Source organism: Narcine bancroftii, chromosome 7, assembly GCF_036971445.1.
Source record: "Narcine bancroftii isolate sNarBan1 chromosome 7, sNarBan1.hap1, whole genome shotgun sequence".
Classification (NCBI taxonomy): domain Eukaryota; kingdom Metazoa; phylum Chordata; class Chondrichthyes; order Torpediniformes; family Narcinidae; genus Narcine; species Narcine bancroftii.
In genome coordinates, this window is record NC_091475.1 from 7,536,444 (window position 1) to 7,608,532 (window position 72,089).

The 72,089-nt window shown below is 40.1% G+C and overlaps 2 protein-coding genes across 3 annotated transcripts; one reads left to right on the plus strand and one right to left on the minus strand.

The window, feature by feature from the left end:
• The first annotated feature begins 31,144 nt into the window (after positions 1 to 31,144).
• Positions 31,145 to 44,588, plus strand: LOC138738471 (charged multivesicular body protein 2b). 2 transcript variants are annotated; one of them, XM_069888736.1, is made up of 7 exons: positions 31,145 to 31,374; positions 33,760 to 33,851; positions 36,505 to 36,699; positions 37,368 to 37,470; positions 40,737 to 40,843; positions 42,734 to 42,798; positions 42,992 to 43,068. In XM_069888736.1, exons 1-6 carry the CDS (start codon positions 31,341 to 31,343, stop codon positions 42,764 to 42,766), a joined length of 564 nt encoding a protein of 187 aa, XP_069744837.1. In that variant the 5' UTR covers positions 31,145 to 31,340; the 3' UTR covers positions 42,767 to 42,798; positions 42,992 to 43,068. The 2 variants fall into 2 exon arrangements, with proteins under 2 accessions (XP_069744837.1, XP_069744836.1); XM_069888735.1 differs by lacking the exon at positions 42,734 to 42,798 and having other exon boundaries at positions 31,148 to 31,374; positions 42,992 to 44,588.
• Positions 44,589 to 46,746: 2,158 nt separating this feature from the next.
• On the minus strand, positions 46,747 to 55,830 carry pou1f1 (POU class 1 homeobox 1). Its single transcript, XM_069892332.1, has 7 exons — positions 55,662 to 55,830; positions 55,423 to 55,515; positions 52,690 to 52,809; positions 51,391 to 51,627; positions 49,462 to 49,626; positions 48,393 to 48,453; positions 46,747 to 48,222 (listed from the first exon to the last, which is right to left on the minus strand). The coding sequence occupies exons 1-7, from the start codon at positions 55,828 to 55,830 to the stop codon at positions 47,991 to 47,993; spliced, it is 1,077 nt and encodes a 358-aa protein (XP_069748433.1). The 3' UTR covers positions 46,747 to 47,990.
• Positions 55,831 to 72,089: the final 16,259 nt, after the last annotated feature.

A 72,089-nucleotide genomic window follows, 5' to 3' on the forward strand; every position in this document is an offset into this window, starting at 1 on the left:
TGTGGCTAAATTTCAAACCAGATTATAAATCCATACTAATCTCAATGGCGATAATGGTTATAAACCTATTACACTGGGCAAAAAATGTAGCAGACAAGCCCCCGTTGTTTCTCATCTGCGAGCCTGTCAAAGTTGTTGAAGAGGAAAATGGGGGGGGGGGGGGCACAAGCTTTTAAGCTGGACAATGGCATAGAAACTTTCCAGAGTGGTTCAGATCAGCTATATATCAGGCAGCCCAACAGCAAATATAACATTGATGAATGTAAACAGTTGCACACTGGTTGCAATGGTTTGCATCATAACGACAGAATGAATGGGAATGACTTTGCAGAAGCATGATCAAAAAGGGACTTGTAGTGGTAGACTCATTAGTTACAATGTCTAGACAAACTCTAGACAATGTGTTGAAATAATTTATGGAGTGAATGACACACTGGGACATGTACACATGAAATAAATTCTCCAAAATGTTATGATTCAATGACCAATCTTCATTTGGAATGTTCAAACTGGTTAAAGCAACATAAAAACTAACCTGTATTTGTATAATTCCTTCCACACCCTTTCAGAATATCCTAAAATGTAGCTAATGAAGTCCTTATGTCATGTAGTCATTGTTGCTCTCTGGTAGGAACCACATTAGTAACAGCAAGTGTGATCGGAAGTTGAATAGGGAATTGGAAAAGGCTCTAGAATTAAATTTCTGCGTTTCTTCAAGAGACCAGCAGTGTCTTTTTCATCCACACGGAGGGGCTATGCTTTCCCATCTGAAAGACAATACTTCCAACGGTGCAGTAGTCCTGAAGTCGTAAAGCATCAGTCTGGGTTTACAAGCTCAGTTTTCTGAATCCAAACATTTTGAGGTAAGAGGGCCACAAATTAAGTCACTGTTGACATGTAGATTGAAAGGAAGGATAGAAGAGGTGTAAGAAACAGCCCAAAGGAAGGATGAACTCCAGAGAAATATCAGAGAAATGAGATTGATATTTTCTTATACTCTGCCATTTTGATAGGACTGCAGAACTATTCAAATCTTTCCCGTTCGTAGGCTACGGTCAGCTTTACTTTCCTGTTGCTGGGATCCTCATTGGTAAATTAATTTAAAATGTATTTGGAAATGTATCAGGAGAAATGTGATCGAATCATGACTTATCGGGTAGACAAAACCAATGTATTAACGTATTATAATGATATGACAACAAATGTGTGTAAAGCCTGAATTGATATAGAATTAACTCATCGTGTAATTTGGATTAAAGATCAGATTTCTATGTTTATGTGGTGATAGACTTTCTGAGATCTTGAATGATGACAATATTCTTAATTTATAAGAAATTGTTCCAAAACATGACAATATTCTTAATTTATAAGAAATTGTTCCAAAACTCTTCACAAGTAGACATAGAGAAAATAGTCATAGAGCCAGAAAGAAAATTGGGAAGAACATGTACTATGTTATGCAGGATTTTACTTGTGTGGGGGGGGGGGGGGGGAAGTGATAAAATGCTGGAATTGCAAATAAAACAATGGACTTAACAGAGGCTGAAACAATTGACACAGGATGTAGAATAAGGCACAAAATATAATTTTGACGGCAACAAAGGCCAGAGAGAATTGGAGAAATAGTAAATTAGAGACAAAGCCAGGATTTCTAGTATAATACATCGGAGGGAGGAAGTTAGAGAGAAGGCCAGGATTTCTAGTATAATACATCGGAGGGAGGAAGTTAGAGACAAGGCCAGGATTTCTAGTATAATACATCGGAGGGAGGAAGTTAGAGACAAGGCCAGGATTTCTAGTATAATACATCGGAGGGAGGAAGTTAGAGACAAGGCCAGGATTTCTAGTATAATACATCAGAGGGAGGAAGTTAGAGACAAGGCCAGGATTTCTAGTATAATACATCGGAGGGAGGAAGTTAGAGAGAAGGCCAGGATTTCTAGTATAATACATCGGAGGGAGGAAGTTAGAGACAAGGCCAGGATTTCTAGTATAATACATCGGAGGGAGGAAGTTAGAGAGAAGGCCAGGATTTCTAGTATAATACATCGGAGGGAGGAAGTTAGAGAGAAGGCCAGGATTTCTAGTATAATACATCGGAGGGAGGAAGTTAGAGAGAAGGCCAGGATTTCTAGTATAATACTTCGGAGGGAGGAAGTTAGAGAGAAGGCCAGGATTTCTAGTATAATACATCGGAGGGAGGAAGTTAGAGAGAAGGCCAGGATTTCTAGTATAATACATCGGAGGGAGGAAGTTAGAGAGAAGCCCAGGATTTCTAGTATAATACATCGAAGGGAGGAAGTTAGAGAGAAGGCCAGGATTTCTAGTATAATACATCGGAGAGAGGAAGTTAGAGAGAAGGCCAGGATTTCTAGTATAATACATCGGAGGGAGGAAGTTAGAGACAAGGCCAGGATTTCTAGAATAATACATCGGAGGGAGGAAGTTAGAGAGAAGGCCAGGATTTCTAGTATAATACATCGGAGGGAGGAAGTTAGAGAGAAGGCCAGGATTTCTAGTATAATACATCAGAGGGAGGAAGTTAGAGAGAAGGCCAGGATTTCTAGTATAATACATCGGAGGGAGGAAGTTAGAGAGAAGGCCAGGATTTCTAGTATAATACATCGGAGGGAGGAAGTTTGTGTAGATCATTGAGGGCTTGAATGGTGGGTGAGTGTATCCTATCAATTAGTTATCTAGGACTCTTATCTCAAGCTGAGGTTATTGACCTTGCCACCTTCTCACCAGCCCATCCACTCCCACCACTTAAAACCAATATAACATGGTGAAGAGCTGTTGATTGTAAATAAAACAAGCATATACTAGATGATTAAAGGGCATATCATTGCTATACTAAGATATTAATGTCAATGTTAGAACTGGTCCAACAAGGTTGCAGTTTAGTGGAATTACAGTAAAACCTCTGGTATCCGGCACCCATGGAGATTAGTAGACATTGGATAAGTGCAATTTCCGGTTACTTGAGGCTTACTTTTACAATAGCTAACTAAAGCTTATCCGCTGCCTCATGCTCCGCTAATTTCTGCTCACCAGACAAGTCTGGTTGCTTGATTTCCAGATGCCAGGGGTTTACTGTGAAAGGGCTGGATGGCTTGGAGTTTGTGATATGTGTTCAGGAAAGTTTTCTAAATCAACACATGGAAGTACCAATGAGAGAGAATGCAGTACTCGATCTTCTATTAGGGAACAAGACAGGTTAGGTGACAGATCTATGTGTAGGTGAGCATTTTGGGTTCAGTGACCATACTGTCATTAGCTTCAAGTTATTTATGGAAAAGGTTGAGTCTGGTCCTCATGTTGGGATTCTGAATTGGAGGGAGGCACATTTTCCACATGTATCCCATTCCATATTCAAAACAAATGCTTTAAAATTGGTATTTCTTTTCTACCTTTAAAAATTTCATAGTTCCATTTATACAATATTTGAGCTGGACTTACTTCACCTATATTATTCATCTCAATATCTATCCAGAACACCTTTTCTTCCCTTTGATACCAAGAAGACAAAAACCTTAATTGAGCTGCCTGATAATAACTTTTAAAATTTGGTAATTTCAAACCCCCTTGATCTTTATTCCATGTCAAATTTTCCATACTCATCCTTGCTGACTTCCCTTTCCATAAAAACTCACTAACACTCTTATTTAATTGTCTAAAAACCATTTCAGGTACCTGAATTGGTAATGTTTGAAATAAATATTGAATTCTAGGAAAGAATATTCATTTTAACACATTTCACCTATCCTATTAATGTTATTGGTAATTCCTTCCATCTTTTTAAATCTTCCTCCAGTCTTTTTAGAAGTGGTATATAATTCAATTTATACAAATTATTCAATTGGCTACTTACCCTTATCTCTAAATATTTAACCTCCTCATTTTGCCATTTAAATTTTACTAACTTTTTTACAGTGAGTGTAATCTGCATTAACCAACGGCATCATTTCACTTTTATCCACATTAACCTTATAATCCTGAAATGGATCCATATCTATTAATCTTTCATTTAATCTATTTAATGAAATTTCAGGTTTAGTCAGATATACTGTAACATCATAATTTGATGAACCATATCCCTTATCTCAAAACCTGTAATTTCCTCCTCTCTTCAAATTATTTCAGATGTGGTCTATTGCCAATACAAATAAGAATGGTGAAGGGAACTCTGTTTTCAAGGGACATTGGAAATCTGGCTAAGAAAAAAAGGGAGATGTATAGCAAGTATAGGCAACAAGGAGCTAATGAAGAGTACAAAAAAAAGCAAGAAAATACTCAAGAAAGAAAAGAAGACATGAGGTTGCTCTGGCAGATAATATGAAGATAAACCTGAAGTGTTTCTATAAGTATATTAAGAGTAAAAGGATAGTCAGGGATAAAATTGGTCCCCTAGAGAATCAGAGTGGTCAATTACGTGAGGAGTCTCTAATAATGGGGGAGATCTTAAACAATTATTTTGCATCAGTATTTACCCAGGAAATTGGCTTAATTCATAAGGAAGGAAGGGAAACAAACAGAAGGGTCATGGAACAGATGGAGATTAAGGAGAAAGAGGTGCTTGCTGTCTTACACCATTAAATGTAGATAAATCGCCTGGGCCGGATATGATATTTCTTTGAATGTTGAGGGAGACTAGTGTAGAAATTTCATGGGCCCTGGCTGATATATTCAAAATGTCCTTAGCCACGGGTGAGCTGCTAAAGGATTTGAAAGTAGGTATTCAAGGAGAGGTTGTAAACTGGATTCAAAATTGGCTGTGTGGGAGAAAACAGAGAGTGGTAGTGGATGATTCTTTCTCAGACTGGAGCCTGCGACTAGTGGTGTGTCTCAGGGATCGGTGTTGGGACTATTGTTGTTTGTTGTATATATCAATGATTTGGATGATAATGTGGTGAATTGGATCAGCAACTTTGCTGATGACACAAAGATAGGAGGCTTTGTGGACAGTGAGGAAGATTTTCAAAGCTTGCAGAGGGATCTGGACCAACTGGGTGAATAGGCCAAAAAATTACAGATGGAGTTTTATGCAGACAAGTGCGAGGTGATGGGGCAAACCGAAGTAGGAGATATACAGTAAATGGTAGGGCAGTGAGATTGAATTGTCTGGGACTAAACTTACTGGAATTGAGAAGAATTAGAGATCATATAGAAACATTAAAAAAATGGAAGAGATACGTAAGAGAGAGGCAGGAAAGTTTTCCCACTGCTATGAGAAACTGGCAAAAGGAGATACACCCTTAAGATTTGGGGGAGAGATGAGAAGGGGCTACTTTTCCTAGAGACTGGTGAATTTATAGAATTCTCTGCACAAGGAAGCAGTAGAGGTTACCTCATTAAATATATTTAAGACCGAGTTAGATAGATTTTTGCATTGGAAGATGGGATAAAGGAAGATAAGTGGAGATGATTCCATAGAAAGATCAGCCATGATTTTGTTCAATGGTGGAGCAGGCTCAATGGACCTATTTCTATTTCTGATGTTCGTACATATTAAAGTTTAAAAGTTAAACCAATGATCTTTTGAAGCTTGATTGTTTCAGATACCATTTGATCAGTTGATGTAGCAGCTAGAATACAGTGGACCACAAATGGATGCTCCAGTTTTGAGAAGTTTCTCAATCCTTGTCAATTACAGAGCAGAAATTGGGATAAAAATGAATTAAACTCCCATTAAAATTTGGTCACATGGAAGAACTTGGAGGGCATGAGCTCATGGTCAGAAGGGCTTGTTACTGTGCTGTATGTCTAAATTCAGATTAAAAATGGTTCTGTGTTCTTAATCCAGCAGAGAATGATTTTGTGTGTGCTTTTGGGTTTTAAAGATACATCTAGAAATTTGCTTCAATGTTGTTCATACCTCAAAGTGTAATTTTTCTAGTATAAACCTGCCCAAAATGCTGTGGTGCTGCACACAAGGTTGGTTTGGAATGAGGTTTACAATTCTTCTATCCAGCATAAAAGACCTAGAAATGCAAGACAAAACTTACTTTATGGGTGGATTCCAGCAAAATTGTTCCAAGATTCTTCTCCTACTACTACTGAATTTTGCTTATCCCTTATCCTGGGTGTTTACATCTCCAAGGATCTGTCCTGGAGCCTTCATGTTAATGGAATCACAAAGAAGGCGCGCCAGTGGATATACTTTGTGAGGAGATTCGGTACATCACCAAAGACTCTCGTAAACATCTACAGGTGGACTGTGGATAGCATTCTGGCTGGTTGCATCACTGTCTGGTATGGAGACGCCAATGCTCAGGTCAAGAACAAAACTCAAGAGGGTTGTTCACTCGGCCTGCCACATCACAGGCATCAGATTTCACTCCTTTTAGGACATCTACAAGAGGCAGTGTCTTAAGAAAGCAGCCTCTGTCCTCAAAGGCCCCTACCACTCAGGCCATACCCTGTTCACTCTGCCACCATCGGGAAAAAGGTACAGGAGCCTTTAGGTGAGCACTCAGCATCACAGGACAGCTTCTTCCCCGTTGCCATCAGATACCTGAAAAAAAATATTTTACTTATTGTTGTAAAAGTGATTATATAAATGTTTTCATTTCTGCATAACACCAAATTTCGTGACTTGTTCATGACGATAAATTCTGATTCTGATTTAAGTTTCAGTGCCTCACAAGATTACCTATTTCCACCTGTGCAATAATGCACATGGGCAACATGATAAAATTGTCACTTCTACACTTGCTTGCTTACTTCAACATTGCAAATCCCATTACAAATCCACAATGTACTTGCTCTTGGTTATTTCGTGGTGCGAAATAACTGATGGGACCAAAACCACCTTCGTTTGCGTCAGCGAACTGGTGGAACTGAGCAAATGTGGCAATTCCAAAATAAATCTGCAAGAAATTGCACTTGTTTCCATCTGCGTCTTGCGTAAATATCTTCTTTTTGAAATTGACCTAGAGGCCACAAAGGTTTCGATTTAAGAAGTAAAAGATGATTTGGTGTAAGTGCCTCTATGTCATTTGAGTCGATAGAAATTTTTGTTATTGGACAACTCTATTTAGTTGATTATTCTTCGCTGCTCTTGCAGCAGTCAGTGACTACAGCTGCTTCACGTGTATCAGGTAATAATGTGCAAAGCTAGGCAGCACATCAGTTGATCTAATAAAGTGAGCAACTCCCTTGCATGTTTGATGCCTCAAATGTGAAGGGCTGCTGGAAATCTTTCTACCCTGTTGTACTTTGTTGTTTGTGGCATTATCAACTGATGGGCAAGGGGGTGTATTCAGGAAATTGTGGCAACAATAGGAAAAGCTGCAGTGATTGGGGAGTGGCAATGAAAGAAAGAGTGGGAGGGGAAGGGTGTGAGTGGGAATGAAAGAAAGAATGGGAGGGGAAGGGTGTGAGTGGGAATGAAAGAAAGAGTGGGAGGGGAAGGGTGTGAGTGGGAATGAAAGAAAGAATGGGAGGGGAAGGGTGTGAGTGGGAATGAAAGAAAGAGTGGGAGGGGAAGGGTGTGAGTGGGAATGAAAGAAAGAGTGGGAGTGGAAGGGTGTGAGTGGGAATGAATAGAGTGGGAGGGGAAGGGTGTGAATGGGAATGAAAGAAAGAGTGGGAGTGGAAGGGTGTGAGTGGCAATGAAAGAAAGGGTGGGAGTGGAAGGGTGTGAGTGGGAATGAATAGAGTGGGAGGGGAAGGGTGTGAATGGGAATGAAAGAAAGAGTGGGAGGGGAAGGGTGTGAATGGGAATGAAAGAAAGTGTGGGAGGGGAAGGGTGTGAGTGGGAATGAATAGAGTGGGAGGGGAAGGGTGTGAATGGGAATGAAAGAAAGAGTGGGAGTGGAAGGGTGTGAGTGGCAATGAAAGAAAGGGTGGGAGTGGAAGGGTGTGAGTGGGAATGAATAGAGTGGGAGGGGAAGGGTGTGAATGGGAATGAAAGAAAGAGTGGGAGGGGAAGGGTGTGAATGGGAATGAAAGAAAGAGTGGGAGGGGAAGGGTGTGAATGGGAATGAAAGAAAGAGTGGGAGTGGAAGGGTGTGAGTGGCAATGAAAGAAAGGGTGGGAGTGGAAGGGTGTGAGTGGGAATGAAAGAAAGAGTGGGAGGGGAAGGGTGTGAATGGGAATGAAAGAAAGAGTGGGAGTGGAAGGGTGTGAGTGGCAATGAAAGAAAGGGTGTGAGTGGGAATGAAAGAAAGAGTGGGAGGGGAAGGGTGTGAGTGGGAATGAAAGAAAGAGTGGGAGTGGAAGGGTGTGAGTGGGAATGAAAGAAAGAGTGGGAGGGGAAGGGTGTGAGTGGGAATGAAAGAAAGAGTGGGAGTGGAAGGGTGGTGTTACAGTGAAAGAGGAGTGATGAAAGAAGTGGAATCTGTGATAGATGAAAATGTAATGACATCAGTTAGGCTCAGATAATGTTAAGGCAGAAGTCGATCAGGACGAATTGAAAGAGAAAAGTGACTCCTTATTAAAAGTAGGGAGCCAGGCTCAAAGGTATTTAATTCAGAGTGCTGTAAATGTGTGGTAGTTCTATCTCTGATCTACATTTGCTTTTAATTTGCATCATCTCTCGAGGTAGGTTTTATAACTTTATCCTTTAATCTCTGAATTTAATATATTGAGTAAAAGTCTTTTATATAAAGTGCCACAAACTAGAAAAGTTGATGCCTATGAGATTAAAAGGACAGTGCTTCTTTAATAAAATACACTGATTTTGCTTCCTGAACACTTTTGGGTGGATTTTATGGATTTTGAACTGCTGATCACAAAAATCGTTTTCACATTTTCCTATCACGGACCATTTTTTTTTAGTAATAACCTCTTTTTGTGATATCCTGATACATTTTCAATGATGCTTCAAGCATTCATAACTATGAAGTGCAACATGTTATTGAAAATTCATTCTCTGCATTCTCACTCGGACGTCTTCCCTGCCAATCCTGGTGCTGACAGTGACGAACATGGAGAAAGGTTCCACCAGGATATTGCAGCCCTGGAAAAGTGGTATCAGGGCAACTGGAATCCATCAATGCCGGCCGGCTATTGTTGGACACCAACATGAGAGGCATCAGATGCTGAGTACAAATGAAAATCAGTGGCAAAACATTTTTAGGTCAGTTGAACTAACCCAAAGTGTCAGCTTCATTATGTGTTTGAACACGCTGAATTCAATGAAAGTCAATTTAGTGTTTCTTCAACTTCCTACGGGATACAGCAAATCCAAAATTATCTTTGTGTTCATCTTGAAGTTGTCTATCATAATCCCCAATTTTTTTTCCAGGAAGCAAACCTTTTGAAAAAAAGTTGTTGTCCAGTGATATAGTTAAAGGACGCAGAAGTGAATAATGACTTCTCTTAATGGTGTCACGCGCACAGTGGTAGTTCACGGATCATTATACAATTTAATATCCTGGGTTTGGTATGTAGGGAGTTATTTCAAAGCTTACAGGATACACAATATAGTAATGCAAGAAACAATGACGAGATGGTGGCAAACTTTAAGAAGTCACGCAGGGAATGAATTGGAATTTGACGCAAATTGTGCACGGATCTGTGTGGTTAACCCATTACCCTTGGGGCTGGCCAGGAACTATATTAGGACTGCCAATTAAATATCTGTACTAACTACACCATTGATTTCCTTGGTGCATCTCCAACATGTCCAATTTCATGAGTGACTAAAACCAGCCTGAACCTCCTTATTTAAAGATTTATTGTGGTTACAGCAGAGAGCTGAAATCATTCCAGAAGCCTTTGTCTCTGAGAAGATGATGGAAAATGTTCAATATTGGCATAGATTTTGCAGTCAGCTCCAACAAATGGCAGCAGCTGTTCATTCCACAATACACTTGGCCACACACTTCCTCCGTGCCTTTTCAATGGAATGTGGTTCCTGGATACAGTTGTAGCATCCCCTATAGGGGATCTAGTCATGGAAACAAGAAAGAAAGTATATATTTTTGTTCACTAACTAATTGAGTGAATTCCTACTGTAATAAGGGGGGTACATTTTATAGCTCCAGTGTGGACAGAGAACACAACAAAAAATTAACCTCTGCCAGTTTGCAATGCTCTGAGTGGCTTCAGTTTAAGTTAGCCTGCTCTGGTGAAAGCAAGGGAATGTACAGCAAATGTGAGGACATTCAATGGCATGGAGGTAGAAAGAAATCTTGGAGTGAATGTAAACAGAGCCATATGTAGTCAGACAGTTCAAGAAGGTGGTTCATAAGGCATATGGGATTCTTTACATTTGACCAAACAAAGCATATAAGAGCAGGGAGGTTACTCTAGAAATATATGCAGTAGTTTGCTGCTGTTTGAGGATGTATAGATCTGGTCACCACATTGCAGAAACCAGGTGGTTCCATTGTATTCCAATATTTCCTTACAACCCACATTGAGCGCACTCCAACTCATAGAGTAATTCCATTCTCTATTATTTTCAAATTCCCTCCCGCACTCATCCACCAAGTTATACTACTTACAGGTGGCAATTAGGAATAGCTAATTATTCTCTCAGCCATGGGATGTGGAAACCCCCAGGATTACAGGGAGAATGTGCAAACTTCACACAGGTAGCTGTGGAGAACCAAAATGAACTCGGGTCACTGGCTCAGTGGGGCAGTAACTCTACTAACTGTGCCACCCAGGATGAAGGTGCTGTCATTTTCATTGTTTCACCTACTGTCGGTTAAATCACATGATCCCATAATTGCCTGCACAACACCCTCGATGGACTGAAGTCTGGTGCCCATGATGACGCACCCCAAGGTAATAACCCTCTGGAGTTTTTTTTTGTCGTCCTGAGTGTTGGCACCTCCTGCAACCAGCCAGGATGCATTACCTGTAGAACCTTTTGAGAGTCTTCGATGACATACCGGATCTCCTCACAAAGCATAGTTGCTGGCGAGCCTTCTTCGTGAATGCATCAAGATGGAGGCCCCAGGACAGATTTAGCTACAACCGGGTGCAGCCCATGAAGGTGAGAGTATGTCCTCTGTACCACATTCTTCCACATCCCCCAATCATTTTGGCCCATTCACCTGATTTGCTTTGCTGAAAGTCACGCCGTGAATGATCTACAAACGAAGCAAAGGTCGAAGTGCAAGCTCATGAGACTGCAGAGTTGCAAACCAGAAGTCAGAAATGATTGGATGAATCAAATGAAAAGATGAATGAAATACATAGCAAATAAGAAAGACTGAAGATGTTGGAAAACTGGGACAACGTGAAAGATGCTGGAGGAACTCTGTTGGTCAGATTTCAGATTTATTGTAAGAGAACATATATGATATCACATACAACCCTGAGATTCTTTCTCCTGTGGGCAAGGCAGAATAACCACTTACTGTGCAAAAATATCCTGTATCCAACATACACATGTAAACAAATAAAGAAATGTAAACAAACTGACCGTGCAATACAGAGAAAAAAAATCAAGAGAGTGCACGTCAGAGACTTTAAACAAGTCCCGGATTGAGTTTGATGTTGAGGAGTCTGATGGTGGAGGGGGAGCAGCTGTTCCTGAACCTGGTGGTGCGAGTCTTGTGGCACTTTCCTGAGGGTAGCAGCAAGAACAGTTCATGTGCTGGGTGGTGTGGATCCTTGATAGATTGCTGCTGCTCTCCGACAGCAGCGTTCCCTATCGATATTCCCGATGGTGGGGAGGGTTTTGCCTGTGATGTCCTCGGCTACGTCCACTACCTTTTGGGGGGCTTTACACTCAGTGTTACTGGTGTCTTCATGCCAGACCATGATGTAGCCGGTCACCACAGGCAGCATCGAGGGAAGGCAATAGATAGTCAACGGGCCGAAACCCTTCATCAGCACTGGATAAGAAGCGGGCAGAGCCAGATTAAAAGGGCGGGAGGAGCATGAACTGACAGGTGATAGGTGAATAAAGGTGGAAAAGTGAAGAATGGGGGGGGGTGGGGGAGGGGGAAGAATGTAAGAAACTAGAAGGCAATAGGAAGAGACAGATGGTTAAGGAAAGTGGATGGTCCCTTAGCCCTCAGTTTAATTGGGAAGCTTTTCTGTCACTAATCCAACCTTGTGGATGAGAAATTTAAAGTGGAGCAAAAGAAATCTGTAGAAATTTTAATTTTGGGTCTAAGATCATGACAGATTTGGTTCAGGTAAATAGAGAACGCTAATTTCATTAGGCAGATTTTCAGGGATCAGCAACATGGATCTGAAGGAATGGAGGAAAAAATACAAGTAGACTTACTTTAATTTTTACGCAGAAGTTGGTAAGATGAGGAACCAATGAGGAAACAATTGGTTGAAGTTCAATCAAAGGTTTCACACAATCAATGGACAAGCACAAAGGAAGATAATTTAAAGGACGCATGCCAGAAAGGTAACAACTGGATTCCCCTACAAATTCCCAGCATGGACTCGATGGGCCAATGTGGTGAAACCACTATTGTACGTATTTGCCATATGTAAATGTCATGACCTTTCCTGGTTGACCCTGGTCTTACTGGCCGTTTTCTGACTCCTCCTCCTTTCTTACTCATAAAGGCTGTCATGCCACAAGCCTGCCCTCAGTTCGAGTCAGGCTCAGTGCGAGCGGCCAACACAGGGATGCTGTCCATCTCTTGTAGTTTCGGAAACTTCAGTCTTTGTATAATCAATCAGGCATCACCCCTAAAAGTTTCCTTCTGTGCCACGATGTTTCAAAAGTCTACACTCATTGAAAACGAGATAGTCTTTGAAAATGGGGAAAGGAAGGGCATCTGTTCAAGTACTCATGGACCCAGCCATGGTACAATATTGTCATGTCTAATGGTGCAGTTCCACTGCTGCAGGATGTGGCAGCGTATGATGTTGCCCGCATGGCAGTGGTTCATCAGATGCAAGACAGCTTGCAGGACTTATACCAGTTAAGTAATCTGTTCCCAACCTGTTGAAGCATAACTCCAGGCCAGTGGTAGCGAGGGGTGAGGTATTTGTCCCCCCAATGCTCCCACTGTTCTCAAAATTGCTTGTTACTACTTGCCAGACAGCTCTTGAAACGGGCCATTCTGGAGCTCGGCCTTCAAGAGGAATGACTAATATTGTTCGGGGTGGGAGAGGGGTGGTGGTGGTGGTGGTGGGGTTGATAAATCTTTTAAAAGGCCACAGTTGATGAGATGCAGGAAAATGGTTTAAATGAATCTCTGATTTAAAGGGGTGGCACGGTTAGTGTGGCGGTGAGCGCAATGCCGCTACAGCACCAGTGACCCGGGTTCGAATCTGTTATGTCTGCCAGGAGTTTATACATTCTCCCCCTGTCTATGTGGGTTTCCTCTGGGTGCTCTGGTTTCCTCCCACCCTTCAAAATGTACTGGGGAGGGGGGGTTGTAGGGCAATAGGGTGTAATTGGGTGTCACGGGCTTTTGAGCCGAAAGGGCCTGGTCTCTTGCTCTATGCCGAAATTTAAATTTAAGAGTTAGCACAGGAATGGTGGGCTGAATGGTCTCCCACTGGAGCTAAACTTTGTTGAAAAAAAGTGTCTTGAAATCTATTTATAAAGAAGATCTTGATTAACGTAAAACACCCTGGGTGTTTTACCCACTGCGTGGGTAAAGCTCTACCTCATGGTGCATTTTTTATTAAGTGTATTTGGAAACAATTAATCTTCAAGAATGCAATACTTTACTGATTTTAGATATCTCATGCAAGCATTATAATTAGTCTAATGTATAAGACTAAAGGTTAAAAGAGGTGTTTTTCTGTAACGGTCTTGGCTTTATTTAGGCAACAATCCAGGTCACATTTGATCCTCCACAGATTTCAACTAGTTCAAATAAGAAGTTTAAGTGATTCCTTAAGGTTTTCAATTCCAAGGCAAGGAATTGAAAAGAAAACTCATCAACAAATAAGCGCTTAGTTTGCATATGAACTCTTAATAGCTCTCAATAGCGAAACTTAAAGAATTCGATTAATGGTATAATGATATTTGTTTCTTATTTTTAACTTTCTAGCTTTTAATGAATAGTTTGGTAGTCATTTTCCAAGTCTTTATTATTATAAATATTGATTATGTCTGATGGGAGAGTTTAATTAGAAAATATTATTTTAATGAGTATGCTCGGAATTCAAATACATAATATAGATTAGCATGTGTGATAATTGTAAGGAATAATTTTACTTTTATCCCCATTCTTTCTGTCCCTTGATTCCTGTAAGCAGGCAGAGTGGAATGTCATGAAGGGATGCAGTGCAATGGCAAGCTGCACCACAGAGGGTGGTAATCTAGAGATCAGAATCTTGGTAATGGGCTGAATCTTGCTGCCTTTGGGAAAGGGACCAGCTGGCCTTCAGCTATTTAGGCAAAAAAATTGGTGTTCAATCTTCCCTATCCATTCTTGCAAATTACAGCTGATGTTGGCTCTTGAATTAGGAATTGCCAAATGAATGATAAATTGAGCAAATTTGCATCCCTATACTATCATAAACCCTTCCAAGATAGATCATTGAACACAGTCCACTAGATCTGCATAACCTTGAAAGTCTGGTTCCAATGTTCCTTCAGCCCCATAGACCTCTTTTACTGTTCTCCCTCACCAATCTTCCAATCTTTGCATTGGCAAACTTGATCAAACACTTGTGGTGCAGAGTTTAATGAAGTCTTCTTTGGTACATATTACTCATTTTAATGGCAAGTTTTAAATGGAACCAATTAATGTAATTTAAGTAAATCTTGAGTGTTCCACGTCAAACTGCTTAACAAGCAGCTAATTAAAAAAACAAGGTGCTAACACTACTTTGGGCATTAGCATGTGTTAGAAATGTTTATTTGTAGAGGGGGGAAAAGATTAGGAGCAAAACAAACAATTAATTTTACAGACTAAAATGCACAATTGTTGCATTCATTCTATAGATGTCAATCACTGTGGTTGGTGTTGTTTTGATCACTTGAAAGGAAAAGTTACATTTTGATCAGGTTATGCTAGTTTTGAGAACTAAATTAAAATTAGAAATGATATTTTATTTGAATCTGTAACTAAAATTTGAGACAAAGTTAAATTTTAGGAATGTGTGCTCCTGGCACAAAGCCATACCCACAGGGAGTGCACGTTGAGAAATCTTGGAAGTGTGTTCGGGATTTCCTGATATGCACTCTCAATGGGCGAGGCAATATGCCAGGAGCACACATTTGTAAAATTTATTTTCTAAACTTTAATCAAGATTACTTCTAACATGAAAACAATTCTGAACTTTTGGAATTGATGTTAGAATTAAAATCTTAGCTCTCATTCAAGCATCAATATATTTACCAGTATGTCTTAACTCTGAATATATCCAACTGATCCCTTCGAGTTACAGACATAATTCAAAAGACTTGCATTTTTATGGCTCTTTTTTTCTAATATTAAATTTGTATAATGTTTCTATTTTGGTTATCAGTTTTATCTACTCTCCTGGCTAAGTAATTTTAGATATTTCCACACTGCGCTACTTTGTAGCTATTATACATTTCCCCTTCATATTAAGTTGTTCTGTCAGATTAAACATTCACCTGTGGGGAATCAATTTTGTTTTCAATGGCAATCTATATATTCTGCAATTTGTTTCTTGAAAATTCTCTTACCAAGAAGCAAAAAATAATTTTTCCCTTTGACGCTCAATTATCAATCTGCTCAAAGCATTATTTTATAAATTTCCCATTTCTGTCATCTTGGCATATTTAAGTACAAATTATCAAATGACAGAAAAATAGGTTTAATTCTAGGAAAAGACGTTTGAGAATCAGTTGTAGCTTGATGTCTGACACCATGCAAGAATTTAATATTGAAATAATTTAACTGACCAAACTCATTTTTAATTCCTGCAAAGTGCTGTTCAATCAAGAGTTGAATCACTTTATAAATGACCTATAGTTTGCTTTAATAGAGGGAAGCACTGTGCAGTACATTTGTACAAGACATTATTTCTACTCTACCACACAAACTAGAAATATTTGCCATGTAGAAAGTTAAAGGTAGTTGATGAATTGGAAAGAATCATTTCTCGGGACTCCTTCCAATTATTCATCATTTTGACTTGACTGCCTATCACGATCAATCAGGCAAAACTTTGGAACTTCCTAACTGTGCTGGGAACTTTGCTACGTGGACTGAAATGGCGATACAAGAACATGCAATAAACACTGGCCCAGTAGTTATGCCCATACTACCGGAAATAATTATTTTTCTAAAAAATTATAAAACTTGTGCAGCTCCACTGAAAACACTTAATTCAAGAAGATTGGTAAATGGGATTAGTTAGAATGGCAGTGCTGCAAGGCAGCGTGGCCGCTGGCGCAGACTGGGAGAAAGCAGGGAGACACGGCCCTCCTCTGCAGGGTTCTACTGCCTGTTACTATCGACAGCTCCATATAGGCTTTAAATAGTCTGTTATAGGAGCCAACGGCATTTTATTTTAAAATCTTGTGACTCTTGTGGCCCAAGATGACGGTGCCTGTGGTGGTAGCAGCTTTGAAGGGTACAGGCTTCAGGGAAGCTGAGGATAGGTGTTAGGCACCAATAAATGGGGGAGAACAATCCCTGTGTGAGAAGGGGAATCAGAGGAGATGACCCGACAGGACAGTGACCATGGCGGCACACCAGTGAGGGGCTCTATGGCTGAAGAGCACACAGGCAACGGGCTGCTGGTGTCTAACTGAAGGGGTACCAGTAAAGGGAACCAGATGTGAGGGGATGCTGAGGGCGAGGGGTTCCCGAAAGGCCTCAGGCACTGAAGGCTTCCTGATTGCGTCAGAGGTTTGGATCTGAAGCTCGAGGGTTGCTGATGGTTTGGACTGAAGTCTTTGTGGCTACAGAGGCTACTGGAGCACTGGAGGGAGACTAAATGCAATTTAATGTAATATTACATCTGTTTTATTTAGGAACAATAAATGAATCTTGAATCTAAAGGAGTCAGCATGGATGTGGTGGGCCAAATGGACCATTTCTATGCTGTACATTGATAAATATTTTCCTATTTTATCCTGATATACATTGATAAATTGTTATAAAGTTTATGGAAGTCATTGCAAGAGTGGATAAGAGGGGAGTGAACAGATGTTGATTATCCTTTTGTTGATCCACCTGGGTGACCATTCTTTAAAATGTTGAGTAACACTAGACTTCAGATTTATTGGCAGAGCATGTACGTGACATCACATACAACCCTGAGATTCTTTTTCCTGTGGGCGAGGCAGAATTACCACTGATAGGTAATCCAAAAATACTGTACTAAATGTACACAGGGGTGGTGCTAACCACTGCTTGTGGTTATTGATCGTGCTACAATCATCATTAAGAATGAATTAAGCATGGTTAATGTGGTTTATGGTGTGAAAAATAAAAAAAATGAAAAAAAAATGAATGAATTAAGTAATGAAAATGATGAGTTTTTTGCATGAGATTCAAGTGAATACTTGTGGTGAACTAAGTAAAATTCTCAGATCTTACAGTAAAGAATACCTGTGGATTTTCATTGATTCAGATAATTATTTCATTTTACACTAATTACAACTATTAATATTTATTTATCTATGTTTTTATGTTTATTATTTATTTTTTGGCATCATGGAACATTATGGTAATGTAATTTGAATTTCAATGCCTCTGTGCATTGTTCATGCATATTACAATAAACTCTCATATCACATCAGTCCAGGCATGCCTGGGCATGTACTAGTGCAGGTGCTATACAAATGTTGTCTTAGGCTTGGGCATGCTTAGTCAGGATAGCAGGCTATAAAAGCAGCTCACCTATACAGATGCTGTGCATTACATAGATATAGATTGAACGCATGTTGATGCACATGTTTCTCAGGCAATAGCAGAGTGAGTGTACTTAACAATAGCATTTATTGTCTTCAGAAAGATTCAATACAGCAGAAATGTCTCGTCAATGTTGCAACAGATGTGATAAATTCTGTTACATTTGTGGCAAGTACAGTATATGATTAATGCTAAATTCAATAAAAGCTAATTTAATGTTTCTCCAACTTCCTACATGATACTGCAAATCTGAAATTTCTTTGTGTTCCACTTTAAGTTGACTATCACAATCCTCAATTATTTTGTAGGAAGCAAACATTTTGAAAAATATAATTGTTCAATGATAATGAAATAAATTCTGTTAGCTGATGGAAAACAATCTTCAAAGGACAGAGACACAGCAGCTAGTACAGCTGCCTCACTCATTTGATGCTGATCTTAAATGCTGTCTGTGTGGAATTGTTCTCCTGGATTTTCACCAAGTTTTCTTCTGCACCTCAAAGAAATACCATTAGGCTAATTGCTTATTATAAATGATCATTTATAATAGTTAAATGCCAGAAGAATCAGCAGTAGGTTGACAGGTATATATGAATGAGAATAAGATGTAGAGCAACAAGAGGGAATGAAGGAGTGAAGCTGTTATGGGATTGCTCTGTTGAGAACCGGATGAATCTAATGACCCACAATAAGCCACTGTGGACCATTTGTCCCTCAGAAAATCTTAGATATCTGTTCGTAACGGGCCAACACAGAAATGTGGGTAAGTTACCAAGGTTAGATAGTTTAGATAGCACTTGATGAAGGGATAAAGCCCAAACCATTGGTTCTGTATCTTTATCTTTGCTATATGAAGTACACTGTTTGACCTGCTGAGTTTCTCCAGCATTATGTTATTTCTTCAATCATGGTATTTGCAGACTTTCATGTTTTATTCCCAAGGTTAGATGTTCTGTTCCACCATCAGTGCATCTGATGCTCTCCAGCCAATTGACTTGGTATTGAATTGGGTTACTGACCTACTAGAGAAAAAAAATTGCAGACAAGAACTTTAATGTTTTAGATACTGAGTTAGCATTCTAATATGCTTTCTTTCTTCTTATTTATAAAACATTTAATTGCCTTTTATTTTACAGAATTATTTATATTTATTTAAATGTTTTTGCAAGTATTTGATGTAAGGTCATCAACCAGAAAAATGAACTAATGTTTTTCACTCCACAGATGTTGCCTGATCTGTTGAGTATTGCAATCTGTTTTCATTTCAGATTCAAGTATTTGCAGTTTATTGCTTCATGTACAAAACATCCTATTATAAAGCCTTCAACAGTATTTTTATAGCTTGCAAGCTGTCTATCAGTGTTCCTACTTGTTACAACCTAGACTAGCAGCAATAGAAATTCACCAAGACAATGGTATCTTCAAAAGAATATTATTTTTATTAATGACTATTAATCATATAAAATCTTACTTAACCCCACTATGTGCAAATGTGTGTGTGTGTGTGTGTGTGTGTGTGTGTGTGTGTGTGTGTGTGTGTGTGTGTGTCTGTGTGTGTGAGAGAGAGAGAGAGAGAGAGAGAGAGAGAGAGAGAGAGAGAGAGAGAGAGAGAAAACCCAAACCATCACAGTTCAGGCATAATTCTGAAGAGATGAATTTTAAGTTCAATCTCAGAAATCTCTTGTGTTGAAACTCACAGTCTTTAACACCATTATTCAAAAGTTCTCAAACTCATAAATTCTTGTGGATTTGCTTTCAAATAAATATTTCTTCATACGAATAACTTTTTTCACAAATCCCCCTCTCTTGCATAGAGGTTTCAGAACTTGTGTTTCACACGATGATTTCATAAACCGAGGCAAAGGTTGAAAGAAGTAACCATTAAAAATGATTACAGTGGCACTTCTCTCTATTGACCAAGAGAAGCAGTCGAGTGGCCATCTTTTCCTAAAGCCACATTGATTCTGTGTCTCTTACCTGTAAAAGGGAGAATGCACAACAGTACCTCTCTTATTGAAGGTTATTGCATCTCTGACTTCAGATGAAACTGGCGCAGTATTAAAGATGCCTTCCTGCCTCACATGGCATGATATCATTTCTGGCTTCTGTTTCATTTCTCCAAAAGCATGAATCAAAGTAGATGCCTCCTGCTTGTTTATACAGATTATACAGGTGCTTTAAGTTCTAATTTTTCCAAAAGTTAATGAGAAAACGATTCCAGGCTGCCTACCCAGATAACAAACAGATGCTTTCTTATGTACACAGGTGTTTCTCTGAATAAACGTCATTTTCTTTCGTTTCAATGGAGAATCACTTCTGACTTTTATGGTTGTTTATACAGCTTCAACTAGTTAATAAATTAGCAGACACGACATCTCTCAAAATGGCTTGTGTGTGTGTGTGTGTGTGTGTGTGTGTGTGTGTGTGTGTGTGTGTGTGTGTGTGTGTGTGTGTGTGCGTGTGTGTGTGTGTGTGTGTGTGTGTCTTTGTCTTTCCCTGTCCAACACAGAACACAAAGAAATGATGTCCAACTACACAGTCTTTTCTAAGAAATATATATATTTAATATATATCGTTTTAACCTAAAGATTAATAATAGGACAATTCCATCACATTACTTGATGGGTAGAGCCCACCACAACACACTAGATGCTTATCCTGTGTAGTGTGCCCACTTATCTAGCTCCCCTCCTCAGAAAAAAAAGGAAGGTGTCACAGAAATCTGGGCAGAGAGCCAAGTCCAGGGTGATCTGGCCTAATAGTTCCTTTTGCTTCTTTCACTCCCATGTTTGTGATTAGTGATCATAGCACAAACTGGGACCTAAACTTTGGACAATATGGTCTCCATAGAAAAAATATCAGAAGCACATCAAAGATTCTTTTACACACTGAATTGTTATGAAATCTTTGAGAGCAAAAATAGAAGGAATTCTGCCTTTCCTTCTGGTTAAAGCAGAGGGCTTCTTTCATTGGAATGAAGGAAAATATGTTTCAGGAGTATTAATGATTTCTGCAGTCAGAATAAAATGTCTAGGGTAAAAAAAAAACATATTTTGGGGAAGAAAATATTTAAATTGTTCAGGACCATACACTTGATAGTATTGTTAATGATAGCAGATAAAATCTTACTTTGTTCCTTTGACAATTTTCCCTTTGATAATTTACCAGTTATTGACCTGACTGTTTGGAGTAATTTTTTACCCTAATGTTGTTGTAAAAATTACCGCTAACTCTGTCAACACTGCCATTCGGCATAAAAGTGTTTATATTTACATGTAGGCGTTTTCATTCTTCTTAACCAATTCCTGAATACTGCGTGTCTTTGAAAAACCACCTGTTACTCTTTCCCATTTTTAGCAGCCTGATAAAATGTATAAACTAGGCTCAAGCAAAGCAAAGAAATGAACAGATGTCAAAGTACAAAAAAGACCATAAATCTTTTTGACACTAATTAGCAGAGGCCAAAATATTATGAGAGTGACTACAATTGCAGCATTCTCTCATGTTCTTGAGCTGTTATGAGAAAAGGAAACTGGTGAAAATATATAAGTAGTTCTGTCCTTTAAGTTTTAAAGAATAGTGTGCAAGTTTGATGCTTTTTGTGTAAAGTTCTCCAACGGTCTTCAAGGAAATTGTTGTTAGCAGTTTAGGAAGAAAGAAAAGGTCTACAGAATCCGGTAAATAAAATGCTCATCAATGAGGCAGCTCTCCAAGTTTCACCCTTCAAAGCTTATGGTTGAAACTTGGTGTACCTGGAAATTCACTTGCATAATGCTTCTTTTATTCAGCATTATGTAATTGAAAAATAAAATTTTCCATGAATTAGACACGATCATGATCAATTCCGTTCGTTCTGTGGAAAATTCAACAGGGCACTTCCAACGTCCAACAAGGCCCAAACGACCAGTCCAGTTGACCTTGTCAAGTCCAGTCGAGTTGACCTTGTCAACAAATGTCCAGTCCAGTTGACCTTGTCAAGCCCTCCTCACAAATATCTGGGGGCTGGTGTATAAATTGGGAATGTTGATCATTCAAGCATCCTCCTGAGATTCCCCACCATCACCCCTATCCATCTTAGAAGCTAGTTCTTTAGCCATCAAGGGAAATTAGGGATGGGAAATATATCCTGGCCTTGCCAATGATGTGTAAATCCTGAAAAAAAAAAGCAATAAATAAAACAAATTGTTGGGGAATGCTGACATTCCCAGGCTGCCTATCTTTGTCTGTGGAACCACTCTCATGACACTGACATGCAAGGAGGCATGCAAAATGATGAAAGCATGTACAGCTGGGGAATCCCAAGAGAAGAGCGGGCAGTGGATCAGAGTCTTCAGCATTGGTCAGGGATTCTAAAATTCAATAGAAAATCTGTTCAGAAACTGATTCTGTGGAACTTCAATCATTCTCTAGCAAGTTTTGCCTCACTGTGGACTGTCATCAGAATGTACTAGTTACAGAGAAAGCTCTGCCATCTGCTGGATTCACAATGGAAAATATCAGGTGAATGAAAAGTATTTGATTGATGGTACATTTACACTAGCTTGAATGGAATGTTTCCAATTCAAGACCCATGCAATGATAGCATTTAATCTGCTGTTTAGCTAGTTTGTATTGGTAGCTGTAACTGGGACTCTTGGAAACTGGAAAATGTGTGTTTCTAATAGATGGGAAAACCTTTAAAAACATCCTACCACATTGATGGAGTCCTCTGCAACACTGGATAAGAAGAGTAATACAGCCCATAGAGCTGCTTGCTCAATATCTCTCTTTTATCTATGATCAACAGCATTTGGGGCACTCCTGGCCTGATATCTACAGTACATGATTCATGACAAGTCAGAATTAGTGCAAATAAAAATAATTAATACATTCTCATTTGTGAAAAATGCATTTTAGTTAAGATGTGTTGTATTACGTCAAATTTATTGCAAAATACAGTCAAAATGATCATGTATTTGTTATATGCACTTGTGGTAATTGAATTTGCTAACAAGTTTAACTATGATTCAATATGCATTTTACAAACTAAAACTTGTGAATTTCTATAACAAGAATCAAATCTTAAAAAAAAAACCAATTCAGTTGTATTTCTGCAATTTTATGAATGAAATTATGGGAACACAGTGGACATTCATTATTGGTTATTCACTGAATGGTATATTGGATAGGGCAAGGTTCTATGGATAGGGTGGATTGAAACAGTAAAAGACCATTGGTTGCAAAGAAGATCTAATATTAGTTTAATGGCCAGAAAGAATAGACCTGTATATAATGATAAATTAGGAATTTTTGTTACCAACAGTGTTCTACAGACCCTAAGTTCCTTAGTCGTATAGATTAATGATCTAGATTTAAAGCAGACCGGATATCATACAAAAGTTTGTCAGTGATGAGAAATGCTTTAAACACCAGGAAAATATGGATGGACCCATCAGCGGAGATCAACATGGAAAATAGGAGTAATCCAGAAAATGGGAGGTGTTAGGGAGATACTGAGAGGAATTGAGGAAGACATGGAATTCAGAATGTACATCCATCAATTCAAAAAAGCATAAAAATGTGGTTAAAAAAGGCATTCAAAGACTTTGTGTTATTAGTTAAGATATGAGTAGGTTAGGTAAACACCATTAGTTGGAATACAATGTAGTTCTGGTCACCATAATTGCACGAGAGGGGATAGAAGAGATTTACAAGGAATGTTGCCTGGCATGGAAAATTTTAGCCATGAGAAAAGATAAAATAGGCTGAGATTACTTTTAGAATAGAAAGGGTGAAGGGAGATTTAATAGAATAAAGACATATTTCCCTTGACAGAGGGGTCAAACATTGGACAAAGATTCAAAGTAATTGGTATCACAATGAGTAAGAAATAAATCATCCAACGTCGTCATGAACTCGTTCCCTTAGTGAGTGGTAGAGGTAGAAACTTCCATCACTTTTAAAACTGACCCAGAGCTGAAAAGCAGGATCAGGTTGGGTGCCCTCTCTCAGCTGACACTGTCGGAATGGGAAAATGTCTTTGTTCAGCGTCATAACTTTTACTGACATATCTAGCAATGATATTCCAGAATTTTACTTTTAATGAAAAGCCTGTTTGAGAATACCGTAAACCTGAAAGGAGAATCCTGTCAATATTTTTGTAGTAGTCTTCACTAAGCGTGAAAGCAACAAATGACTGTGAATAAAATAGAGAGCTATGGGTGTGAGGTTGGGAAAAATTAGATTGAAGTAGATTTACATTGGTCAGCACAGCGTCGTGGGCTGAAAGGCCTGCTGCTATGGAATGGGTTAATAAAATTATAACAAAATATATCTTAAAAAGGTATAGATTGTGGGCATTAATTTAGGATACACCTCACAAACAAACATCTTATTTGGAATGCAAAAATCTGTGCAGATAGAGCTTTCATGTCTGATATTGACTTTACAGAAACCATAAAGAGTGCCTGTGAAGAATTCACTAGTAGGTATTAATTGGACTGATGTAGAATTGAAATAGACTATTGTCTTTAAAGGAACAGCATATTTGAACAGATGTCCAGGGTCAGAAACTGATTAATCTTTTATTGATAAACTGCTGCCAGCAATCCAAGTTTCTGGTTGAAGTCAGCTGCTCTAAGAGGGGTCATGAAGTTTTGTAAACAGAAAGAAAGAAACATGCCATTCCTTGGTGGGGTGGAGGAAAAGAGAGAGCGAGAGAGAGAGAGAGAGAGAGAGAGAGAGAGAGTGTTTTACTGCAGCATTTTGTGTTGAAGACTGCAAGTTTTGCAGACCTGCTGCAAGACCTCATTTCAAGACAGGTTTTGATTTTGAATTCCGCATTCTGTCTATTCTAAACCCTTGTAGTCAATTGAAAGAGGCTGTGGCTGGTTATTGCGTTTCTCCTGAAATAGGGGAAAATGAAGAATTCCTTGTGGTAACCTGGAAGTAGAGGTTATCTTTTGGAAAAACCCACGAGAGGGCAAGTTTCTTTGGCAAGATAATGAAGTGGCTGAATGAAGGAGATCAATTTGTGTGTGTCTCCATCAAACAATGAATATCTTTTTTTAAAACCAACCAAGACCTTCTTTTGCAGTAACAATTCAAGTTAAAGCACCAGAGCCTGGTGAAAATCATAAATGTTAAATTCTGTGCACAGTGTGGAAAATTGCCTGATATCAGTCAACTTGGAGAAGTGAAAAGTGAATGATTGGAGAGTGAAAAAGAACTTTCCTGAACCCATAAATATTACATATATGTGATCTTAGAATTAGAAGGGGGTTAAGTTAAATTAATAGTGATAAGTTAATTATTGATATTATTATGTATGAAGAAAACTTAAAAAACATTTTTGTTTAAGTAACCATTGTCTTGGTGAATTTCTGTTGCTTCTGTGATTTGGAGTCCTCTGGGCTCGTAACACTGCATTATTGCTGTAATGTTCTATCTTTGTCCTTCTAATTGGCTTCCATATCCTATCTTTTATTACTTTGAAGGGAGCATTATTTTACTCTGATATAATTTTGCTCAGAAATCCAATATTAGTTTCTTTACATGACTTACTTAGTATCAAGAAAAACTGATAACAGGAGCATTGGACTCTTAAAAGTCAGAACACTACACGGTAGGTTTTGGCTTTAAGACAATAACAGTCTCTATTGCACTTGATGTGGAGAAAAAGTGAAAAATCAATATTCTTGTCACTGATTCATTGTTTAGAAAAATAGAGCACTTTTGGCTCATTGAAGAATGAAGGACAAAGAGGAATTTGGATGAGAAAATAATGATATTTATCACACTTTTCATCGAGTTTATCCATGTTAAACTGCTGCTATTACATTTCAAGTTACAAAAAGTAAATATTAAAAAGAAAGGCAGATATCACCAGTGGGATTTTTCTGAACATGATAATCTAGTCCCTTGGGACTGTGGAATTTCAAGGCAGGTGAAATCTATGAAAGCTCATCCAATAAATCAATTTTCCAAGACCTCATGATCTATCTGATTCCATCACTTTCCCAAAGGGATTATCTAAACAATTGGAGTAAGAAATGGGATTGGATTATACATGACAAATTGCTGCTGTACAAAAATAACTTTTCCAAACCAAAACGATATGCATGTCTTGTATCATTCATGAGAAATGATGGGGATAATTTTTAAGGACCTTTTCCTGGGTACATAGGCACAGAAAGGTATGGAATCCCTTCACCATTTGCATTGTATGGGTTATCAGAGCAATGGAGTGAATGCTTTTGGCCTGGACTGCAATGAGTACACATTAGGAACCTTCTTCAAGGTCATTGCTATGTGAGAACATTCTGAAATGCTAATTGTAATGCAATCATGAACAAATTTGTTCTATGCTGATCACAGCCAGAACATTAACATTTGAATACAAGCTTTAATAATCCCAATGTGATCTGGGATATTCAAAATCTGTGCTGACCAATTTACCAATATCTTCAATATCTCACTCTGGCACCCACCTGTTTGAAAAGGCCTCATTCGTACTGGTGCCCAAGAGGGATGTGGTAACCTGCCTAAATGAGTATCGCCCACTGGCACTCACATCAACAGTGATTTCAAGTGTTTTGAAAAGCTGGTGTAGAAGCAATCAGCTTCTGTCTGAGCGGTGACATGATCTATTCCAATTCACCTATCGTAGCAACAGGTCTACGGCAGATGCCATCTTACTGTCTCTTCACAAAGCCCTGGAACACTGGACAGCAAAGAAGCATTCATCAGGATACACTCCAATGACTGCAGTTTGACATTTAACACCATCATTCCCTCGAAATTGATCAGCAAACTCCAAGATCTGGGACTCAACACCCCAATTGTAATTGGATCCTTTATTTCTTCACCTTTGGACCAAAATCAATGAGGATTGGTAAGAACACCTCCTCCACAATCTCTATCAGTACTGGAGTACCATAGGGCTGTGTTCTTAGTCCCCTGCTCTAACTCACTTTACACCTATGACTGTGTGGCTCAGTGCAACAACACCGTCCACAAATTTGCTGACAATACCATGGTAGTGGGTTGAATAAAGGAAGGGGCTGAGTCAGCGTACAGGAGGGAGATTGAAAACTTGGCTGAATGGTGGACCAACAACAACCTCGCACTCAATGTCACCAAAACTAAGGAGGTGCTTGTTGACTTCAGGAAGGGAAAACCAGAGGGATCGGAGGTGGAGAGGCTGAGCAAATTTAAGTTTTTGGGAGTCACTGTGTCAGAGGATATTTCCTAGACCCAAAACATTAATGGCATCGTGAAGAAAGCACATCAGCACCTGCACTTCCTCATGCATTCACCAAAGTTTGGTATAATGTTGGAAACTCTAACAAATTTATACTGATGTGTGGTGGAAAGTGTGCTGACCAGCTGCATACAGTCTGGTACAGGGACACCAATAACCCTGACCGAAAAGCCCTCCAAATGGTAGTGCACACAGCCCAGGATGTCACAGTTAAAACCCACCCCACCACTGGGAGAGCAGCAATCAGCAAGGATCCACACCACCAAACACAATCTCTGTTCTCGCTGAAAAGAGGTCTAGGCGCCACAAGATTCGCACCACCAGGTTCAGGAACAGCTGCTACCCCTCCACCATCAGACTCCCCAACGACAAACTCAATCAGGGGCTCATTTGAGGGTTCTTCTTTTTGCACTTTAATTTTTTTTTCCTCTTTGTAATGCACAGTCACTTTGTTTACATTTCTTTATTTGTTTACATGTGTATGTAGTGTAGTTTTTTTTTCTTGCACTACCAATAAGTGGTAATTCTGCCTCACCCGCAGGAAAAAGAATCTCAGAGTTGTACCCTGTTTTCACATAAGCCTCTTCAAACCTATTTAACGTTAACCCACATAAAGACAAGTGGGCAATTGAATGAGTTTAAAAGAATATCAGATCAGCATTCATAAAGATGTTTGGGGAGTAAATTGAACACTTGATGTCTCTGAGTAAAAACAACATTAACTAAAGTGGTGGGCTGGGAAGCGGAATTAAGTGGTCAGTGGTTGGTGGGAATAGAGTTGAATGTAAAACTGATAAGGTGAGCTTGGAGTGAGCATGAGAGGGGAAAAAAGGGCAAAAAAAAATGCAATTTCAGGGCCATAAGAGAAAGACGGTTCTCGTGAGAGGGTTTGGTTTTGTGTCCAATGGAAGGGAGGGAAATGGCAAAGGCAACTTATGAAAAGAGAGTATCTGAGAAGAACCCTGTGAACTCTTCACATTTGTTACCAGAGGTCAGAGTGGAGAAGTTTAGAAAGACAGTTTGAAGTGGAAAGATAGGATCTAGTTCCAACAGAGATGACACAATAGTAGTTGACCTCATCAACCAGAAATGCTGAGTCACACTACAAAGAGGTAGAAAATTTCACGATATTGTGCAAGAATAACAATGTAAATCTCAGCATGGACAAGATGAAGGAGATGATAGAAACTTCAGGAGGACAAGGATCGACCACCCTCCACTACACTTCAATAACTCAGAGGAGGAGAGAGAAGAGAGCACCAAATTCCTCAGAGTCCACTTATCGAGTGTCCTACTCTGGAAACATAACATCTTTCCCTTGTCATGAAGGTACAACAGCAACCGCATTTCCTGAGAAGATTGAATTGGGTACCATCATGTCAATCTTCTACAGGAGCTATATTGAGAGTGTCCTGGCCGATTGCATCGCAGGGTAGTGCAATAGCTGTAAAGAATTGGATCGGAGATCAATCCACTGGATCATAGGAGTGGCAGAGAGGATCACCGGGGTCTCACTCCTCCCCATCGGGGTCATTTTCTGAAGAAGGCATGCAAAATTGTTGAGGACCCCTACCACCTCCTACACAACATCTTTCAGTTACTGCTGTTGGGAAATAGATACAGGAGGGTCAGAGCCAACACCACAAGGTTTGAAAGAGCTTCTTCCCACAGGCAGTGAGAATGCTGAACGACTAAAAGGAACTGCTCATACTAACCACCCGAGACTCTAGTAGTTATGAAACAATATTTATTTATCTTTATAGATTTAAATTTAGATTTAGACATCCAGCCCTTTCGGCCCATGAGCCCGTGCCGTCCAATTACACCCAATTGACCTACAACCCCTGGAATGTTTTAAAGGGTGGGAGGAAACCAGAGCACCCGGAGGAAATCCACATGGAAACGGGGTGAATGTACAAATCTCCTACAGTTGGCACAGGATTCAAACCTGAGCTCTGGCACCATAACAGCGCTGTGCTAACCACTACCATGTCCTGCATATTTATTGCTTTCTGTCTTTGCGTTAGGTCTGGTTGTGTGTTTGCATGTTTTGTGCTGAGGACCGGAGAATGCAATCGGTTTTCCCAGAGAAGTTTTGGAACTCGTAGTCAAGTCATTCACGAAGATAAATAGCAAAACAATTTGACTGAGATGACTGGGGAAATGTCTGGGATGATAGAAAATAGGAAGTTAAAAATATCAATGGCATCAAAATAAAGATCAAGGTGTGATTCAAAAGAAATGTTAAAAACAGAGGGTGAAAAGTTAGACCTCTGAGAATTTCAACAGAACCTGATCCTTAGATAGCCAATGGTGGCTGGAAATATTATTGGATATTTCATCACATGGCATCCTCTGGGTAACTGCCCTGTCTAATTCCATCATTTTTCTAATTTGTGATATTTTTATAACATAGAAAAGCTCATGGAAAAAGTATATTTTAAAGTCTTTATTTTTTTGCCCTCAACTTGCTTGCCAGACTATAAGAGAGAGTACATATTTAGGATAAAATTTAGAACAATCCTTGTTTGCTGCTTTATCTCTATGGACAGGCCAGAAGTTGTAATGAGTTCCACCCCCACTTCACCATCAGTCAGCACTGCCAAGTGGCTTCAAGGCCATTTGAAGGAAATACAGGGTTGGAAATATAAGATTAAAAGTAGTACTGTTGATTCATATAATATGTTTAGCATGAACATTCCAAATTATTTCACAAGACCATTATCAAACAAAATTTGATATCCAACCACATTGATTGTAGTGGTAGCCTTTCTGTCTGCAATGATCTTATTTTCCTCACTATTACAACCAAACTCCAGGTAAAAATCCAGAAAATTCCACACAGATACCGCTTAAAACCCTGAAAGGTTGATTCCAGCAAATAGCATCTTAGTTGATATAAATATCAATTGTAACTTAGCCATTGAACATCTTGATTGAGATAAAAGTGAACCAGTTATTTTACAATAAAACATTATTTACTGTACTTGTGTAGTTACAGAAACAACATTTGATTTGGGTACAACCTTCTGTTGGGCATTTTGAGTCTGGTTCTACTGATGTTCCTTTAAACAGTGATCCTGGGCCAATGAACTGGCTCTACTGCCACCCTCACCACTGCCAGGAAACGTGGTAACATGGCTCCCAAACTGTGATCATGGGTGAAGTGAAACTCAAAAGTCTGCAGACGCTGTGATTATAGTAAAAACACACCGAGATGCTGGAGGAGACTCAGCCGGTCTCGCAGTGTCCATAGGAGGTAAAGGTGTTTCAAGTCCGAGCCCTTCTTCAAGGAATAAGCAAAGAACAGGAAGGTGTCAGAATCAAGTCAAGACTGGCAGGAGGAGTTCAGACCAACAAAAGGGATTAATTGGATATAATGAGGATAGGTGAGAATTGATTTGGCTCTGTGGAAGGAGACAGAGGGAAAAGGGAAGAGACATAAAGAGATGGAGAGAATGCATTGGGGAGGAGGGGGTGGGGGGTAAGGCTCCGGGGGAAGAAAAAGGAAGGAGTGTTTAACTGAATCCGGAGAAGTCTATACTAATGCCATCCGGTTGGAGGAGTCCAGACGGAAGACAAGATGTCATTCCTCCAATTTGCGGGTGGTCTCAGTCTGGCAGTGTACGAGTCCACGGACAGACGTGTCAGCATGGGAATGGGATGGGGAATTGATATGGATGGCCACTGGGAGATCAGAGCTGGCTCCTGTCTAAAAGGCTTACCCGCCTTCCCGGCTCCGGGCCGGACAAAGGCTGTGACGCATTGATTACGTTGAATGCTCGCGGCTTACCAGCAGGAGATTCGAACTTGAAACTGCAGCAACATCACGGCGAGGTCACTGCCCGGGGCGTACGGTATACGCCACACAGGGCACCGGTGCTGTAATGCTGCAGGCCCCGCCTCCTTTTCCTCTGGGATGCTCTGTAAAAGGGTCGCCCTGAACCGGCTTCTGTTCCGAACAACCCGAGCTGGCTTTAAACACGGATCAATAACTCGCCAATGAAGTGGGATCTCAGTGTAAAAGGATGGAGTCCTCCCCACCGCCAGGGGACGCGTTAACGCGGCTCCCAAACTGCGACCAAGGGCTGGCTCTCCTCGAGTCCTCCCGTCCGCCAGGGGGCGCGATAACGCGGTTCCCAAACAGCGATGGGCTGGCTCTCAAAGAGTCCTCCCCGCCACTAGGTGACGTGGTGGCACGACTCCCAAAACTGAGCAAACCGGTTGCGGGGAAACGGAGAGATGAGGAAGAATTAGAAAATGAAGGAGGAGAAACAGGAAGGAGAGGGGGATTGAAAAGGAGCGAGTCTGTCTCCTGCGAGGCGGTGCTGGTTGGCGTCGGGGTACTGCTGGGGCCGCAGCGCGGCGGGAACATGGCGCTGTTCGGGAAGAGAAAGACGGCGGAAGGTGAGCGGCCCTTTAAACGCATGGCCTGCTCCCGCAGCCCGACCCTAGGGCTGGCGGCGATGGAAGGCCCGCCCGGGGACGTGGGTGGCTCAGAGGGAGGGAGGGAGGGAGGAGAAGGCGGAGAGGAAGGGGAAGAGGGAGGGGGAAGGGGAAGAGGGAGGGAGGGAGGGAAGCGGGAGAGGGAGGAGGAGGAGAGGGGGAGAGGGAGGGGAAGAGGGAGGGAGGGGAAGGGGAGAAGGAAGAGGGGAAGAGGGAGGGGAAGGGGAAGAGGGAGGGAGGAGGGGAAGAGGGAGGGAGGGAGGGAAGCGGGAGAGGGAGGGAGGAGGAGGAGAGGGGGAGAGGGAGGGGAAGAGGGAGGGAGGGGAAGGGGAGAAGGAAGAGGGGAAGAGGGAGGGGAAGGGGAAGAGGGAGGGGAAGAGGGAGGGGAAGAGGGAGGGGAAGAGGGAGGGGAAGAGGGAGGGGAAGAGGGAGGGGAAGAGGGAGGGGAAGAGGGAGGGGAAGAGGGAGGGGAAGAGGGAGGGGAAGAGGGAGGGAGGGGAAGGGGAAGAAGGAGGGGAGAGGGGGGGAAGAGGGAGGGAGGGAAGGGGAGAGGGAGGGGAAGGGGAAGAGGGAGGGGAGAGGGGGGGAAGGGGGAGAAGGGGAGAGGGAGGGAAGGGGGAGAGGGAGGGAAGGGGAGAGGGAGGGAAGGGGAGAGGGAGGGAAGGGGAGAGGGAGGGAAGGGGGAGAGGGAGGGAAGGGGGAGAGGGAGGGAAGGGGGAGAGGGAGGGAAGGGGGAGAGGGAGGGAAGGGGGAGAGGGAGGGAAGGAGAAGGGGCTTTCAATCAAGGCCCAGTGGTCACTCTGAACACCTAGCTCACTGGTACTGAAGCGGCCTTTGAATGAGGCAGGAGGGCACGGGCCACACCCATGGATGGAGCACAAATGCTGGAGCCCATTGTTGTGGAGAATCTCTCAGAATAGATCTATTAAATACGCAATTGAAATTTAGAAAAAAATTAAGTCATCCCCTCCACTATAATTTTTGCTCCAAATTTGAAAGGTCTTTCAAAACCATTTCTGATCCTCCTTTCTCTCTCAAATAAGCAAAAAAGCGTATTTCGTTATTAATTGAGCAAAAGGCATCCATCTACTATTGTCATAACAATCACCCAGTTTTGAAATTCCTTTATTATTCCATATATTTGATCTTTTGAAATAAATGGCCTTTTTAGCAAAAGAAGATTTCCATCAATTTTTTAATTCCAAATACTTAAGCCAATTGGGTGAGCAAATTTTAAGTTCTTGGGAGTCACTGTCTCAGAGAATCTTTACAGGACCCATGGCGTTGTGAAAAAGAGCACATCAGCGCCTCTAATTCCTCAGGAGTTTGTGAAGGTTTGATAGGACACCAGAAACCCTGACAAATTTCGACAGAAGAGTGGTGGAAAGTGTGCTGACCGGCTGCCTCATGGTCTGGTATGATGGTATTAATATCTGAGTGTGAAGCCCTGCCGAAAGGTAGTGGACACAGCCCAGGACATGACAGGCAAAACCCTCCCCATTATCAAGAACATCAACAGGGAAGGCTGTCGTTGGAGAGCAACAGCAATCATCAAGGATCCACACCACCCAGTACAAACTCTGTTCTCACCGCTACCATTAGGAAGAAGGTATAATTGCCACAAGACTCGTAACACCAGGTTCAGGAACAGCTCCTCCCCTGCCACCATCAGACTCCTCCTCAACAACAAGTTCAATCGGAGACTCATTTAAGGATTCTTTTACACTTTATTTTTTAAATTCTCTCTATATTGCACAGTTGTTTACATTTCTTTATTTGTTTACATTTGTACATTGGGTATAGTTTTTTTGCACTACCAGTATGTGGTAATTCTGCCTTGCCCACAGAAAAAATAATCTCAGGATTGTATGTGATGTCACCTAAGTACTTCAACAGTAAATCTGAGAAGAGCGAGCAGTCTGTTCAGCTCCCTGATATCTTCTCTGCTATTCCAATAAGATCATGGTTGATCTTTTCCCTCAACATCACATTTCTGCTTGGAAGCTATGTTGTTTACTTCACTTACTATCTAAAAATGTACTTTCTGTTATTAGACATCTAGACACATATGGTTTTTTGTTGCCATGTTTGTTTCTATTTTATGGACAAGTTTATGTTTTGTAACTTACGATTTACATAACTTTAACACTGACTCAAGGGTTGGGAGGAAACCTTTTTTTTTAAAGAACTCAATAAAATTTAAATCATTTAAAAAAAATCCATTGATGTAGTTTTTGAATATACTCAGCAGTAATATGTAGTCAGTAATAAAAGTTTGTAAATGACTAGAGGCTTTTTTTAAAATATTTGCACTATTTGTTGAAAATATTCCTAATTCTTCTCCAGATATAATAAAGGAACAGAATCGAGAACTGAGGGGTACACAACGATCTATAGCCAGAGATAGAGCGGGTTTAGAGAAGCAAGAAAAACAGCTGGTAAGTAGGTCAGAAATCTCCTTGATGGAAATTCCAGGTTGAATAAAATGTCTTGGTTGCTTCATATTAAGTGGAATCCCCAGTATCTGGCACCTATGGGGATCACAGTTGCTGCATAAGACAGAGCAAAATATATAGAAAAAATTAGTATCGCAGTATTTCAGAATTTATTGTCACGACCATGTCATGTTTTGTGTTTTGTGGCAGCATCATAATGCAAGCATTCATATTATGAACCGTCTTACTACAAAAATATATAAAAAAATAAATAAAAATAGCAGTGCACAAAAAATAAGGCAGTATTTTTGTTTCATTGATCATTCAGGGATCTGATGGCAGCAGGGAAGAAGCTGTCCCTGTGCCGCTAAGTGGTTGCCTTTGGGCTCCTGTACCTTTTTCCCAAAGGTGGCAGAGTGAAGAGAGCGTGGCCTGGGTGGTGGGGGTCTTTGAGGAGAGAAGTTGATTTTTTAAGACACTGTCTCGTAGATATCCTGGATAGAGTGAAGTTTGGTGTCTGTGATGTCGCAAGCCAAGTTAACAACCCTCTGGAGTTTATTCTTGACCTGAGAGTTCATGCCTCCATACCAAGCAGTGATGCAACCAGCTAGAATGCTCTCCGTGGTACATCTGTAGAGTTTTCAAACATCCCACAAAGTATAGCCGCTGGCGATCCTTCTTTGTGATTGCATCAACGTGGAAGCTCTAGGACAGATCTTCTGAGATGTTGACACCTTTGAAGTTCTTGACCCTCTGCACTACTGAGCCCTTGATGAAGACTGGGCTGTGTTCCCCTAACTTCCTCCTGAAGTCCTCAATCATCTCTTTGGTGTTGCCAACGTTGAGCGCGAGGATGTATGTTGTGACACCATTCAACGAGCTGATCTGTCTCCCTCCTGTACGCTTCCTCTTTGCCGCTTGTGATTTTTCCCGATAACTGTAGTGTCATCGGCAAACTTGTAGATAGCATTCGAATAGTGCCCGGCCACACAGTCGTGGGTGTATAATGAGTAAGGCAATGGGATCAGGACCCATCCTTGTGGTGCGCCTATGTTGATAATCAGTGAGGAGGAGCCGTTGCTGAGAGCATTATGTAAAGTTTACTTTAATCAGGTAATTCCCCTAACATGCAAATTTAAATTCGAAGCCTGGTCACTGGTGCTGTAACAGCATTGTGGAAGCTGTTAGGCTAACCATGCCACCCTCCTAATTAACCCGCCCTTCCCCAAGTTTACAGATAAAGCCTTACTAATATTCCTAATAAGATTCTTACAAGGCAGGGAGAGGGAGGCACTTTGGGAGAGTTGCCCAAGCAATGAGAGGCATTGGCCGGCTCTTCATCCCGGGTACCACCATTTTATTCAAACTCAACTTTATTGAAACACTATTCAAATAGCTGCTGTCGTCATCAAGCGGTTGTGTGTTGCTTCGGGGAACATTTACTTTTACAACGATAAACTTTTATTTAAAATTCTATTTATTCTCATTTACTTTTAAATGTATTTATTTCCTTTTATTTGCTGGTTGCTTGGGTTTCTGCATCATTCACTATATCTAGCATCATGTGAATAGGTAGCAAAAACATGGTTTTATAAAGTACTGTGAGATTGAAATCTGGAAAAAAAAAGTTCAAAACATTGAGTAAGTGAGGAAAAATCTGTGGAGGTAAGGGACAAGGTAAAAGTGAAGACTTTATTGATAATACAGATTGCTGACATTCAAAAGGGAATGGAACAAGGGAAGGAAGATGAACAAAATAGATAAATTTACTTTTATAATGCTTGGACCATGGAAGATGGTTAAATGGCAGGTGATTTATAACCATGTGGGGGGAAAAAATCAAAAGAAGAAAATATATTGAAATATCTAATATGTGTTAATAGCCCCCGATGGAAAAGGGAACGTACTGAAAGAATAAAGCAGGTTGACATTAATGATACAGGCTACTTGATCAGCAAGCAGTTTTGAATAAGGGATCTCGCCACTCTTTGAGAATGTTGCCATCCTCTAGATAGATATTAAACTCATTTCATTTGGCTGTTGTGATGACGAAGAATAGCTGTGAGGTTTCTTTAAATTTCAGGATACAGCATGACGACAGGCCCTTCTGGCCCACGAGCCCATGCGTCCAAATACACCAATGAATGTTTTTGGAAGGTGGGAGGGAGAATATTCAAAGAGAAATTAAGATCTCGCCCATTCTGCTGGAGAGTTATTTTCTTACAGTGAATAAAAATCTAAAATGATTAATAACACTGATTCTTGTTACTGCTGTTTTGTGCAGGTCTGGCTGGGAGCAAAAAGAGTTTTCATGCACGACTGGAGGGCCTGTATTTCAAAAGTTAATTCAATTAAATATGAAGCATTATGAAATGGTTTTAAAGTGTCAGTATTGTTTAAGTACAAATCTTACAGGCATCCAAAATCTGTTTTCATCATTGTAAATGACTAACTCTGAAATTTCTTTTTGCGTCTTCTGGGATATTAAATCTGGTTGACAGTCAGATCTAACCACTAGGTAAAGGCTTGGTGATGTTGTGTCCTAATGATGTATGAATTAACCTAACTCTTGTTTTTACAAGTACTGAGTATTCTGTTTTAATTTTAGATTTCTAGCTTTTCATCAATTTACTAATATTTATTTGCTCTGAATCAGGAAATGGAAATTAAGAAAATGGCCAAATCTGGCAACAAAGATGCTTGCAAGGTGCTTGCGAAGCAGCTTGTGCAACTGCGAAAGCAGAAGACGCGTACCTATGCTGTGAGTTCAAAGGTTACTTCCATGTCCACTCAGGCTAAACTAATGAACTCTCAGCTGAAGATGGCTGGTGCCATGGCTACCACAACAAAGGTATATTTATCAAAAACCTGTACGTAACATTTGCAACAGTAATAAAAGCTAAATTAATTTTCTTACTAATATCTTGGTGAAGATTGTTCATGATTTAAGCCAATGTAATATATTGTCCTCAGAAGAATTACTGAATTTTACCGAGTGCAGGTAGCTGTAAGTTTATTGATTTCTTTTTTTATGATAGGAGGCTAACATGTATTAAAATAAATGTGCTCCCCTCATGTTAGAATTAACATTGATATTTACTTCTGTCCACTTGTAATAGAATTGATTTTTTTTTTAACTTGCAACCAACAATGGCAGCAGAGTGTGGTGCTGCTCATAGAACTATTGGTTCACAGTTCCAGTGAACCTCTGTTTGATCCAAACCTCTGCTGCTGCCCTGTGTTGCATTTTCATGTTTTCTTTGTGACCTTGTGGGTTTCCCCTGGTGTTCTAGTTTTCTCCCGTATCCGAGAAGTGTCTGTGGGCTGTATCTCTCTGTGATTCTATTGCTTTTTGTTTTTCGTTGTCTTGTAATAGAAGCAGATTAATACAAGGTGTTATTTTCTGGTCACAAATATGAAGTTTGCAAGTAGTCTGCAATTTAAATGTATGTGGAAAGATTGATTTTCAATTTCAAATTCTTTTCCATCCTTTAAGATCAAAATATAATTGTATTTCAGACGATGCAAACTGTGAACAAGAAAATGGATCCACAGAAAACCTTACAAAGTATGAAAAATTTCCAGAAGGAAAATATGAAAATGGAAATGACAGAAGAAATGAGTAAGTATAGACACTTTCCAGGCGGTGTTTATAAAAGAAATGTGTCCATTATCTGGGACATACGATCTTTCTGTTCCAAGCAATGTAACCCGGTGACGAAAAAGCTTTTTAACCCACAGGGAAGTCTTGGTGGTAAGTCGAAATTTGATTATTTCCTCGTGTCTCTTCTTCCTGGATATAAAAGTTACAGATAGAGAACTTCCTATGGAATTTTTTTATAACCCTTGCTTTTGTTTATTTGATTCTTAGAATTGAGCGAATTGCAATTTATCGACTGGATTTTTACAATCAACTTTTTTTTGAGAGCTCTGGTTGTTTTCCTCGGTGAATGTGATTCTGGCCCCTGCATATTCATTCTGAAATGTAGATTGCATTTTCGTAATTAGGTCAATGTTAAAATATTTGTAAGAATCTTGTGCACATATGCCATATTTAAAATTTGGTAATAATGAGCTATTATGACGTTTAATAGTGGTAAACTCTCATGTTGTATAATGTTGGGTGATTTCCTATCCGATAAACTCTCATGTGGCATAATGTTGGGTGATTTCCTATCCGATTGCTAATTTAACACAGATTGTTCTTCGGGTAACTGCAGTTTGGGTGCTTCCACCATTTGCAACGTGCCCCTTTTTTTCCCCTAATACTATGGAAGTGGAGTGGGCTGGGAAGTCTTGGTATCATGTGATGGTGGGGAAGTGGAGATCAGGAAGATTTGAGCCCTGGAAGATTTTTTTTGTGGTCGAGCTTGGAAGAAGTTTGTATCTAGGTCCTGGAACCTAAGTTTGACAAGAGCAGGGAGAGGAAGATTAGGTAGCAGAACTGTGGTTGAGCTGGAAATAGAAATTAGCCCCATGTAGAGAACAAGTATTAATGACTAACATAGCTGAATGTGATCTGTGCGACATATTGGATATCTACAGTTGCACAATAAGATGAACCAGTTAAATTTACAAGTTCATGATTAGATCCATTTAAAAAAAAAAATTATACCCTGAGTGCATAGTGTAGTCTCAGATTTATCAATTTCTTAAGGATCATGGCAAAATGTCAATATTATGTTGCATATTCATGTGATTTAAACACCTGTATCTTTTCTTCTTCATTAAATTTATCAGGCATGCTGCATTTTGAACCAAGTTGAATAAAAACTGGCTATTGTTCTTGGATCAAGGTTGGGTTGGAGATTGCTAGTTGATTTATGAATGTTTAGAGGCAGGGAGTTATTAGAATCCCTTGCACGCACTCAGAATGAAGAATTGACGTCCAAGTTGTTGAGTGCAGTACTTAAAATTTTAATAAAAACTTGGGTAGTGTTCTGAAGATTTTTCCCACGGTAGTTGGACATGTGTATCTCACTGTAATATATAGGGCAAAACCTTGCTGTATTGTTTTATTGATAAAGAAATAGTTTGTGCTGGAGATTTGCCAGACGCAGCAAGAGTGGCGGAGATAAAGTGCTTGACTAAAAGGGGGTAGAAACTGGATTGAATGAGTTGAACCATATTCACAGTAAATAAAAGTGGTCTACATTTTTGAGTTTGTCTTGTATATGTAAATAGTTTACAGTTTTTAAAAATGTTTTAGATGACTACTACTTGAGTGCAATACACAAATATGCTGGAGAAATCAAGGGTAACCTACACTTTGGACCTGAGCCCTTCGTCAAGGGTAACCAACACTTTGGACCTGAGCCCTTCGTCAAGCAAGGCCCAAAGTCACCCTTACCATCCTATGGATACTGTATGACCTATTCAGTCTTTCCAGCTCATCTGTTTATTACTCTTGATACCAGATCCTGCAGACTTCCTTATTTAATTTCTAGATACGTGCTGTAATCAGAGCTTTTTGGGTATGTCTGTATTGTTTGACTATTGTGTTGAATATTTTTGTCTATATCTGTTTCTTTAGCAAAATGAACATAAGCGGTGGTTTAAGGATGGTGTAAGGAAAAATCGCTATTTATATTTATTTACGCACCTGCTGGCATCAGCAGTGAAGTCGTGCGGATTCTGTATAGCTAGAATGATGAACTAAAAGCTTGTTTTCTCCAAATAGCTACTGAACTTCTCAGTCACATGATAGCAATTAATCCTATCCAAACATTGCTGAAGTATTACTTTATTATCAGGGAAGAATGTAGACACAAGAAATTGGAGCAAACAAAAAGCAGCGAGATGAATTCAGTGAGTGAGACAGCCTCTTTGGAGGGATCTAGATCGATGATGTTTCCAGGTTAAGACCCTACATCAGGAGGATGGCCAGTATAAAGAGTTGAAAGGGAAGGGTGAAGCAGAAGCTGAAATGATAGATAAATCCAGCTGAGGAGGGGTTGATGGGCAAATGGAGCCAGATGGAGGAAGACAGGGTAGATAATAATGGCAGATGTGTTAAATGGAGGCAACAAAAGGCTGCAGATTGTGGAATCTGACAAGAAAGGAAGATAATGAATGGAAACAGATCGAGGAGGGATGGTGGGCAGATGGGGCAGTGTATGGATGGGAATGGGGAACTAGTGGGAGGAATGTGTGTGGATGATAACCCAGGTGGAACCAGGTGAGTGAGGGGAAACTGTAACAGTGATGGGATGGGGGTGGGGGGTGGGTGGGATCATTTATAAAGAGGATGTCTGTGAGAGGACCTGGGTGGATCAAAAGGAGAGAAAGAAACCAAGGGTGTAGGGTTACGTGAAATTGAGAATTAGTCTTCATACCGTGTTGGGTTGTAGACACCCCAGGTGGAAAATGACCAGACCTTCCTCTTATTTGTGTTTGGCCCCATTCTGGAGATCAAGGACAGATGGGTTGGTGTGGAAATGGGGAGGGGAGTTAAAATGGCTTACAACCGGGAGGTTCAGATGGCCATTGCCAACAGTCTCAAGAGATACAAAAAAGAATTGCGCAATGGGGTCGAGCCATAAAATTGAAGTTAAAATAGGATATTACTGATTAAATGCCAGAGCATTTAGACATACCACACGGTAACAGGCCATTTCGGCCCACAAGTCCGTGCCCCCCAATTTACACCCAAATTAACCTACGCCCCCGGTGTAGTGGGAGAAAACAAGAAACCCTCGCACACACAGGGAGAAAGTACAAACTCCTTACGGACAGCGCGGGATTCGAATCCCGATCCCTGGCATTGGGCTAACCACTGCGCCAACTGTGCTACTCCTGTTCTCGTTTTTGCCGTTGCATTCTCAAATGTCTCATTCTATGAGATGAGCCACTTGTAATAGAAATTAACAAAGATGCGGTTTCTTTCAGTGAATGATACATTAGATGACATTTTTGATGAGTCAGGAGATGAGGAGGAAAGCCAAGACATTGTGAACCAAGTGCTGGATGAAATTGGAATTGAGATTTCGGGAAAGGTATTTGTCTCTGTCATTTTCAACAATTTCCTGTTCATTTGATATTGTAAATATTGTTAATTTACTAAAGAAAAAGGCGTATTTTGTTTGCTTAAACTGAACCCTCGAGAGGAAAATAATCACTGTTTAATTTGTTGTGGTATTTCTCTTCCTCCACTGATGGTTTCATGTTCAGTCCAGAATGTAAGGGGTTAATTGGGTGGCACAGTTTCATTGGCCAGAATGGGCTTTTACCATGTAGAATCCCAGATCGGATACTATCAATATTAATTTCAATCCTGCATAGAATTGGTAATAAAAGCAACAAAACAAATTTCTTATCATTTTTTGAAATCTATAAGAATGGCAGCCTTTTAATTTTATCCGGTTAATAATCTGGGTCATTTTTGTGGTTAAGTACAATACTATATGTATGACTGACATTAAAGGTAATTATGAAAGTACTGATGTCAATCAATACCAGTTCTGAATACACTCCAAATTTTGTGGTGTGGATATTCTCCTCTTAAGGCATTTTAAAGCATCAGCTATAAAATGAATAAAAGCTTATCAATTTTTAAGGGTAGAACTTGAAAAGAAAATATGCACCACAAAACATTTGGCATTAATGATTTCTCAGCTATTAACTTGAATCATCTAGGATCTTACCTATGTGAGTGTATGGGGGGGGGGGGGGGTAGGTTGAGTGAGGTTGTGTGTTTAAAGGAAATCTTAAAATTCTGTACTGAAATTCAAAAACTAATCAGCACAAATTTAAGTTTATTACCCTCTCTTTCAAAGAGGACAAAAACAGCCCATGGACAGCAGGAATACTTTTTAAATACTGAACAGTAAAACGTATTAAAAATAAGCAAGATACTCAGCAGGTCAGGCAACATCTATGGAGAGAAAAAGAGGGTTATTATTTTAGGCGAAATACAGTAAAACCCTGGTATCCGGCACCTTTGGGGATTGGTACATACGGGATAAGTGTATTTTCCGATTGCTTGAGACGTCCTCTTACAAAGCCTAACTAATACACCTGCATTAAGAATAAACAGTTTAAAAGACATACGGTACTGTACTGTACCTTCACTGAATAATAACCCTTAAAGAATTTTACTTTATTTTCAGTCACATTGTTTGAAAACATTTAACTGTCAATGCATCTGCATGGAGCTCTCCATGGAGCCACTTGAAAGATGAACAATATAGATAATTAACACCACCCCCCCCCCCTCCCAAGTTTACAGTAAAGCCTCTGACCAAAGCGACTCTTAACTAAGCAGGTATAAGGAGTCCCTTTAAGGGACTCCAACGTCAACCAGCTCTTCCTTCATCCTGGGTGATGCCATTGCTGTTTCACACAACTTGATTGAAGCAGCAATTACAAGCAAAGCACGACACTGGCTGAATATTTTCTCCCATCTTTAACAAAGCTTTATGTGTGACTTCAGAGAACATTTGCTTTTACAATTTGAAACTTGTATTTTTTTTAAACCTTTTTAAAAATATTTTTTTTTGCAGGTTGCTTGAATTCTGGATACCAGGGGTTTTAGAGTACCTTTTTACAATCAGTAGCCATGGTGATTTCTAATCAATAAGTATAGATATGATTCCATCTGACAGGAAATGTACATTAGTATTTATTTCACTATTGTTTAAAAAATAACGTGACAAAAGTACTGTTTTCCAATCATTAACCTTCAGACTGAATTCGCAAGTAATATATAACTAGTTAGTGATATTTGCACTGCATTCCTGATAACTTTATAATCGAAGGAGTACTTTTAAATTGTTTGACTCTATCTCAGCTCAGATAATAGACCATTATTCTAAAATTGTACCTTGTTTCTCTAGCCTGCTGTTTGACTTGCTGAGTATTTCCAGCAGTTTCTGTTTTTGTTTCAGGTTTTCAGCATTTTACATTTGTTGATAATTTGATATAAAAGTGAAGAATGGTGGTAAAACACAAGGTTTGTATATTGTTTTGAAATCTGAAAATGGCAGGTATGTTTGGCGAATTGAACTGCTACCCAAAACATTTTCCACTTTCAGATTCTGATAGATCAGCAAAGATTACTTGTGGTACTCTATTTTTAGATAGTTTTAATTGGCTGGTAAAGTGCATCATATGTGAAACTTGTATTTTTTCCCCCCCCACAACAGATGGCTAATGCTCCATCAGCCGCCAAAGGTCTACCTACAGCATCAACATCTAAATCCGGTATTTCAGATGAAGAAATTGAACGACAGCTGAAAGCTTTAGGCGTGGACTAATTGATCTAGCTGTTCGTGTGAAAGGAAGATCCTTTTCTGTTTACTGCGGAATGCCTCCTACCTTAACTAATTTGGATTTATTTTCAAATGGACATTGGGATAATTAATGGGAGTATTGTGGATAACTTTACGTAACTTTGACAAAGTGCTAATTTCTAAGCCTAAAACCTTTAATAACATATTGCTGCTTTAAAAAACATCTCAAGGATTTCTGGAGTGAAAATAAAGTGTGTGATTAATACTGTTTATACAACGTTTAAAAAAAAAATACAGCACATGGTAAAAGCCCATTCCGGCCAATGAAACCTTGCCATCCAATTAACCCCATACATTTTGAACTGAACGTGAATGAATGGAATATCAGAATGCTGTATTTAAATTGTTCAACTTCATTTTCCATTTAACAAGTTGTTCATTATAGTTTCCTCAATAAGGGGGAAATGAAAGACTTGATTATTGCATTTGCTGACAACGGTTTAACAAATATTCTAATATTAACTAAATTTACAACTTGGTGGGTAATGATGCAGGTAATTTTGAGTAGTTACAGTGATTTCATATAAACTGAAATTCATTAAGAGCATTTGGACTGGATGAAGTCTAACTTGTGTTGATGCTGGCATGTTGTGCAGAGTTGCATTTGTACAACGCAGATCAGTGCTATACTCAGATTTCTTTCTTATCCATTCAGAATTCCGGTAGTACGTGACCACTAGAAGCAGAATAAGAGTGAGCTAGAATAAATACGCATATTAAAAATGTTCAGAGGTCCATAATTAGGTTATTTGTAAACATCAAATAATTGAATTGAATTGGAGCATACTGAATTTTAAAAAAATAACTGCTCATACCTAACATGCAAGTTCAAAGCAGTAAGACCTAGCACAACTGAAAAATTACTTCAGCTTGATCAGTTGAGCATCACATTTTACTGGTATTAGATGCGGTGTGATGCCTGCATTATTTTTCTTTTTAAAATATTGAGTTCAACATACAAATATAAAATTGACAATTACATAATTCCTTTGTATACAAATAAACACACACACAAAGAAAAGCCAATGGTGGGGAAAAAAGTAGAAAACTACATCAATAATGATTGTAGTACCTCAAAAACAATTCATTCAATTGATCCATGCTAAACCCCTTTATTGAAATAAATTAAAATAAGAAAAAGGGGGAAAATACCTAAAATGAAAGCTCGCTCTAATCTTATGCCTCCTTCTAAATTAATAAAAGAAAAATTAATAATATGAAACCACTGGCAACCCCTGGAAAACAGGCAATGAACCCTTGGGACATACAATAATTATTAATTCTTCCAATTACAAAAATATTCTAAGAATGGGCCCCACATTCTCATAAATTGAAACTTCTATCAAATTTTCTCCAAACTTAAATAGAATATTACATCATATAACCACTGTGTATGAGTAGGGGATGAGTTGTCTTTCAATTTCAATAAAATTGCTCGTCTGGCTACAAATGTGGTAAAAGCTAGAATTTTTTTCCTGAGACACTGATATAAGTTTATCTGGATCACGAGAAAAAAAACAAACAGGGCAATTAACGGGCCTGGTTCCAAATTAATCTTAAAAATCATTGATATTTAGTTTCACTTTCATGGTGGATTGACTTCATGTATTTATAATAATTTATTGGATTTAAATTCAAATCCCGTGGCAGGGATTAAGAGCGATTTGGAAGGGGATTTGATCTTAACATTCTCAGATGAAGATTTGTACTCTGCTTGATTAATGATACTCATTTTGTGCAAGACTCTGCTTATTACAATTTAAGGTGGTACACAGAACTCTGATGTCCAAACTTAAATTATCTCATTTTTATGCAGGTATTGATCCATTGTGTGAGAAATGTAAAAGTTTTGAAGCCTCCTTGATTCATATGTTTTGGGAGTGCCCAAATTTAGAGAGATTCTGTCTGCATTCTAACAATGGCCCAACTAATCATAACATTTCTTCGCAACAGTTATATAATTGATCTGTAATTACATTCTGCATTCATTAATAGTGTGTAAAAGAAAAATCCTGACAAATTTTAATTTGTCTCTTTGGATCAGTCACAGACTTGCAAAATAGATTTACTTTATCATTTCTACATCAGCAATATTGCAGTGTTATTTGTAATGTATGTTAAATAATTTTATAAGCAAGCAAGCCTTGTAAGAAGGTAACTGCTGGATTCACAAGCCACAAAATAGTCATTTTGAGTCTCTATGCAAGCTTTTATTTAACTATTTTCAAAATGATCAATCTGCAAACACAATTATGAAAAGTAAAGAAAAAATTTCAGCAAATCCTGGCATCTTCAAAATTATAATCCTTGATTATTTCGTTAAAATCTTTGGGATAATGACCGAGCCATGAAATAAATTCTAATCCTTATTTTAACGGACCATTGTTGAAATTAACTTGAAGTTGATGTTCAATGTTATTTCTTGCAATGATCAAATTATCCAAATTGAAGCTGTTAAAAGACCACTTCAATATGGTAAAGTTACAGAGTGCAGTAAAACATATTTTGCTGAATTGAGTTACTTGGTGTCCATCACTTGGATATTTGCGATGATATGCTTCTGTGAACCATTGGATTTGGACTAACCAGATAAATAATTGAAAAGCAAAACAAACTACTGGCACTGGAAATCTGAAGTAAAACCATAAAAAGCTGGAAACACTCAGTAAGTCAAGCAGCATTAAGTGAATTGTCCTAAGTATGTGTTAATATGTACATAGATAATTGTGTATTGATAGCTTCTTTGTCCAATCAACATGCCAAAGCTGACTATGGTAAGTGTTCTCAATGATATTGCCTTTACATGCTAATTGCATGTAAATGTTTTTTTATATATAAAGGCTGACAAAAGCTACCTGTGAAATGCTTTCTTCTATGGTCATTTTATGTTTTAAATGACCAAGAACTGAGGAAGTAAAATACATTGTATCTCTGTGTGTAAAAATAATACAGCAGATCATTTTCAATAATAAATCCATATAGATCCCTTTACACAAAATATGAATTACTTATACAATTTGAACTGTAACTTTGTTCCCTTCTCATCTTTGTTGCTGAAGTTTTGTCACTTTTTTTACACTTTTTTCCATTGTACCGTTGTTTCCCTTCACTCAGTCCCTGTTTATTGATGCTTATTTCTTTTGATCTGTTTTATTTTGTTTTCAGTGCCCTCTAAACTTGCTTTTATTTCTTTTTCCACATTCTATATATTCAGTTTCCTTTGTTGCAATGTAAATTGCTGCAATGCTGTTAAGTAGTTGATATTTAAATGCAGAATTTAACATTTTAGTAAACTTTTATGGGTCCTTTTTAATTTAGAAGTGCACTGTAACTATTATAATTCAATAATGTAATGGCAACTAAGCTTTCATATTTTTGAATGTGTATAAATTATACACTGTAAAATACAATACAATTATTTTATTTCATTAATTGTAGTCTGTGGACCAGCCACTCAAAATTTTTCTTGTGCCTGTTAGCTCTGCTCAACGTTTACTTGGTTTCTTCCATTACTTCTGTCCCACTAGATAAATAAAAACAAAAACCATTTTATGATTTCAGTCTGTGTTTCCCCCCCCCCCCCCCCACCACTCCAGTAAATGTGCTGTGGCCCCTGTTGAGAATGACTGGACTGTAGGTCCAGATGGCCATTGCCAACAGTCTCAAAAGATACCCAAAAAAATTGTGCATGGGGTCAAGTCATAAAATTGAACTTAAAATAGGATATTACTGATTAAATCCCAGACCAAACTCCTAATGACTAAATTTTTTAAATTTAGACATACCGTATGGTAACAGGCCATTTCGGCCCACGAGTCCGTGGTGCTCAATTTACACTGAATTAACCTACACCTCCGGTACGTTTCAAACAGTGGGAGGAAACTGGATTATCCAGGGAAAATCCACACAGTCATGAAGAGAATGTACAAACTCCTTACAGACAGCGTGGGATTCGAATCCCAATCGCTGGCGTTGGGCTAACCACTGCACCAACCGTGCCACCCACTTGGTGCTATTCCTGTTCTTGTTTTTGTTGTTACAATCTCATTCTCTGAGATGAGCCACTTGTAATAGAAATGAACAAAGATGTGGTTTCTTTCAGTGAATGATACATGGGATGACATTTTTTTGATGAGTCAGGAGATGAGGAGGAAAGCCAAAGTCTTCAATTTATTATATCATTGCTCATGTTAGCATGGAATATTACAGCACAGAAGAGGCCCTTTGGCCCACAAGGTTGTGCTGTCCTAAAAAGCATGTCTCTTTCCATTAATACAGTACTTAGAATAGCGGTGCTCTGTTTCCCAGCCCCCCAACCCCTGTTTAAATTGATTAAAAAGTAAAATAAAAGCAGTAACATGGTTTATCAGAAATGGGTTTTACAGCACTTTTTTTGAATGATCTGATTTACTGCAATATGTTGATACAGAAAGTACACGAGTGAAAAAGACCAGATATAGTAATAAAAATTAGGATAGAAATTATCTGTTTTAAATATGAAGCTCAACAACAAAGGCACAAATAGTTAAAGATTTTTTAAAAAGATTTCCATTAAGTTAAGATGGTGGTAGTATTGTAACAAAGCATGGTTTATGTTTTGTACCAAAGTTTTATCCTTGGGAACCATTAATCTGTTTATCACAGGCTCTGGCTTGGTTTTCTCCCACCCAAGCAAATTAAATGGATCCCCAGCATTCAGAATAATTGGATGATGTACATGGGCAGAGCTGAAAATCTACAAATGGGAGACAAGCAGCGTAAATTATGACTGAGAAAATAAAATAATGTTTTCGGTAAACTAGTAATCTTGTTAATGCCCTTTGATTCACAGGTTGGATATTTTGATGCCCTTTTAATGCTTCATTTGTTTTATTGAACAATCCAGGTGTTCTTTGAAGGAAAAACAAAAGGAATTGTAATGTAGGTTTGTCTTCACTCGCTTCTCCCTCTGCCGCCGATTACAAAACCAGACCCTGATGACTTCTTTCTCCAGGTTTAGACTTTGTGCCATTTGCATGATCTCTTGGGAGGAAGGTTTACTTTGGTGCCCAAAATGTGTCTCCAGTGTTTCTTTAGCTAGCACGCTGATGAAACAAAAACACACTTATGCATCAACACCATCTTTATATTTTTAGAGGCACAAGGATATAATCTAGAGATGCTCGTCTTGATTGTGTATTCTGAGCGGAACCTAATAGTGCTCTGTGGTAAACATGCACTGCTTCTTGATAGAATATTTAACAGTTATGCTCACCTAATTGTAGTCCTTCGCTTTCTCTTTCTTTCATTTGTTCCAGTTTTCTCATTATTTAAAGCTGTGAAGAAAGAATAATAACAGAATACAACTTGAATGAATTTATCTGTCTTCTGAGAAATTTAACTGATTTGTTATTTTGTTTTAATAAAAAGGGATCAAACTCAAATTAACCATTCCAATTGATTATCCTCAATGACTATAATTTCCAAATCTTTCTTCTGGTCTATTATTTGTTGAATTCTGTTTCGAGTCCGACACTCAGTTCATGGCTGTGCATCTTGAAAGTTTACATTTGTTGGAGCAAGTTTAGTATTGATTCATCAGAATTATACCCGGGCTAAAGCTTTTAGATGATGAAGAAAGGCAAAGGAATACAAGTTATTCTGAAACCTATGTAATGGGGATGACCATTGACGTATTTGAATAGGTGAGCCTATTTTCTCTTGTGATCCATAACATTAAAATGAGAGCTCAATTATTTGGTGAATAACCAGGAAAGATTTGGAGCAATTATTTAGGGAAGGGTTTTGTTAACACACTGCAACAAATAATTTCTATGCTCATAACACCAAGTTAAAATTTCAGGTGACACAATGGCAGCCCAGCCTTCAACATCATTATTCCCTCAGCATGGGTCAAGAAGCTCCAGTCTGTGGGTCTCTGCATCTCACAAGCAATACACGTACACAAAGAAGATAAAAGTACTCGGGTGTTGAGAAAATTGCTGACTAGTATAAAAGGTTAGATATTTCTTAAAAAAGATTGAGGGGTCATAATTACAAGTTCTATGTTGACCCAACAAGACATTCAAGAAGTTACTTTATTGCCCACGTGATTGGTTAGAATATGGAACTCACCCAAGCCTAAATGGAAATAAGTTTTATATCTTTTTGAAAGAAGCTAGATAGCCTCTTGGAGTAAAAGCGGTTGAGAGATGTTGATAGGGCGTTCTTGAAATATATGAAGACTAGTTGTGTCTGATTATGTAAAAATGAAACTTCATGATTCAATTAATAATTAACAATGTTACAATTGAACATGAAAATAAAGATTGACAAAAGTATACCTCCTGTTTGTTCTGCCTCGTCTAACCATTTGGAAAGGATTGATTTGAGCTTGCAAGCATTTTTAAAACTCAGCTGCAAATTTTCAAAGCGACAAATTGTTGTTTGGCTAAATTCTGAGCCATGCACCGCAGCGAGAGCCTCTCCAACATTTATCTGGGTGTAACCTGTGGGGTAAGAAAGGAAGAAAAAGGATAGCGCCATCAAGGGAACTTGGTAATAGAAACTAAACAATATAAGCAATAAATCTGGACGTTCCTCATTGAATGTTAACTGCTTAAAATTGAGCAGAGTTGCAAGTAATGGAAGCTGGTTAATTTCTAATTAGCACAATGCACCAATGAAATGGCATGTCCTTATTAAAGAGTTAAAAATTATTATTAGCTTAATTTTTTTACTTTACAATTGGGGAAATGAGATACAAAATGTCAACTAACCTGTCAAATGGGTTACCTAGCATGGAAACAAGCCATTCTGCCCATTGCCTGAACACTGATGACCACCACCCATTGCCTCTGGTCGTACACCATCCCAAGCTATCCCATTCCTCTATTGTCATCATCTCCCCACAGATACCACCACTCGCTTCCAATTTAGCAGCAACAATGATGGTGGGAAATCTTTTACCTGCTCTCTGGCCCAGATGTTGGCCTCTTATGTCCTCTTCCACTCTTGCCAAACCTTTATGTATCAATTTGTGTACTTTTTTTTGCAGATGTGACCTATTTACACCAATGTACTTAAGTAACTGGAAATATAATGAAATACTAGAGATGCTCAAGAGTGTGTGTGTGTGTGTGTGTGTGTGTGTGTGTGTGTGTGTGTTTGGAGAAAGAAATTGTTTTAACATTTCAAATCCATGATGTGAACATAACCTCATTTTAACTTGAAGATATTTGTAATGCATTAAGAAAAGCAGCTTTTATTCTCAAGGACCCTCACCATCCAGTCACACCCTCTTCATTGCTACCATCAGGAAGGAGATACAGGAGCCCAAGATGAACACCTAACACAAGGACAGCTTCTGCCATCAGATTTCTGAGCAGGAAACGAGCCACAAACACCACCTCACTTTTCTCTCTTGCACTGACTTATTTAAAAAATAATAATTTCTCGTGTTTTTGCATCTGTATTGGATGCCACAAAACAACTAATTTTGTCACACTCGTTCATGACAATAGATTCTGATTCTGAGAGAGAAATTATTGCATCATTTTCTTCTGGCTTCCAGAACTCTCACATTGTAACCCTGTCACCTGTAAATTTACTTTGTCAAATGATTTGGGAATGTAAAACGCTTTTTTTTTTTGCAAACAACAGCAGAAGGACAAGTACAAGATTCACTATTATTAAGTTGTGGTAAATTAATAAAATTACAATGCTAAGATTCACTATTATTAAGTTGTGGTAAATTAATAAAATTACAATGCTAAGATAAATATGGATAAAGTCCTACGTGGTCCTGTGTTTTACTATTTTATATTGCTTTACTTGCAATGTGTTTCTAATCTAATAGGAGCTGCAATCTAAATTATGCAGCTACAAACCATAATGCTCATAAAAGGTTAAGACTAATAAGTGACCGTCTGTCCATTTTGCAAATGTTTCATATTTCCATCTAAATGAAAAGAGGTTCATAACACATTTTGCTTATATTTTGTTTTCAAACAGAACTTTTGAGATCCCAAGATTTCATTTACCCCTGGAAACCTTCAAAAGTATTGCCAACACAATCTAGTGGAGAATTTTAGGGCTCTTTTCCGTGACGAACTCTGAGCTTTATCCAACTTTGTGAGAGCTGTCATCGAAGTCTAACCCTTTATATTGCACAAAAAGAAAGTGGATTTCATCTTTGCATAGGGTGATTATTTGGGCCATAATGTTTAGCCAGCAAAATGATTGCATAATTGGAAAAATAATTAATTGTTTACCTAACTTTATTCTTCTTAGTTTAAATTGATTTGCAAACGCCTCCAGCTCTTTGATTTCTGGAGAATCAACAGCAATGGGTTCCTCGATAGTTTTATTCTTTTGTCGGAACTCCTGTTTGAAGTCCACTGCGATGGATTCCTCGCATAGAACCGATGGGTGTAGGGTAGTAACTCCATGGCCCAGGTTGCATGAAGTGGTGTGGTCAGGCAGCTTATATAGATAAGGAGCAAGCCCACCTAGACAAAGAGGTAAAGTCACCAGGTGGTTCAAAGGCCTCAGTGAAGCGATACACAGAAATAACTCACGATGTGGTGGAACGTGTCCGATTTTACAGTTACACCGTTGGACCTGTCAGTAAGCGATTCCGGATTCTTCATGAACCTTAAATCTTGAGTGGAATTCAAATCCTGCTACATTCACAGATATATTCATTTGCTTTTAGAGGTCATAAAGTATTTAATTTAAAAACAATCTACATTTATCCAATTTGCCGAAATACCTTAGCACCTTCAAATAATTAGAAAAATAGCTGGCTTGAACATTATTAGACGTTTCCAAAAGAAAAAAGGTTCAGAAAGCCTGCAGGGATCGTTTCTTCCACGTCTTCTGTTGAAACTCCTTCGTTTCAGTTCACAGTGCCATGCTTTACTTCTCCAACAAGGCAGTTAATGGGTCGGATTTCGGATCGCTTTCCTTGTGAACTGGTAACCCTCCCCCCCCCTCCCCCACCAAAAGCGCCCTCTGAATTCATTTAGGGAAACTTTTGAGTTGGGTGTAACTTTAAATTCTGCCGCCTGAAAGAATTGCAAATGTTCAACCATCAAATAAATGTTATATTCAATGCGATTTAAGGACCCTTTCAACCTGGAAGATAATTACTGAAAAACCAAGAGTGCAGATCACATTTTCCTTTTGTTTGAATCAAAAGATTTCCTAATGAAACCTGTTGTCCCTGTAGCCGGGCTCCCTCGCAATTTGATTTGTGCGCGAATGAAGGCCATTCAGCCACTACAACGCCCTGCAACCTCCCATTGTCCTCCCCTCAGCCGTCCAACTGTTCCATGCCCGAACTTGCTCCCGCTGCTCCTCCTATTCTCCAAGATGCACTTGGAGAACAAACTTCTGTTTATTTTTAAAAAAACTTGTGGCATTTTTTGTTGTGTTGGAAATAACCTCTCATGTTCAACTGCAGAGTCAAATCGGAGAGCGAGGAAAAGATTATATTTAAACTGCGTTGCAATTTATTTTCCCAATAAAAAAGCGGATCGGGCATTGAAAGAAACGTGTAATTGCCTCACCTGCCATCACCCCGTAAGGTGATTGTTGGCTCCCATAAGGACAAGACGGCATGGAGTAATGAAGTCCGGCGGATGTGTTGGATAGAGACCCCGAAGGGAGGTGCATCAGGGAACATTTAGCTGTTGACAATGGTTGCACAGTTAACCAATGAATGCAAAACTTAACCCGTTCAGTAATTTTAACAAATACATCAGTAGAAACCAGATGCCACTGAACTCAGGCGAAGGGTCCATTCTACTTTCTCCTGGTTCACTTCTCCAGTCAAAAGACTTCATTATCATCTGTATCAGTAATTTCAGGCTTTGATCTGTTTCAATTTTAACGGATCCGTATCATTTGATCAACCATCAAATAAATGTTATATTCAATGCGATTAAGGACCCTTTCAACCTGGAAGATAATTACTGAAAAACCAAAAGTGCAGATCACATTTTCCTTTTTTTTTAAATCAAAAGATTTCCTAATGAAACCTGTTGTCCCTGTAGCTTGAAACCCGCTGCTTCGAACAGAATCCTAAATCAGTAAGCGACTAAAACAAAGGGAGGGAAGTTTAGGGAAGGCATTAAGGGTAAGTTTTTTTTGTTTTGCACAGAGAGTGGTGGGTGCCACGAAAGCCTAGCCGGTGGAAGCTCAAACATGAGGGGCACTTAAGAAACTATTGGACAAGCACATGGATGAAAGAAAATTGCAGAGTTACCGGATAGAGAGGGGTTAGCATTTTTTAAAGGGTCGGCACGACATTGAGGGACGAAGGGCCTGTACTCTTCTATGTTCTGTTTGATATTTGTGTCAACAGTTCATTCAAAAATCCAGTAAGAAGGGTATACCGCGAGTTTTCACAATACTTCGACATATTGTAAGATCCAACTGCAAAACAAAACTTTAAAAAATCACATAAATGTACAACAGGAGGAGAAATGTGGAAGATTCGAATTCGCGAATTCCTATTTTTCCAGTAGATAATGTTGCTCCCTCCACATTAATTAGCAACAACTAAAATTAAATCTTTGTCGACTTTATTGGGCGGGGGAACGAAGAGAAACACCGAGCACCGGCTCAGGGGGATTTCAAGGTTGAGGCACTGAGAATGTGAAAGCACTTTTAGTTTTGCAAAAAGAATCAAAATGACCCACCCGCGCAGAGCGAATCTTAATGTGAATGGAGCTTCATCTAAAGTGGAATTGGAATTATCCAGCACCTTTCTGACACACAGTTTATTTGTTTACATGTTTACAGTTCCACCCCCCCCCCCCCCCCCCCCCCCCCCACCGCACTGCCAAAAAGTTGTAATTCTGCCAGGAAAATAAAAGAACCTCGGGGTTTTGAACGAGATGAGAAGAAATCTGAAATCTTTAAAGCACTTTACAGTAAAATACAGCGCTTGCAATGTCTGCAGATTGGTAGACAATCCACACACAGTAAACGGCCACAAAATGACCCAGTACTTGTTTGGGCAAACGAAAATGGGATTTAACAAAGTGTCCAGAGCTCCTATTGACCCCCAAGTCAACGGAACCAAGGCGAAGACTTCCAAATGCAGCGCTGTCGCAGTCATGCTGTATTGGAGGGTTCTCCAGATTTTTCTGCTAAAGTCTTTGGAATAAAACGAACCCATAAAATTCGGACTCGGGGCAGTGGATAAAGAAGCCTCGTTTTGTATTTTCTGCTTTCACAGAATTATGCAGCCAGCTTCCCTTCTCCAATTCTTTAAAATCAACTCCAGTCCATCTTTCGATAGGTGCAGGAAATTGTTGTTTTTAAAGCAGTTCGTGGGGCTCAATTCCCCCCCCCCCACCAACAATTGTCGCTTTAAACTTCCCCCTCCTCTGGCTCTACCAACTTCGCCCAATTATTATTAGGGGTCGGACAGGGGTGGTCCTGCGGTGATGGAGGGCTACCCAGCGGCTATTCTTCGCGAGGAGTTAGAGGAGATTCGTTATGTCACCAAAGGTGACACTGCCTGGAATGGAGGTGCCAATTCCAAAAAGAAAGCCAGGGGGTTGTTAACTCGGCCTGCGGCATCACGGGCACCAGGTTTAAGGACATCTACAAGAAAGCAGCCTCTATCCTCAAGGACCACCACCACCCAGGCCATGCCCTCTTCACTCTGCCACCCTCGGGAAACGGGGACAGGAGCCTGAAGGCCCGGTGCCATCAGATTCCCGAACGATCAACGAACCACAGACGCTGGTAGCGCCTCTTGGGGTGGCTTTTCGGGTCAGAGCAACCAAACCTTTTTGTGAACAGGACGATAAGCGGCATCTGACTGGACACAGACAAGAACTCCAGATACTGGAATCTTGAGCAGGCAGGACGTGTCCGGCAGCGTCTATGGAGAGAGACGGAGCCCCAACGTTTTCGGCCAGGTCCCCTTTCGAGCCTCGTTATTGATGGCTTGCTTTCCGCAGCTCGGGTTCCCTCCCTCCAGAGGGGATCCGTCTTAAAATCCCCGCTTTGATCAAGACTTTGGTCCGTCCCTGTTATTAGCTCATGAGCCAAAAGCATATCAATTGTAAGCGTGCGTTATTTTCATTAATCTTGGTGGTGGGGAGGGGGTTCCATTCTCTCAGCGCCTGAAACCTGAAGATACCCTGATCTATAGGACTTCCCAGTCCTGCTCATCTGGCCAATGGTCTTGAAGGATACTTTGTAAAACTTTTTTTGTTGTGGTTGATATGTGGTCACTGTCACAGTTTCGAAGGAGGACAAATCTTACTCCTTGCGCCAGTTACCTGTTGAAACTGCACTGATTCCCTGGTTGGAACTCGTCAGGCATTCGGCAGCGATTGGATGTTGCATGGCTTGAAGATTTCTCAAACTAAAATCTGCAAATGAATTCACATTTTTGAAATTGGCCATCATTCCGGGATCCATTATTCAACAAGTAATTTTTTTTCCAAACAAGTATTGGTGCCAAATTACTAACCCAGGGGTCCTCCTCAACCTTTCTAGCCGATCGGTCACGTCTTACCTTCCTTCTCATTTGCCAAGACCAGCCCGGTCCAATGATGTTGCGAACGGATACATCTGCATATACAGGGCTGCTGGAGGTGTGCGCTGCAACGGGGTGACTTCCGCAGGTGGGTCGCGTGCTGATATTTATAAGGCGAGGTCACCTCTTCATTCATTTTAATGACCATGGAATAGGGACTGTCCCAGCCTCCGAATCTTTTACCACCGTCTAATGAGGAAAGACAAGGAACTCGACGCTCTGCTTCCAATCAACCCCCGTTGGAAATCTGGGGTTCAGTCAATCAGATGGATACTTTGTAAAAAGTATCTTTCCATCAGAAAGATCAGATTTCTTGAAGATATGGAGCAAATCTTCAGATGATATTTCTAATTGTGTCCCCCACCCCCCCCCCCCCCCCCCCCCTCCCCAACCACTCTGGAAAACAACGTCATTTGAGAAGAACTGCTCCAAAACAGTGCCCTAGGCTAAAAATTGCACGTTTAAAATCTGCTGGGGTTGATGCATCGATTTGACAGTTTTAAGATAATCACTTGGAGCCAATTTGCAAATACTAGTTTTGGACATTATTTGTCTAATCTAGAAAATCTACCGTCTTTGTAAAACGCTTTGAAACAAAAAAAAGAGTCGAACGTATCAAACGATTTTACCCCGTGAAAATGATGGGGTTATTTTTAACGTACGATTAAGACTATCTTTGAAGAAACGTGGTTTTGTCTCTTCAAGATCAATTAGGAAGAGGGGGTCGTGTCGTGGTAGATTTGACACATGCTGCACCTCAGAGCATTTTGCACTGAGGTTCGCAGCACATTTTAAATTCCCAGGATTTCTATTTTCATGGTTTATTTCTTTTAATTGCAAAATAATCTGCTAATAAATTTGGAAAAACTTCCAGATCACTTGAATGAATTTACACAGATTGGCGCCCGAATTCCTGTTCAGACTGCCGATTTGGTCATGATGAGAAGTTTAAATTAGCTTCGCATTGGTGCCAAATTACTAACCCTGGGGTCCTCAACCTTTCTCTTTCCACTCACATCCCACTTTAAGTAGTCCCTAGGCATGGGTGCTCTGTGGTCAGTGAAGGATTGCTTAAGGTGGGATGTGGGTGAAAAGAAAAAGGGTAAAAACCACTGTTTTAATCGGACTTAATTGAGCCTTCATGTGCACGGTTTCAGAACTCCAAAGTAAATGAGCCAGCGACAATTTTTCTCAAGCAAAATATTTCAGTCACAATTGGGTCTGGACCAGTGATTCTCAACCTTCCCTTCCCACTCACATACAATCACAGAGCACCGATGGCATAGGGATTACCTAAGGTGGAATGTGAGTGGAAAGAAAAAAGGTTGAGAACTACTGATATTAACATTTGCAACACAAGTGAAATTGAACGCCATAAATTGATGACTACAGTACGTATTTAGGAGTAGCAACTTCCCAATTAATGTAAAATGATTAAGGAGATTCATCCCTGGAACTGATCGTCCACCCAACCTGCTTAACTTTCCAAAGTACTGCATTTTAATCAGTGGTGCGAAGAGAACATAACTGATGGTTTAATTCTAAATGCTTATTGGTGCAGTCGTTATCTCGTTCTTTCGTAATCAAAATGTAATGAATACAGTTATAAAAGGAACAAAACATGTTGAAATATGAACTTTCACCAGGACTATCATACTGACAAACATTAACTTTATTTCTCTCTCTATGGATACTCCCTGAACCTTGGTGTGTCTTATTGTGTATTGATATTCCAGGATCTCCAGTTTTTCTTTTTTGCTTTTTGTTCTGGCTTCAGTGACTCACTATTATTTAGAACTTGTGCCATACTCCATGGTGGCTGGTTCCCATATCAGCTCTCCTTGCTGCTTTGTTTCCTCTTTGCATAGCTCTTCCAAAACATTTTGTTTGTGGTTTGAAATCTAGCTTTACATATGGGTGCGCAATTAACAGCAGGAGCAGGGCCACTTGGCCCTCAAGCCCTCCTGGCCATTAATACCATCACGCTGATTTGATTGCGACCTTGATTCTGCATTCCGTATTGCTTATCAACTACCTCTTACCATAAACATTTTCAAAGACCCTGGTTTTACTACCATTTGAGAAAGGGAGTTCCAAAGACTTGTGACTTTGGAAAGAAACCAATCTCCAACATAATGGAAAAAAATTCTAAAATGTGTGTTAATCAACAGATCCATAATTAAGGAACTTATCTTAAATGTAGGAATAGGCAACAAGATTAGCTATTGCCTGTTTATGTTAATTAACTCAGGTATAAGTGTGAAAATACTTGAGTTATGAAAAATGAATGTTGGTTTTAAGTTGAAATAAACAGTGGTATAAAACACAAGGCTATAAAAAAAATCTACGCAATCACGTCTTTCGATAAAATATTTATTTCCGGGAGAAGGAGTTATTCATTACAATATTTAATTTCCTTCAAAAGGGGGATGAATTGCCTTTAGTCAGTACTTCATTTTCCCCTCTCTTCCCCAATCATGGATAAGTATCTCAGAGATTTCCCAGTCTGCTCTTCTCCAAGACCTCACCCAACTCTGCCTCCTGAGGCATTTCCCACTGTAACCACAGAAAGTGCAAAACTTGCCTCCATATCTTCTTCCTCACCTCCATCCAATGCCCAGGATGGGGAATATCGAGAATCACTGCTCAAGACCCAATTGTTACTGAAATATTGTGCTTGAGAAAAGTGGTAATTGGCTCATTTTCTTTGGAGGCATGAAACCGTGCACATAATGAGTCAATTGGTACAATTAAAACAGTGGTTTTCAACCTTTTTCTTTCCACCCACATACCACCTTAAGCAATTCCTTACTAATCAAGAGCACCTACGGCATAGAGACTACTTAAAGTGGTACGTGAGTGGAAAAAGGTTGAGAACCATTAGTCTTGATAAACTGTTTTCAAGACATGATCATTAACTGCCCCAAGTGCCTGTCGTGTTGGGAAGAGTATCAGGTTTGGTGGGTTCACAGGGAGAGACGAATCTGGACACAAATGTTACAATCACATGTAACTTTAATTAACACATGGGAGATAAACAGGGAGAACGTTAAACAGTACTCGATTACTATTTCACTTTAGCAATGATATAGACATTAATCTTGGACTACAGTTGGACTCTGACAATAGTGAACCTATACTTGACACACTCACACACTTGAGTACACACACTGCTCTTACATACTTCCGGTTCTCTATAACAATGGGGGCGTGGCTCTCTGCAAGTATTGATCTATCCCAATACTATGGCTCAGCTTCAGTGTTGTGCACACTTTACCTGTGGCACTTCCAGCAATGTCCACAGTAGTGACCTGGCATGGAGTGATAACCAGGGCTTGGACCATGAGGCAGAGAGAAAGAGAATGTGCTGAGCACTGGTGTTACATACAGTGCTAAATCTGTGTTTCTAGCCAATAATGACCCTAGATGATTTAAATGAGCGAATGGCAAAATGTGCACTAATGGGTGGTAGGAGTCCAACCTTGATTGACAGGTGATTTGTCTTCCAAATAAGTTTCAGACATGGAGGACACGTGACCCCCCACAATACACACATTCCAGACAGGCAGGAAGGCCATGTTTCCTCACACACAACAGTTCCTCAATCCTCTTGTCTTTCTGCACAGTAAAAATAGAGAATACTCATTGAAGAACTTGGTTCAGGCACCCGTAGGGGTGCAGTGCTGTCAGAGCTCAGTGGAGTGTCGCTCCAACACCTCAGGGGGCCATTCTGGCACCTCATGGAGCCTCTATAGGCACTTCCTTGTCGTCATTTTTGGTGAACTCCAGCACCTAAAAAATTAGCACCTGGCTCTTGCCCACACTTTGTCCATACCTTGACAAAGAGTTCAAGCCTGAAACATTGCTTAAAGTACATTGTTTGACCAGCAGAATTTCTCCAGCATTGTGTTTTTACTTCAAGCAAGGTGTCCACAGACTTCTATGCTTTACTTCATTGAGAAGCTTGCCCATCTCCAGTGGCTCCATAGAGTTGACCATATTAATTCCTGAGGGGTTCACTTTCCCCTGCAGGTACCAATAATTTTTTTTTGGGATTATTGTTATATGCCAGAGTTAACTCCTGACCCATTTTTGCCCCCTCTCTTAGTTTGCTCCTCAGTTCTAGAAATTGCTCCAGGTATACCCTTGATCCCATCAACTTGGCACTCACCCACATAGACTCTATTACCCGTACACCTGCCCTGGCCCCCTCTGACCCCACACAATGCAAGGATAGGATTCCTCTTATCCTCACCAACCACCCCACCAGGCTCTCCCCTGCCATTTCCACCACCTAATACATAATCCCACCACTAGGCACATATTCCCCTCTCCTCTTTCCACAGGGTACAATCCCTCTGTGACTCCTTTGTCCTCTCCTCCCTCCCCACCAATCACCCACGGTACCTAGCTCTGTGACCGCAGGAGATGCTCCACCTGCACCCACACTTCCTCCCTCACCCCCCTTCAGGGCCAAAACAGTCCTTCCAAGGAAAGCAACATTGTGCCTGTGAATCTGCAGGGGTTATCTACTGCATCCGGTGCTCCCTTTGTGGCCTCCTCTCCATTCGAGAGACTGGACACAGACCTGGAGATTGCTTAGTCGATCACCTTAGTTATGTCCACCGCAACAGCGCAGATCTCCCAGTGGCCACCCGTTTCAATCCCCCATCCCGTTCCCTTGCTGACTAGTCTGTCCATGGTCTCATGCAATGCCAGACTGAGACCACCTGCAAATTGGACCATTTTCTGTGCATGTACCCTCCAACCAGGTAGCATTAATATCTTCTCTGGCTTTCATTAACCACCCCCTCCCAATTCTTCCCCCCTGCCTCTGTCTCTCTCTCCCCCTTTTCCCTCTGTTGCCTTTCACAGAGACAAAATCAATTCTCACCCCTCCCTTTATTAAGACTTCGTATTGGCCTGAACTCCTCCCCCAGTCTTTATTCTGAGATTTCCTGCTTTTGGCTTATTTGCTTACACCTTGAAGAAGGGTGAGATCCCAAACATCTATCTCCCGTGGACACTCCTGAGGAGCTTCAGAGTTTCGGAGGGTTTTTGCTACAATCAAGGACCGTCCCGTTCCAATGATCCCGGCTGTCTTGACCTGCCCCCTGTCTTCTTCTCCTCAGGCAAGGAAGCGCTTGCATCGCCGACCCCTCACTCCAGCCGGACGCCGAATGCCCTGCGCAATTTGGAGAAAGGGGGTCGCGGCAGCCGGAGTAATCGACTTGTAACCAAGCTGTGATGGAAAACAAAAGACTCCAAGATTCTGGCGCAAGGCCATTGTCAGTAATTGCAAATTGTATCAAACTCTCTGCAACAATACAAGGCATGTCACAACCCCAATGCATTCACACAGTTTCTTATCACATTAATCCGGGTTTAATTAAATCTGTACCTTGTCTCCGGCTCAGTTCAACGCTAGTGATGACATTAGTAAAAGATTAAGACCTTTTGATGGGAGACAATTACCCACGGTCAAGAACAATTGGCGTTTGCGCACAGGAGATGCAGTAAGTTTCTTATTCCCCATCTCGCCGGCTATCGAATCCCTTTCCCCCCCCCCCCTTAATAAAAACCGATCTAAAATGACATGAGCGCTTCACAAAGCTGTTTTTAACTGAATTAGAAAAAGACGTGCCTCTCATTAAACCCGCACATACTGCGACAGATCGTGTCTCTCAGCACCTGGCTGCAGAGTGGGAGAGAAGGCAGCAAACATCTCAATGGAGGATTTAAACAATTGGGGGGAAAAAAAAGATTGATTCCCACAAGTATCAAAAAACCACCTCAGCACATTTAAAAGGAGCCACAGTTTGCCAGCATCTGCAGACTTCTTGTTTACCGCTCTTTTCATGGGGCTGGTTCAAGTTCACTTGAAAGGAAATAAGGTTATTTTCTCAGCTCTTTTAACGCGCAATTGACAAAATTAATCGCATTTTCATTCTTTAGCTTCCTTCTCTGAAAAGGGCATCGTGTTACGAGCCCAGGGGACCCATAAACCCAGCAGCAATAGATCTTCACCAAGACCAATGGCTACTTCAACAAAAGTTGCTTTTAATGATCTTTAAACATGAAAGCAGAAATCACGCTTTAACTGATCTCTATGGACTCTTCTAATTCTAAGCGCACGCGTGTGTAATGTGGGTGTAAGTTCAGAAAAGTTCTTTGGTTCACAGTCCAGTCTCACTTCTCATTCCTCCAAGTTCACTGGTTGCAGGCAATTCTTCTACTGTGCACAGAATTTAACATTTATGAATTCCACCAGGCTTTGGTGCTTAGGAAGGTTCTTGTCGGTTTCAGAATCTGTTGTTGTTCCAGGACACCCACAACTGATTTACTTCCATCAGCCACTCAGTATCTTGCCGGCGAAACTTGCCCCCTCAGGGTTCTCCAGATGATGACCTCTTTCTTTCAGTTTACAACAGAGTTCCTTTTTGTTTCACTTATTCCAAGTGAAACATTAGACAGCCAGTCCTCTCCTCTTGCATGAACCACAAGGGCTTTGACCAGGCTGAACCAAGCACTCACAACCCGTCTTCCAAATGGGGTTTTTCACAAGCTTGTCCCCTTGTCCTGTTCCACTCTCAGCTACTTCTGCTGGCTGTAACACTGTCAAGTGATCTCTCTCCTCTCTCTCTCTCTCTCTCTCCCTCCCTGAGGGAAAACCTGTTTGACTCTCTCTGCTTCCAAAACCACAAGACCTTCTTACAACAGCAAGGTCTCCTCCAGACCAGCAGCTCCAACATGCTGTTGCCTTTTGGTAAACAACAATCCACTAGTGAAAGTCTCGAACACTCTTCAAAGCTCTGGAGCCGATTGCGATTGAGGAGATCCACAGCTTCTCAGTGCTGTATTGTGTGTGTGTGTGTGTGTGTGTGTGTGTGTGTGTGTGTGTGTGTGTGTGTGTGTGTGTGTGTGTGTGTGTGTGTGTGTGTGTGTGTGTGTGTGTGTGTGTGTGTGTGTGTGTGTGTGTGTGTGTGACAAATACATTGTTAAGGATCAAGAAAGCAGAGCTGTGGAACATCAGAGAGGCACATGGCAAGGACTGTGCAGGATTAGCATTTCCGCCGCCTACTATGTGATCCCTTCTCCACCTTCTGCAGAGACAGTTCCCTCCATTGGCTCCTTAACCCACTCCTCCTTCCCCACCATTCGGAACCCCAGACACCCCTTCCGAGTGAAGCAACCTATTACTTCTGAAGATGCATGGAGTCGTCTACTGCATCCAGTGCTCCTATTATGACCCCTTCTCAGGAGAGCCTGGGCGCAGACTGAGAGATTGCTTTGTTGAGCACCTCAGCTCTGTCATTGCAAAAGCATGGATGTCCCAGTGGCCACAGTGACAGATTATAGATATGTTTTTGGGAGATAAATTGGAGCAGGTTTGTTAGTGTAGGTCACATACAAACACTTTAAAACAGACCTTATATAAAATACTGGAGCTCTGCTCATGCTACACAGAAATGGGTGGAATAATGCCCAGCCCAATTTGCATTTACAATATGGGGCAAAATTAATAAGCAGAGGGCAATTCAAGAATGGTGCCGAGTGACTGCACCAGAGCCTTTGTAAAAGCTTTGCAGAGGGCCCAAGAGACTTCACTAATGGATGTTGTTTACAAAAATGCAACAAATGAAATAACTTGTCAGAGCTGAAGATTGTCTGGAGGGGAACTTGCTGTTCTAGGAGGTCATGTGGTTTTGCAAGCAGAGAGAGTCAAATAGGATTTTCTCTGAGAGAGAGACAGACAGACAGACAGACAGACAGACAGACAGACAGACAGACAGACAGACAGACAGAGATCAGCTTTGCAGTGCTACAGTCAGCAGCAGAAGCTGGGACTGGAACAGGACAAGCTGGCAAGCTTGTGGAAAACCCCATTTGGAAGATGGGTTGTGAGTGCTTGGTTCAACCTGGTCAAAACCCTTGTGGTTCATGCAAGAGGAGAGGACTGGTTGTCTAATGTTAAATGAGTTAAACAAAAAGGAACTTTGTAGTGACCTGAAAGAAAGAGGTAATCATCTAGAGAACCCTGAGGGGCAAGTTTCGATGGCAAGACACTGAATGGCTGATTAAAAAGGAATCATTTGTGGGTGTTCAGCATATAACAAATCTCTGAAAACTGACAAGAACCTTCCTGAGTGGTAACCATTTACCTTTCAAGCACCAAAGGTTGGTGAACTCTTTGCTTATTCCTTCAAGAAGGGCCCAGCCCTGAACCAATGATAATATATCATTACCTGCTATGGATGATATGAGACTGGCTGAGTCTCTCCAGCATTTTTGTGCAGCATTAGCTGAACAACATCAGATATTCTTAATTTGAAGTTGAGAGGAAGGGTCTTGGGCCAAAATGTTGGGCTTTTAATTTCCATCCTGACCCTCTGAGCCCTTCTAACAGCAGTTTATTTTTGCTTTACATTTAGTACTGTGTGAAGAAAGTGGCAGCTAATGGGTCTTTCCTGACCAGTGTTCATAATGATAGATTTAAGAGATGGAAATTAATTTAGTTCATCTGTCACAAAGGTTGTGACTATCAATGGACGATCATTTTTTTCATAAGGTTTTCTACTGGGAAAAAAATGGGGATTATGATAGCTTCAAGCTGAACACAAAGATACCTTCAGATTTGCTGTATCACCTAGGAAGTTGGGGAAATGTTAACATTAACTATTATTAAATCGTATATTGACGCTGACACATCGCGATAGTTCAACTGACCTAAAAACGTTTTGCTGCTGATTTTCATTTGTACTCAGCATCTGATGCCTCTCATGTCAATGCCCAATAATAGTCGGCCAAAATTGATGGATTCCAGTTGCCCTGAAGTAAATCACGAAAATCTGTAGACACACCGTGGTTGAAGTAAAAACACAAAATGCTGGAGAAACTCAGCTGATCAAACAGTGACCTTTATGTTTCTTTGGCTTGGCTTCGCGGACGAAGATTTATGGAGGGGTATGTCCACGTCTGCTGTAGGCTCGTTGGTGGCTGACAAGTCCGATGCGGGACAGGCAGACACGGTGGCAGCGGTTGCATGGGAAAACTGGTGGGTTGGGGTTGGGTGTTGGCTTTTTCCTCCTTTGTCTTTTGTCAGTGAGGTGGGCTCTGCGGTCTTCTTCAAAGGAGGTTGCTGCCCGCCGAACTGTGAGGCGCCAAGATGCACGGTTTGAGGTATATGTAGCAAAGGCAAAAATACATAACCAATGTTTCAGGCTTGAGTCCTCAATCAAGGTATGGAAGAATGTTGGCCGGCCAAACAAAAAGTTGCCTTTCCATGGTTGCAATATCCTGGTGGAACCTTTCACCATATTCGTCATCGACTGCACCAAGATTAGCAGGGACAAAGTCCATGTGCAAATGCAGAGAGTGATCTTTAGTGACATGTTGCACTTGATAGTTTTGAATTCTTGAAGCATATGGTCAATCAGATGGATGTACTTATATCTATAGGCTATAAATTAAGTTATATCTAAAAAAAGGTATGCAATAGGAAAATTTTAAGATAACTTTTATGAGTTGCAGCCCACAATCCATAAAATACACCTGAAAGTTTTCAGGAAGCAGTATCTTTATTGTTCAAAGTTATGAATGAAGCAAACTATGAAGGTGTCAGCAATGAGGGAACCAGGATACAATAGTCTGTAAGTGAGCAATGGCTGAGATTTTAAACATGCACGGGTTACAAGTAATATATAACTGCAAAGGAAAACAATGTGACAACTAGTTCCACTCTGTCTGACAAGAGAGAGGTTAAAGAGAATTTAGCTCAAAGGCATAAGTGCATAAGAAGGCAACAGGCTTGATGATTGGAAACACCTCAAATTCAGCAAAGAGGGAGCAAGGCATTGGTAAAGGAAGGGAAAGTAAAGAACGAAAATCGAATGAGCAGTCAACAGACTGCGGGAGGAACAGGTGGAAATGGACAGACTGCATTTCAGGTCTGAGACCTTTGTCAAGACTAAGATACCTCTCTGAATTTCCCCAAACTCAATCCCAATTACACTATGTGCATGGGGGAAAAGAAAGGAACGAGAGGTGGCTTCTTCCTGGTGGTTCACGCGGACTGGTTACTACCGGAATCAGATCACGGCAACTTAAATTTTAGTTCACCTTCTGTGGCATTATGGAAAAATTATGAAGTCATCAATTATTGTTTGGTCAGCATGGGGAAGAGAAACCATGCAGCGTTCCGGCAATGGAAAAACTATTCTTCATAATAACTTAACCCTTGTAGTTTATCTTTTATTTTAATATTCACCCCTTCCCTTCCCCTTCCAAAGAGGGAAATAATGTCCAAATCAGAGTCTTGATTGTCAGTGATTATTAGTTATCAGAGATGGTTAAACAGCTTAAAATTGCTTCAGGATGTTTTAAATTTCAACCTAAAATATGAAAAAGCTTGTATTTTTAAAGATAAATTCATTTCAGAAAAATAAATTTCAAAATTCAAATGTCGCCCCAGGATATTTGTGGACATTCATTATTTTAAGGAAATGATTTGTTTTATTCTTAAACTGCAGTATTCATTTAGACCAGCTTTTCATTTGAAAGGCGTCACTGCAGGTACCTGTTGAAATAAAAGGTGCAATCATTCATATTCAACCCCTTCCATCCGGTTATATTGGCTCATGATTAGCGTGAAGCTCATGACAAACACCGTCTGTTCAGTGGGCTCAGTAGGGCTTGGATTTCATTGCATAAACACGACCTGCAGCGATGTCAGTAATTTCATCAACATATTCAATATCCAACCCACAAATAATCACAGGTCACATGGTAGATTGAATGGTCTTGGCACCCTTCCCTCCTGAACATTTCAATGTAACTGTCTCCATGCTCCTCAGGTAATTTCTAATAATTTTAAGCGCTTATACCGAATGACAGCATCAAAATCATTGCCCCAGTAGTGTTCTGAGGGACCTATCTCATTGGTATCACGTCTTCTCTAATCACTAACAAAATCGGTTATCTTCTTCTGAGCACTGTTAGCTCTGATAGTAGTTCTTTAGGGTCCCACAGTCAGTGCAACACTGCTATATTTGGTTCCCCCTGTCCCACTACCCAAACTCCAAACATTCCAGGGTCAGGCGGCCAATTATTGGCATTTCTAATCTAGTCTCCTTTACATCAGGAAGCCCTAAATGCAAGTTAAATAATTACTTGTCCTGTGTTACGAGCCCAGAGGACCCCAAAATCCAGCAGCAATTGATATTCACCATGACAAATGGTTACTTAAACAAAGGTTGCTTTTAATTATCTTTAAACATGAAAATAGAATCACACTTTAATTTATCACTATTGACTTAACTAACCTTCTAATTTTAAGCGCACGTGTATGTAATGTGCGTGTAAGTTCAGAAGTGTTCTTTGATTCATAGTCCAATCTCATTTCTCATTCCTCCAAGTTCACTGGTTGCAGGCAGTTCTTATACTGTGCACAGAATTTAACATTGATGAAGTTCACCAGGCTTTGGTGCTTGAAAGGTAAATGGTTACCGCTCAGGAAGGTTCTTGTCGGTTTTCAGAGAGAGATCTTTTGTTGTTCCAGGACACCCACAACTGATTTACTTCCATCAGCCACTCAGTATCTTGCCGGCGAAACTTGCCCCCTCAGGGTTCTCCAGATGATAACCTCTTTCTTTCAGTTTACAACAGAGTTCCTTTTTGTTTCACTTATTCCAAGTGAAACATTAGACAGCCAGTCCTCTCCTCTTGCATGAGGAGAGGGCTTTGACCAGGCTGAACCAAGCACTCACAACCCGTCTTCCAAATGGGGTTTTCCACAAGCTTGCCAGCTTGTCCTGTTCCAGTCCCAGTTGCTGCTGCTGACTGTAACACTGTAGAACTGAACTCTCTCTCTTTCTCTCTCTCTCTCTCTCTCTCTCTCTCTCTCTCTCTCTCACACACACACACACACACACACACACACACACACACACACACACACACACACACACACACACACACACACACACACACACACACACACACACACACACACACACACACACACACACACAAAGAAAGCCTATTTGACTCTCTCTGCTTCCAAAACCACATGACTCTTTTAGAACAGCAAGTTCCTGTCCAGACAGAATACGGCTCCGACAAGCTCTTTCATCTGTTGCCTTTTTGTAAACAACAATCCATTAGTGAAGTCTTTTGGGCACTCTGCAATGCTTTTGCAAAGACTGTTGGCCCCGACATGTCTAACATTAACAGAGCTCCAGTATTTTAAATAAGATCTGTTTTGAAGTGTTTCTATGTGACCTACACTAACAAACCTGCCCCAATTTATCTCCCAAAAACATAACTATATTCTGTCACACCTCCCTCCACCAACACAGCCCTGGCCTCCTCCATGGTGCAACTCAATTCTTCAATTTTCTGGTTTTTCACCTGCAGAAAGTGGACTTTGTTGGTAAGGCTAGCATTTAACATCGAGCAGCATCAGCAGTAAGAAGTCTGCGCTCTCAGTCGCGATGAAGGGTTCCAGTCTGAACCATAGACAATTCATTTTCTTTCAGTGATGCTTCTCGACCTGCTGAGTTCTTCCTGCAGGATAGGTTTTGCTCCAGATTCCAACAACTGTAATCTCTTGTCTGCCCCTGGTATTTGATGTCAGTGTTTAATTGATTCCTAAACTGAATTGCGTGATAGATTATTTCAGGGTGTAATCAATGGCAATTAAATTAGTATGTCTGGAGTCACGACTAGGTCAGACCATGAAGGGAGTGAAGATACCTATTGCTGAGGGATGTTAATGAACTGAATGTTTGTATGATAATTTAGTTGTTTCTTTGTTGCTGTTAGGATCTTGTTTAAATTCTCAGCAGTATTTTAAAATCCTGCCTCTCGATCAATAACCAGGGCCCTGTGCTTCGGTAAATTCACTTAACCACCTAACGTCTACATTGGGATATTTTCATCTGTTTACAATTCTCAATAATGATTTAGTTTGGATCAGGGTTGAATGCATTCAAGTTGGTTGGTGATGACAAAGTTCGAAGTGGAGATAAGCTGTGAACATTCAGAGAACTCCAAAAAGATACAAAAGGTTAAGTGCGTGCATGAGAATCGGGAACATATGATAATTTGTCCGAATAAAACAGAAAAGCAGAATATTTTTTTCAGTTCAAGGTTTTTGAGTCTTTGAAACTTTGCCCACTAGAGGTTATGAATAACATTTAGGAGATTGAACAACTCAGCAATTCATCTGTGGAGGCAAGATGAGTACGGTGACATTTTGAGTCAACGCTCTGGTACAAGATTATAGGAGAAGAGGAAAGAATGCCAGTATATATAATAGAATGGGGGAGAGGTGGGGTGGGGTGGTGGGTCAGAGACTAGTGGATGATAGGTAGAACCATATGAGGAGCGGATGATGGGCAGTTGGAACCAGGTAGGGAAAGGGGATGGGGAAAAAAGAGCAAAGGGAGAAGAAAATGAAGCAGACAGGCGAGTGACTGTGGGAGGAAAAACTGTGAATGTAGAATTTGGAACACTATTCTTCATTATCAATAAGCTACCCCAGCAGAATATGAGATGTAGCTCCAATTCATGTTTGGCCTCTCCTTGCAATGTAGAAGATTGAGGGCAGACAGGGATGATTTTGGATACTAAGGTGATCTAAGAATATGGGAACAGTGTGTGAATATGGAGTGGATGTTTATGATCAAACTTATGAGCCAACTGAATGTGGAGCAGGTTCCAAGGTTGGAACTGACTTACAGCAGCTCCTAACTCTCATTCTTTGTTAGCACCACATTTTTTTATGGCCAGAAATAAATTTTAATCATCTGAACTATTAACTATTGATTTCTTTTTGTGGATAAGATAAAACGGAAGGGATATGCCAGAACATTTCCAGATTGGGGAGAGGAAGGTAAGTCCTTGGAAAGGGCATTTGTTGCAAAACCTATGGGTGGTCTGCTATTCTAGAGTGTGCGTATTTTGGTGGCAAGATCGGTACTTATTACTCAGTTTCTATTATTAAAGAGGAGAAAATATAGCAGAACATTCCATAGAATGTTTATTCAGACTGAGTAAGAAAAGGCTTTTCTTTTCTGACCGTAAAATTAATCTATTTATGTTCTAAAATCACCTAACAGCTTACTGATGCCCGCTTTCTTTTTACAATCTCTGCATTGTTAAATGGGTTAAATTTTCAAATGCCAGAGTGAGATTTCAACTTAACTTTACAGGATTAAGGACAAAGTTCACAATTCGTGTTACGTAACATGAAAGGCCTCCTACCACACATCCCCACTCACTTCTGAAAAAGAAATATTTATTGGTCGTCACTCTCAGTCACTTGACTTGTGTTTATTTGTATTTTCTTTCCTCGTCCCTCCCTTTTGTTCCTTACATCCTGAATATGTACTTTTTAAAGTCAGTTGCTTACTCATTCAGTTTGTATCTCACCACTGATTCTGAGCCCATCTTGGTGAATTCTTCCTCACAGTGTAATTCGGATGTAGAATCGTAATTAAGCTGGAATTTCAGTTTCTCCCGCTGAGTCAATGCAAGCTATTTTAAGATGCAATTTTGTTTTAACACCCTTATTTTGCAAACACTATCTGAGGCTAGTACTTGCAGATTCTAAAATGCACATTTTAATTGTTCTAATTTATGCCTGCATGTTGTCCTCTATATAAGGATCTGTAAAACAAGAAATTCTGTAAGTGCAGACAATGCTCAGTTCCTTTGCTTCCTGGTAATTTTTCTTGACTAATAATGGCACAAGTTGTCTGAAAGATATTTTGGTTTGGAACCAACATTACACAGTGGGTACATTCTTGATTCAGAGGTTGATCTGATTAAGAACTGAAATGGATTGAAATTCATGAGAGTGAGATAGACTCTCAAATTCTCTTCAAAGCTAGAAAACAAATGCTCTTCAAAGCTAGTCTCTTCAAAGCTAGAAAACAAACGACTTAAATATCAGACCTTCGAGAACTTTCCATACCAATCTAACATCAGTTTAATGTGTCCAGGGGTTTTATTTCTTTCTTTTTCAATCTTTTTATTAAACATATTAGGAATAAACAATACATGAGGAGAATAGAACATTCAGAGGTTTTGATGGAAATGCACTTCTATGCTTTTGGGGGGGGGCGGCACAGTTGGCATGTAATGGTTTGCACAACGCTGTCACAGCGCCAGTGATCGGGACCGGGGTTGGATCCCGTGCCGTCTGTAAGGAGTTTGTATGTTCTCCACGTGTCTGCATGGGTTTCCACTTGGGGGGAGGGGGGGGTCTCCGGTTTTCTCCCACCGTTTGAAATGTACCAGAGGTTGTACATTATATGGGTGTAATTGGGCAGCGCTGGCTCCTGGGCTGAAATGGCATGTTACCGTGCTGTATGTCTAAATTTAAAAAAAAAATTCACAATAGACTGGAGAAAAAGCCTAAAGGAACCCTACTCTTATGTTACCATTCAGAAGATGCGGTGAACAAAACATATTGCTGACATGATTATGGGTAAATTGCCAAAAATCAAATGGAATGTGAGAATTCGACATTTACATTGAAGCAATTTCTAAAAGTGGAATTGCACAACTGCAGATTATGAAAACACACGCAATGCTGAAAGTTCGATGAAAAACAAATTCACACGGTTTGTTTAAAGTTTCCCATTAATCGAGTCGAATGATCAGACAAGTGCTCCAGCAATGAAATTACGGTATCCTGGCACACGTTAGTGGAGCTTCTAAAACAATTGCGCTCTCGCAAATAGCCTGCCACGTAACAGTCTGATTCATTGTAGTTCACTCGACGTTCTCTGTTAACTCTGGTAGAACAGCAAAATCATGGCTTTGAATTCATTTCTTACTTTTCAGCCAACTGTGGATTTCTCGTCAACATCCTTTTACGAAATGGTGAAATTTGTCTTTGCGACTTTTCTCCATTCAGCCAGATATTTAAAATAAATACTTCTATTTGATCCACTTTCAATTAAACAGTTTCTCACTTTCTAGGGTCAGAAACAAGTAAAGGTTTGCTTTGAAAAGATTCTGCATTTGAATGTAAATATACTTATGAAAGGGACATGAAATATTTAACAGTAATAATAACACATTCTACATCTGCTATAACTTTAAATCACATTTAGAATAATGATGTGTAATGTCAGATTTTTTTCTGCATGTTATTTATATTGAATTACTCAAAGCAGTTTCAGTAGAGAAGACATCTGCAAAATTCATTTATGTCAAGGCAAAGCCAAGATTACTAATTGATCCCATTTATTTAGATTAGCAATAGTTTTGAAGAGCTTGATCTTGGATTTTAGGAAGGACGGTCGACATTGGCAGGGCTCTTCATGTAGTCAGTCCAGAAAGTCAGATTGAATGAGATAGAGGGTGAGTTGGATACAGAATTGATTTGATGATAGG

Excerpts from the sequence above, each read along its gene's own strand:
- pou1f1 (XM_069892332.1), bottom strand. The coding sequence starts at position 55,830 with ATGGTCATTAAAATGAATGAAGAGGTGACCTCGCCTTATAAATATCAG. Across the intron at positions 55,516-55,661 it reads CTTGGCAAATGAGAAGGAAG|ATTTTAGTTTGAGAAATCTT; the intron begins GTAAGACGTGAC and ends ATTCATTTGCAG. Across the intron at positions 49,627-51,390 it reads ACTAAGAAGAATAAAGTTAG|GTTACACCCAGATAAATGTT; the intron begins GTAAACAATTAA and ends CTTACCCCACAG.
- LOC138738471 (XM_069888735.1), top strand. The coding sequence starts at position 31,341 with ATGGCGCTGTTCGGGAAGAGAAAGACGGCGGAAG. Across the intron at positions 36,700-37,367 it reads CCATGGCTACCACAACAAAG|ACGATGCAAACTGTGAACAA; the intron begins GTATATTTATCA and ends ATTGTATTTCAG. Across the intron at positions 40,844-42,991 it reads GAATTGAGATTTCGGGAAAG|ATGGCTAATGCTCCATCAGC; the intron begins GTATTTGTCTCT and ends CCCCCACAACAG.